Source organism: Lontra canadensis, unplaced genomic scaffold (assembly GCF_010015895.1).
Source record: "Lontra canadensis isolate GAN:19392208 unplaced genomic scaffold, GSC_riverotter_1.0 scaffold59, whole genome shotgun sequence".
NCBI classification, from domain to species: domain Eukaryota; kingdom Metazoa; phylum Chordata; class Mammalia; order Carnivora; family Mustelidae; genus Lontra; species Lontra canadensis.
The window spans coordinates 2057563-2127503 of NW_022631053.1; the positions used below are offsets into that span (position 1 = coordinate 2057563).

The following is a 69941-nucleotide window of genomic DNA, read 5'->3' on the forward strand; positions in this document are numbered from 1 at the left end:
CTCTCCTGCTGGTGCTAAGTCATCCATCTACTTCCAAACTCAGATGTGTGTGCTTCCAGTTCTCAGTCTTTGGACTCAACTGAATTACACCACCAGCTTTCCTGGTTCTCTAGCTTACACATGGTAAATCATGGGACTTCTCAGTGTCTATAATCATGTGAGCCATTTCCTAAATAAATCTCCTCTCTCTCCCTTTCCTCCCTCCCCTCTCCTATTGGTTCTGTTTTCTCTGGAGAAATCTAACACACATCCTATCTCTTTCCAAGGCACTAATCCCTAGCTTTGAAAGTGCTTAGTAATCTGCCTTCCTCTTGCTTCTCTAACTTTATCTGTCACTCCCAACTTCTGCCTTACCGTGAGATTTCCCAGTGTTACTCACTGTTCCCTTCATTTAGAATAGCTGTACCTTCTCAGTCTTGCCAGATCGTTTGCAGGAGAAGCCTACTTACTCCAACCAGGAGGTACTTTATACATGTTTGTGTTTCCTCTCTTCCAAGAGCATGTACCCTGTAATTTTCTTTTCTTTTTTTTTTTAATTTATTTGACAGAGAGAGATCACAAATAGGCAGAGAGGCAGGCAGAGAGAGAGGGGGAAGAGGCTCCCTTACTGAACAGAGAGCCCGATGTGGGGCTCGATCCCAGGATCCTGAGATCACGACCTGAGCTGAAGGCAGAGGCCCAACCCACTGAGCCACCCAGGCGCCCCTGTAATTTTCTTTTTGATGAGAATTTCTGCTTGAGAGGTATAGGTGGCCCCCCCCACCAACCTACACTATGAAAGATGGTATAGTTCCCACTCCCTGGGTTGGTGATTGTTAGTCAAAGGAGAGAGGCGTAAGGACTTTGGTTAAAGATTTGCCATGTGGTGTTTCAAATGTGGACCCACCTCTGGGGCAATGGAGGAGGGCAATCCGGGGTTATTTGCTAGGATAGCCTTGTTTGACAATAGCAGGCTCAAGTTCTCGTCCTTTCCTTCTCACTTACCAGGTCAGATTTTTAAAGAAATTTATTTATTTATTTGAGAGACAGAGAGAGCACATGGGGGCAGTAGGAAGAGGCAGAGGGAGAGGGAGAGAGTGTCTTATGCAGATTCCACTATGAGCTTGATGAGCTCAGAGCCTGCTGTGGGCCTCGATCTCATGACCCTGAGATCATGACCTGAGATGAAACCAAGAGTCACTTAACCAACTGCCACTGAGGTGCACTCAGGTCAGACCTTTTAATGTTGAAGTGTGTTTAAGAAACAACTAAGGGCCAGAACTCAGGCCCTCGGGAGTTTACATATCTGTGGTTAGTTGTGTGCTCTTGGTAGGTACTGATAAAGAAACAATTCACCTGATTAACGTTTTTATTGTAGGTCTGTGGATAAATGAGAAATGAATCATGAAGTACTCTCTAATAGACAAACCAAAGGTAATGGTAACGGGTACCTGGGTGCTCAGTCTTAACTGACCGACTCTTGATTTCGGCTCAGGTCATGATGTCAGCTTGGTGAGACTGAGCCCCACATTGGGGGCTTTGCTCTGGGTGTGGAGCCTCCTTAAGATTCTCTATCTCCATCTGCCCCTCCTTCTCTCTTAAAAAAAAGGTAAAGGTAAGTGCAATAGGAGAAGGAGCTGGGGATGAACTCATCAAGAGGCTGGTCAAGTTACACTCTTCCCACCTCGACCTTGCCTTGCCTGGTTTGGTCTCCTCCCCTTTCTCTTTCCTTCTGCAAATCCTGCCCTTCCTTCTAGGACCAGCTAAGACCACTCCTCCTCTAAGAAGCCTTCCTGGATTACTCCAGATTCTAATAACCAGTTTTAAATACCAGAATTAATAACCTTTGATGTACAGTGTAGAGCTTAACGATATACTGGAACTCTTTGCTTCTGTGTTGTGTGATTTCCCAACTGAAGTCTAAGACTTTTAGGGGCCCTGGGTGGTTCAGCCGGTTAAACATCTGCCTTTGGCTCAGGTCATGATCCCGGGGTCCTGGGATCGAGCCCCACATTGAGCCGTGCATCGGGCTCCCGGCTCAGAGGGGAGTCTACTTGTCCTCCCTCTGCTTCTCTCCCTGTGCCCTCCTTGCTCATGCTCTCTCTCTCTCTCAAATAAACAAATTCAAAAAAATCTTTAAACTCTAAGTCCTTTGAATAATAAAAAAATTAGCAAAATAAAGCAGCTGATATTTATTAAGTATTTATTATGAGGTTTGTACTGTGGTAATACATCTATATATTTTATCTAATTTTATCCCTCAACAATCTTATGGGAGGTGTGCCATTTTATACATGAGGTAACTGTTGTAGGATAATTTTCTGAAAGGTACAATAATGACTTTCACACAAACGTAAAGCCAGCACCCACTGAAGATTTTTATTTAACTCACTAATTAAAGAGGAAATCTGCAATTTGTTCAAACTGATAATAAAGAGAATCTGAAGAGCAAACATTTATAGGCCATCAGGAATGCCAAAATAATTTTGCTAATAGGTGCAAAACTGGTTAATATCCTGTAGGTACTGAAATGTAATATTTGGAATCATCTTCTCTACTGGACAGAAACCATTTTATTCTTTTTTTTAATTAAAGATTTTTATTTATTTATTTGACAGACAGAGATCACAAATAGGCAGAGAGGCAGGCAGAGAGAGGTGGAAGCAGGCTCCCCGCCTAGCAAAGAGCCCGATGTGGGGCTCGATCCCAGGACCCTGAGATCATGACCTGAGCCGAAGGCAGAGGCTTAACCCACTGAGCCACCCAGATGCCCTGAAACCATTTTATTCTTGCTGGACAAAGTTCATTTGTGTTTCTATGGACAAAATCATTTGTATTACTATTGGTTTGTCCCATTTGCTGAGCTATAAATTAGTCTAGTCAGAAATGATCAAAGGTTATGCTGAACATAAGGAATATCTTCTTGGTATATCTGAAAATAATATGAAAAATCTTGAAAATAAAGTATTTAAAATTTTTTTAAAAGATTTTTATTTATTGGTGGGGGGAGGAACAGAGGGAGAGGGACAAGCTGAGCGTGGAGCCTGATGCAGGGCTCGATCCCAAGACCCTGAGATCATGATCTGAGCTGAAATCAAGAGTCCAATGCTTAACCAACTGAGCCACCCAGGCTCCTCTAAAATAAACTATTTTTATAAACTTAAAAATAAACAATGGCGCAGACCCTTATAGAATCAAACAATGTTGAAGGGTTCCTAGACAAAGCCCAGCATTCCACTGAACAGCACTCAGTAAACCTTGGTCATTGCCAAGTCTTTCAGGGTTTTTCCTGAGAGTTCTTTTATATTCAGTATCTAGTGCCTATCTGTTGTTCAGTAAGTGCAGACTGGTAACTGAGGAGGATTATTGAACGACGAAGTATAAACTTGTGGTTGATTGGAAAGCGTGTCCAAAACATTAGCTCCTTTATCAAGAGGCAGAGTCTGGGGGCGTCTGGGTGGCTCAGTCAGGTAAGTGTCTGTCTTCGGCTCAGGTCATGATCCTGGGGTCTTGGGACTGAGTCTGGAGTTAGGCTCCCTGCTCAGTGGAGAGTCTGCTTTTCCTTCTCCCTCTGTCCCTGCACTTACGTTCTTTCTCACTCTCTCTCTCTCTCTCAAAATAAATAGATAAAATCTAAAAAAAAAAAAAAAAAGAGGTAGAGTCTACTTTCCTACTCCTTGAATCTGGAATTACCTTTCGACTTGCTTCCAACAAGTCTGTCAGAAATCACAGTGTATGGGGCACCCAGCTGGTGCAGTTGGTTAAGAATCCAACTTTTGGTTTTGGCTCAGGTCATGACCTCAGGGTCATGAACTTGAGCCCTATATCTGGCTCCACACTCAGCAGGGAGTTTGCTTGACACTCTCCCTCTTACTCTGCCCCTTTCCCTGCTTGTTCTTTCTTTATCTCTCTCTCAAGTAAATAAATAAAATCTTAAAAGAAAAAGGAAAAGAAATGACAAGGTACAACTTCTGGAGTCCAGAATTCCAGAGACCTCACAGCTGCCACTTTCACTCTCTTGGGACTTGCTGTTATTATGTAAGAAACCCAGGGTATTTTGGCTGGAGAGCCATATGGAGGAGAATCAAGGCTGACCATCCCAGCTAACTGCCTCTGATATGAGCGAGGCCATCTTGGACCATCCTGGTCCAGGTGACTGCAGACACAATGGGCACCTCCAGGTGAGACCAGCAGAAGAACTGTGCAGCTGAGCTGAGTGAAAATGGCAAAGCTGTGAGCTAATAAATGGGTATTATTTTAAGCCTCATGAGTCTGGGGGTGTTTTGTTAGGCAGTGATGGCTAAGCTGGCGCAATGCTGTCTGTGTAGTCATAGAATGTCAGCCAGCAGCAGGGAATAAGGGTTATTTCTTTGGGGGTATGGGTTGCTCACCATGGCTGAATTTTCTGGCTCAGCTGCCCAGTCCCCCAGCTGGTTTGGACCCCTGTGCTGCTCCTGGAAGGAAGTGTCACTACCTGGTTGTATGGTTTGGCTCCAAACCTCTTAGGTACCCACGAAGCACCTTTGACAGGCTCATTCTCAGCACTGGGCTGAGGCTTGAGGGGTCAACCCTCTTCAAAAGAAGAGAGTCAACAATCAACCCTCTTCTAGGAGCTTAACATCTGAATAAGGACAGGTATGTCCAAATTAAAGTAAAAAGTTACCCTCATCATCAACATCCACCCTTCCTTTACTTGAGACTGTAGGACACTTTTACTTCCCAAACCTCTTTCTATTGGGGGGGGGGGCGGTGCCTGGGTGCTCAGTCGGTTGGGCATCTGCCTTCGGCTCAGGTTATTGTGGTTCTGAGATCTGGCCCTGTGTTGGGCTCCCTGTTCTGCAGGGAGCCTGCTTCTCCCTCTCCCTCTCATGTAAATGAAAAAAATCTTAACCAAACTACTTAAGCCACCACCAACAACGAAACCTCTTTCTACTTGCTTGTTTCAGTCCCAGCATAGCCCAGTGAATAACAGGGCCAGGGGAGGAAATCAAGAGACTTGCCCGGCACCATGCAGCAGCTTAACTGTGGGACAAATCCAGGCCTCCTGTTGGAGTGCTCAGTGGTCCAATGCTGGGTACTTCCCCGAGCAGCTTCCATGGGCAGCCTTGTAATTGTGATGATTAATTTTATGTGAACTTGACTGGGCAAAGAGATGCCCAGATCCATGGTGAAACATTATTTCTGGGTGTGTCGGTGAGGGTGTTTTGGAAGAGATTAGCATTTGATTCAGTAGACTGAATAAAGATGGCCCTCACCAGAGCAGGGGGGGCTTCATCCGATCTCTTGAGGGCCTGAGTAGAACAAAAGGGTGGAGGAAGGGTAAATTCGCTCTCTATTTGAACCTAGGCACCCATCTTATCCTGCCCTTGTACAGGGAGCCAATTCCTATTATAAATCTCCTCTTATGTATATCTCTATATATCCTCTTGAATCTGTTTCCCTGGAGAACTCTGACAGATAAAGTAATTGTTGAACAAATATTATCCATTCAATAACAATACAAATTAACCAAGGAAGACATCATTAGTTCATAATAATTCTAATTAGCCAATGAATAAATATCATATCTAAAAAATTCAGTCTCTCCAGCAGCATACCCAGAGTATTTAACAGCCTGAAGGACAAAATTATGAAGGATCATTATTTTTTTGATTCACTTTTCAACTTTAGAACAATTAACAGTTTAAAAGTATTATTAAAAAAGATTCTTGGGGCGCCTGTGTGGCTCAGTGGGTTAAAGCCTCTGCCTTCAGCTCAGGTCATGATCCCAGGGTCCTGGGATGGAGCCCCACATCGGGCTCTCTGCTCAGTGGGGGACCCTGCTTCGCGCCCCCCCCAGCCTGCCTCTCTGCTTCCTTGTGATCTCTGTCTGTCAAATAAATAAATAAAATCTTAAAAAAAGAAAAGAAAAGAAAAGAAACATCTATTGAGATCTTAAAAAAATATTCTCAACTGTTACAAACTTCTCTCAAAATGCACGGGTGTAGTGGAAAATGCTGGGGGTTCACCTAATTAACTTCCATGTAGAATATGGTTTGTTAAAAAATAATGAAAGTGTGTTCATTTGAAGCTTACACATTTATTATCAAAACTCAACAGGAATCGTAGCAATTTGTTTAGAACTTAGACCCACAAAAGATTTTCCTATGGGTATTTTATCACTGACCTTGTTTAGAATTGCCCACAAATGAAGATAATAAAGTTAGACTTTCAGCCCGTTATACTGTTGTTTTTAAATTCCCTATGGATGATGCATCGCCTTGTTGCCTAACTCAGGGTGGACAGGTCCCAAAGCTCTGCCGTCCTTACAAGGTCCTTGTTAGAGAGCACATGGGATGATATTTTCAGGGGCCTCAAGTTCAAAAGCCCTCGGGGTTCAGAGAAGAGCTATGTGAAGTGGTGTAAGTCACCGAGTGCCTGCCCTGCCCGGGAGGCATTCGCAGCCAATTTTCCTAACAGCCCGTGACACTCACAACTAATAAACAATCCAAATTTAGGGCCCCGGCTGACTTCAAAGCTCTCTCCACTATGCCATTTGGCCTCGCCCTAAGCCCTTTTCCTCTCCTGTAACAAAGGGCCACTAATAATCACCTCTCTCTCTCTCTCTCTCTCTCTCTCTCTCAGCCTGGGGAAAATTTATTTCAAATTCCAAGCCCCAGACCTGGCATGCAACGAGCACTCAAAGAGTCGGAGTTCTGTATAAAATAGCTGATGAGCTGCAGAGCATTATACAAATAGTAGGCATTATTCTGAGGGACATAAGCAGGAGGGTGGAAATACCACCTTGCTTTTAGGTGAATTCATACATGGGTACTGATTTATGTTCTAGGCGATAAGAGAGAAAGGAACAGGGGAGCCCTAGAGGAGGTGAGAGCTGAGGTGGGTGGGTGCAGATGAGAAATTAGTCTCGTGGCCTCTGTGCTTGTAGGAGGACAAAAGGGGACAGACCATAGCGAAGACAGTGTGGCTTTGCTTGAGGGAAAGAGATGTGCTGGAGCTCCATCTCTGGGGGGGTCCTCCCAGTTTAACAGGTTAAGCAGGAAACACTTACAATTAAGCAGGAAACACTTACAATGCAAGATTACTTTAAAAATAGCCGGCGGTGGGCGGGTGGGGGGTGGCGCCTGGGTGGCTCAGTGGGTTAAAGCCTCTGCCTTCGGTTCAGGTTCCTGGGATTGAGCCCCCAGTCGGGCTCTCTGCTCAGTGGGGAGCCTGCTTCCTCCTCTCTCTCTCTGCCTGCCTCTCTGCCTACTTGTGATCTGTCTGTCAAATAAATAAATAAAATCTTAAAAAAAAAAAAAAAAAGCCAGAGGGGAGGGCGCCTGGGTGGGTCAGTCAGTTGAGTCTCTGACTTCAGCTCAGGTCATAATCTCAGGGTCCTGGGATGGAGCTCCGTGTCTGGTTCTCGCTCAGTGAGGGGCCTGCTTCTCCCTCTCCCTCTGCCCCTCCACCCCACCCCCTCTCTTCCTCTCTCTCTCTCTCAAATAAATAAATAAAATCTTAAAAAAAAAAAAAAGCCAGAGAGATGTTTCCTGCAGTTCAGTTTATGGTAGCAGACAACTAAAAACAATGTAAACATCTAAAGCTAGACAGGGAGTGGTTAAATAAATGGTACTCTGAGAGAGTACCATTCAATCCCCAAAACAAATATTGTTAGAATCTATGTAGATGAGTATTAGTTGACAAGGACAGAAATGCTCTTTCTATATGTTGCGTGTAAAGAGGAAATAAAATACAGCGGGTACAATGCAATCTCACTTTTGTGAAATGAAAGCAAGTGTCCGTTAAAAGGTCCTGAAGGACACACATCAAAGTATTAACAACGGTCATCTCTAGGTGGTACTGGGGGAGTTTTAAAATTCTTTTATTTCTGCTCCTCTGTGTTTTCTAATTTTCCATACATTTGTATTTGAATATGTTCTGCTTTTTAAAAATATATATTTTATTTATTTATTTGACAGAGAGAGAGACACAGCAAGAGAGGGAACACAAACAGGGGGAGTGGGAGAGGGAGAATGCAGGCTTCCCGACCAGCAGGGAGCTTATGTGTATGTGGGGGGCTCAATTCCAGGACCCTGGGATCATGACCTGAGCCCAAGGCAGACACTTAACCACTGAGCCCCCCAGGTGCCCCTGTGTTCTGCTTTTGTAATGAGGGGAAACGACATTTAAAAAAATATATTTATTTATTTGACAGAGAGAGATCACAAGTAGGCAGAGAGGCAGGCAGAGAGAGAGGGGGAAGCAGGCTTCCTGCTGAGCAGAGAGCCTGATGCGGAGCTCTATGCCAGGACCCTGGGATCATGACCTGAGCTGAAGGCAGAGGCTTTAACCCACTGAGCCACCCAGGTGCCCCACGACATTTATTTTTAAAGTGTGGTGACAGATGGACAGAGATCAAATACTGTTAATGGGGGGTGGGGAGAAAAGCAAGACTGTTAATAGGACTCAACTAATCTGGAAAAACATCTGTTGGGAGGCCCCAGACTCTCTATGCAAGGTGAGGAGGGTGAGAGGGGTTTTGGGGGAAGAGCAGGTGAGGGGCAGAGTGGGGAACTGGGGATAGCTCGGGGAACAGGGAAATGGCAAGTGTGGAGGCCTCACACCTGACATTCATCTTGCTGGCTCCGGGACCGCTGGACCATGACCATTTGCCCCTCTACCCACACATCTAGATGGCCCTCCAGAATAAGCCAGAAGCGTGGATGAAGCTCTGGATTGGCTTTTGTCCATCGATGTTGCATGCCGACCCTCCAAAGGGCCGTGTTTCTATGAAATTGGTGAATGCCGGCGGAGAGGCCGACTGCTAGCAGTTTTGGCCAGATGGTGGTGCTAAAAGACAGAAGATCAGAACCTCGAAGTTAAGAGAGACTAGTTGGTTGCAACTAGAAGGCCACCAGGGGGCAGAGGAAGGTTAAGAGGTAGCTTCTGCAGGGCCATCTCGAGTCACCGGTCTACAATGTCCTCAGCTGCCATTCCATAAAATGGAGCATTATGGTAACGAAGTGCCAGGAACGAAGCAGAATAACTCAAATGGGTGTGGATCTTGGAAGTAAACGCTCCAAGGAACAGCTCAAGGCACATCTTCAAGTTCATCTCTCAGCGCCCACCCCCTCCACCTCCTTCCTCTGAGCTTTACCCTCTCACCAGGCTTTTTCCTTCCCTCCTTCTGTGCCCCCTTCCTTCCCCATATTCACTGGACACTTTTGGGGTACGATAGCATTTAGCCAGATCCTGGGCAGGTAAGGGAAAGATCCCTGAGTATGCGGTGGGAAGGAGCTAGATAAGGGGCAATGTGTGTGCATAGATTAGATATGTCTAGTGTGTTGGCAGAGAAAACCAAGCCCTCAGGTCCTTGGGCTGGAGAAATGGGACTGGTTAGAAGAACTAAGTAAAGCCCTACTGCGGCTGAAGGCTGCAAGGGAGAGACTGGCAAAAATGGGCCTGGAGAAGGCAGGGGACTGACCGTGTAGTTTGGACATTTGCGGGACCACTGAAGGATTCTAAGTAGGTGAGGGACAGGATGAGATTGATTTTTTTTTTTTTTTAAGATTTTATTTATTCACTTGACAGACAGAGATCACAAGTAGGCAGAGAGGCAGGCGGGAGCGGGGGTAGGGGGAAGCAGGCTCCCTGCTGAGCAGAGAGCCCAATGCGGGGCTCCATCCCAGGACCCTGGGATCATGACCCGAGCAGAAGGCAGCGGCTCAACCGACTGAGCCACCCAGGTGCCCCGGATGAGATTGATTTTTAAACAAGACCTCACTGGATGGTGTGAGAGAAAGGCTAAGGTAGCTAAGAGAAGACCTTCTGCATAAAGAGGTAGGTGCTAGGGGTGATGACCAGAGACAAAGGAGTGATGACTGGAGCCTGTGCATGGTGTGTGGGTGGGAAGAGGTTCTATATTTTGGAAGTAGAATTAGTAATTTTTTAGATGCGGGAGGGGTGGGGTGAGAGAGAACAAGCGGTCAAATACGGTTCCCTGGTTTCGGGCATGAACCAGCAGATGGATGGTATGACATTTACCAAGATGAGCAACAATTAAGGAGTTGGTGGCGGGCTAAGAGCCATCAGTTTTCCGTTTTGAATGGGTCAAATCTGAGATGCCTAAGAGACTCCAAAAGCAGGCATCAAGTAGAACGTTCCACAGACTTTTTCGGAGCTCAGAAGAAAGATCTGGACTGGACATCTAAAATTTGGAAGACTATGCTGTCTAGAAAGTGCTATGGAAGCCAGGGCAGTGGAAGAGATTACTCAAGGGAATAGTACACAGTAGCAGGAGAGAAGGGCCCAGGACCCAGCCCTGAGGAACCTCACAGTTTCTTGCTCAGATAAAGGAGGGTGAGCTGGAGACAGCCACTGAGACGCTACCCCCGGAAGAAAAGCGGAAGTGAGGTGTCAAGGAGTGCGAGGAAGGAGTGTTTGAAGAAGGAGGTAGTGTTCAGGCACTGAAAGTTCAGCAGTCGAGGAATGGAAGTTCCTTCTGGCAAGTGTCTATTGATTTTAACAATGCAGAGTCCCAGGAAGCCTGGCTAGTGCCGAGGATAGTGCCGGAGCCCGGGCAGCCTGGAGTGGGAGGAAGAGGGGAGCCTATGAATGGGGAGGAGCTGCAGCAAAAGTCCAGGGAGCCTGTTTTTTGTTTTTTGAGATTTTATTTGAGAGCCAGAGATTGAGAGAATGACTGGGGAAGGGCAGAGGGAGAAGCAGAGTCAAGGGACTCGATCCCAGGACCCTGAGATCATGATCTGAGCCACCCAGGCGCTCCACGGAGCCTGTTTGAAGGTGGACGACGCTAGAACTTGTTGGAATGCTAATGGGAAGGATCTAGCAGAGCGGGAGAGAACACTGATGTAGCAGAGAGAGGGTCAGCTGAGGTGTGTGGGAGGGGATGGGGTCCAGCCCTCTGCTCCTGCTTTCCCCTCTGCCTACAATCAGTGCCTCTCCTGCCTTATCACAGGCTCACCTTGTATGATATTCCAGAACCAGCTTGGATGTCACTGCTTCTGGGACTTTTCTCTAGTCCTACCAGACAACTTCGTCACCCCACCAGGCGCGGCATGTTTACGGCTGGATTATAGCTTCTGTCATCTATCACTGAGGACAGGGATTGCCACAGAAGTGTCTCTAGGCCAGCACTGTGTTCTACACATAGACAGCAGAACCTCAGATGTGATTCTGAATGGACTGCCAGATGGATGAGTGGGTGTAATGTTAGCACCCTGGGCGTTCCGGTGGCAGGGTGAGGGCGCTGGGGGGGGGGCGGATGGAGGCTGACTGAGAGAACTGGCTATTTTAACTTCTATTTCTGTACCCCCCACACCCTGTAGGAGTGGAGCCCTGACAGTTCCCAGACTCCTTACATTATCACCCAAGGAATCTAGCTTCTAGGATCAGCCCAGTGTAGAAGAAACAGGAATGGAGTCAGAGCCCTGATCCCATCAGGCCATCCACACAGCAAGCCGGGAGGTCAGAGGTGAGGGGAGTAGTGGGATTGGGGGTGGGGGACAGGGTAGGTACCTGAATTCCTCTCTCCCAGTACACAGGGATCCTTAGGTATTTTTTAATTAAGCTGAGGAGAAGCAACAGGGACCCTCTGGAATGTAAACATCAGATAAGACCAGGCTCCCCTTCTCTCCAGGAAGCTTCCATTTTCTGTCTTCTAGGATGAATACCACATTCTTTCCCAGGAGCTAGTTTCTGCCCCCCACCCCGCCCCCACCAGGTCATACAGGTCATCCTCTCCTTGGGGGTGGGTGGGAGCAAGTTCTTTCCACGTCTCCTACCCCAGTCTTCGTCTCCCTATTTGGGTCTTTTTGTAACCTCCAGTGGCTTCGTAGTCTCAGACAGGGCCTGTGCCTCTGAACCTGGAGGGGGACCTCTGATTTTAATCAATATATGGATATCTCTTAGGGTCATGCTATGGCTTTCTGACTGATGGTAGAGTCCACACCATCACTGGGCCAATCCGATGTCCATTCAAATAATTAATGCCAGTCATCACACAGTGCCGGGCACCCCAAGTACTGAAAGAACAGCCTGGGCGGGGGATGCTACTAAGAGGTGCCCAGCAGAGAGAGAGTGTCGGCAGCCAGTCCGTGCCACAGCTCCAGGGAAGGCTTCAGGGAGGAGGTGTGGGTCGCCTTATTGAGGGAAATGTGGGATGCAGGAGAGAGAGGCATGGGGCGGGAGGCAGCTTCGGAAACATTGCCTGGGATCAGCTCATTGGAGCAGAGGGTTTAGAGAAGGAGGAGACTGAAGAGTTAAAGAGGGAGACCATTATGGGGGTGATGGGAGAGATGGAATGCAGGGATAAGGAGACTGGATTTTATACCTTCAACAATGAGAAGCCACTAAAGGTGTTTACCATTGGGGGAGGGACTGGTGATAGGGGAGCAGAGGCAGATTTAAAGATAATTCTGGAAGCCAAGTGGGGACTGTTGCTCAGGACAGAGAGGCAAGGGGCCTATGCTCTCTTATCTCCCTCCCAGCTCCCCCTCAGCTGGTGCTGTTGGCTCAGCCAGCCCAGCAGTCCCTGGAGTGAAGATCTGGAATCCGTGGGATTGAGGGAGCCTCAGTGTGGGGACTCTCGGACACTGGGTCCACACTTGGCCAAGGGGTTCTGTCCACAGTAAAGCCTGGACCTTAAAGCCTTTCCTGCCTTTTGGGTAGCACAGGTCAGGATGAACTGTTCTGGGCCAGAGTGCCTGGCCTCATCGAGGGAAGGGTTCAGGTATGCAGCTGGCTCTCACCTCGGCCTCAAGTGCAAAGGGGATGGTTTGGAACCAGCTCACTGGGTCCCTGGGGACACTGCAGAGGCTCAGTCCACCCACAGATGTGTCCCAGAGTATCCCCTCTCCTAGTGATTCCTAAACCCAGGTGTCACTGACCCCCCACTTTTCCTACCCTCTCCTCCTCCCTCAGGGATCAGGTCTGGGGGGGAATCCACTGGAATGCTGAGCCTCACTCAGTCCTGGGGTCTCGCAAAATGTCTCAGAAACAGGGGGATGGAGGCTGTGACCTCTCCAGGATTGTTCTTATATGGACATTGGCCGGCTCCTGGGCTTCTGTCTCCAGGAATCAGGGACTGTGACGTTTAGAGCTTCTCTTACAGGAAGGGACCCATCCTTCTTTTTGTCCCAAGGCAGGCCACTTGCCTTTCTTCATGTCCTGGTTCTCTCTGTCCCCCTCCCCAATCCACTTCTCCTTTGGGACAGGGCAGGAAAGGTGGGGGACGCCAGACTCAGCTCTGAGCTTGGTGCAGGCGTGCTGTCTGCAGGCCCTTCTGTCTTGGGGCAGGAGTGTACTTCGGCCCCTCTATGGCTCTGGAACCAGAGATGAATCCATACATTTCTATCTCTCTATCCCTATCTACCACTATGACTAGCATGCTTCCAAATGTCAAGGAGGAAGAGATATTTTCATATTATTAAATAGAAGTCCTCACCTCCATGATCCCTAGGTCCTCTCCAAAATGGCCCCTGCTTTACTTCAGGAAGGAGATTTCACAATGGATCAAGGCAGGTGACCCTCCAAGCCCTGACCTGCCGTGCAGCACCACTCCCTGCCCCCATCCTCCACCCACCAACATTCCACTTATGTAAGTATCAGCAAGATGCCTGCCACCTCCAGGAAGCCCGCCCCCGCTTCCCCTGCATGCCCTCCTTCTCTGTAATCCTTGGTGCAGCTCTCCTCTCAGGTGACAAAACAGGGCAGACTCTGCTGGACCTCGATCCCCTGTGGCTTCCTGTGGATGGGTTAGTCTGGTTTGTCCAGAAACACTTTATCCTCTTCAAGGGCAGCAGCTGCATCGCTTCCTGGTGTGGTGGGGGTGGGTGGGAGACTGGCTGGTGTGGCGGGTCAAAGGGAGAAGAGAGGTATGTGTGTTTTGTGTGTGTGTGTGTGTGTGTGAGAGAGAGAGAGAGAGAGACAGAGACAGAGACAGAGACAGAGAGACAGAGAGAACAGGGACAGAAATGCCCAGCTGGAGAGGTTGTGAGGACACGAATTGTCCCCTAAACCCCTGCCAGCCCTTGTCACAACTAAGCCCCCACTGATGATATTCTGCTCTCTGGTGTATAATTTGCATTTTGTGTATTATCTGCATAGATGACTATACCTTCCCCTCCGTTAATGTGCGATGTGCATTACTCCGGATGCCCCAGGATGTTTCTTCTCTACTTCCAGGGTCTGGGGCCGCCATGCCTCCTTGAGGACTGGGGCTTGAGCTCCTGCCCTGCTGTCTTCAGACCTGCAGCGAGCATGGAATTAGATGGACCCATTTGGTAAGCTGGCAAAGGCTCTGAAAACACAGGCCTCGCCGGAAGTTCAGTTTACAGAATCCCAGCCCCTCTGGGTGGGCGTGGCCAGCTGCTCGGACTCCCTGCCCGATGCCTACCCCCAGGCCGCCTGGCTGGGATGACAGTGAGGCTGGCTGGCCTCCAGACCCCAGAAGAGCGCCTGAGAAAGTCCCTCATTTGGGCAGAAATCGGCCTCCTGTGGTTTTCACCACTGTGGTCTGGTTGTACCGCTGGGGGTCGTGAAGATGGGTCCAATTTCACCCCCTAAATGACAATCCTTCGGACATTTGGCATCACAGAAAGTGAAAGGGACCTCAGAGGAGATAGAAGGCTAAATGTAGAGGGGAATGGGCCCAGGGAGGAAAGAACAGTGTGAAAGTTGCCCAGTGAGTCAGCCTGGCCCCATCTCCTGCCGTTGCCCGGGACACGTTTCTTCCCTCCTCAACTCCCTTTTCTCCAGGTCGGACTCTTCGCCTCTGAAATCCGACTTTAATCTGCTTGGTCCAAAACTGAATTCACTCGTATGTGTACATTCTGTCTCTCCTTGAGCTCACCCTGTACATTTACACATTGTCTTGCCCAGAGGGGCGTTAAGTGGTACTGGGTGGTCAAGAAATACCAGATAAAGGAACCAGCAAAGTAGCTGATACCCACGGAGTTCTTTCAGTGAACTGCATGCCTTTCCTTCCCGCCCAGGGCTCTGAGGTGGGTTCATTTCAATGAAGAGGAAACCCAGGTGACATATGTCTCAAACTCTGGCTCCCAGGTAACAGATATACCTCTGGGCTGCTGCGTCGTTACAGTCTCAAAACACTGTCCTGGTGTCCCGGCCGGTAAATAATAGTCCCTGCCTGAACTGTAAGTGGTCCGTGCCTCCCACCCCCCACCCTGCTTGTCTTCCCGGGACTCCTCCAACCTTCAGCCCTAAGAAGCAGGCACGCAGGCTCAAAATCCTTTCCTCACCAGCTTCAAAGCCTGGGCTTCTGCAGCTCGTGCCCAAACTCAGAACCGAAAACCCTTGCGTCCAGACGACTTTTTTTTTTTTTTCCCTGACTTGCAGAGTTTAGAAAGGAAATGTAGTGCAGGTACTGTACAAGGAAAACCCCAGTGGCCCCTGGAATTATGGGCTCGGACACATGAACATTTATTTCTACGTTGAAACTTGGAAATAGTCACACTGAATTGGATGTGTAAAAACTATAGAGTCCCATGTCAGGTTTTGCATGTTAAGTGAATGACAGAGAAGTTTTGGTCTCCAGAGCTTCTGGAATTTGGAATTGTTGGGGGAGGAGCTGAACAATAAGAGACTGCCTTGGAAGGGTGATTGTGTGACTTGGTAGGAGCTTGAGTAAGTTGGAGAACTTGCAGAGAAGGGCTGGATGGGGGCACCTGAGAGAGCTCCAGGGAACCCCAGGAAGGCTTTGATTAGCCCAGGGTTATGACCATCCAGCCACCATTAGCCCTGCCAACAGAGGGATCTGATAGTTCTGAGGGGCAGAGCATGGCTGGGCCTGGCGCCGGACACGGCTCAAGGCAACATCAAGGTGGGCAGCAGGGTTTTGAGACCTGGGCTGGAGAAAGTCATGTTCTGCAAGTAGGATGTGACTTCCTTATTTAGAGCTGGGGCCTTGGGGCAGCCATGGGAGGGTGGCAATCCTGGAGAGTAGCTGCTGGTACAAGACCCTTTTGTTCTGGACTTTTGGCTCAGCTCAGTTCTCTGTGCGTCTTTGCTGTTCTTGCCAGCTCAAGGTTATCTCCCTGGAGATGTACTGCTTGAAGCTTGGCATTTGCCCACCCTCGCTCACTTGCTCCTGCTACAGCCAAGAGCAGACTCAGATTTTTCTGGGACCCTAAGAACATGTGTTTATTGAGTCCCTACTATGTGCTAGGCAGGGCAGTTGAGCCTCCGGGGGCTACGTTCTCCTTACTCTCTTATCTGGAATTCACGCCCTTCCCACGGCACAAATCCTAGCATCCCCGAGAGTTCCATTTCTGCCATGTGTCATGATCACCGTCCTTTCTCAGAACGCCTGTAGCATGTGCTTGCCCTGCCATTCCTCGGCTCTAAATTCACCTCCTGAGCTTTCTTGTATCCTTGTCTTCTGTTTTGTTATTTGAATTTTTTTGTTTGAATGCTCAGTGTTTGAATCATTGAGGGCTAAGACCAAGGATCTCCACCTGGGTCCAGGTTATCCCCAAAGTAGGCACCTGCCCCTCCTTCCCTGAACATGTGTGGAATGCAGGAGTGACCACAGCAGAGGACCGGAGCACTGTAAAATCCTTCAAAGAAGGGGGAGATGGTGCCTTGGGCCCATAAACATTTGCACTAAGCATTCCTAAATGACGGACGGCAGGATTTAAGGTTCCACACTCTTCCATCACAGGGGCTGGTTCAGTGGCTGAGGGAGACTGTGTAGTTTCTGTATCTGGGGAAAACCCGTAAAAGCCACCTGGTAATAGCAGCAATAGCGTTCATTCCACACGCTTGCATGCTCAATCAATAACTTTTGTAGCTGTTAGAGGATTTTCCTCTGGCCAGAATGACTTAGGTGGGAAATACCTGGGGGTTTCTTAAAGCTGGGGGGTTGGTGGAATGGGGCCACGAAATGGGACCACAGAATGAGGAAGTTCAGCCATCTCCCGCCCCCACCCACACTCCATTCTATTTCTTGGTACAAAGAAGAGCTACAGAGGGAGAAGGATGGCTATGGACAGCTGAAAATGTCCCTCTCCTCGATTTTTTCCTCCTTCCCTTGTCTGTTCTGCCTGCAGTGTTCCATCCTGCTAGCTTTTTTGTTCCTTTAGTGGTTCATTCATTCAAAAGCTAATGAGAGCTGATGGCTAACTTCAGAAATTTAGCTTGCCAGCATTAAACCCCTAGTAGCTTGAATTTGACCACTGTGGGAGTATTTACACTATGGAAATTGGAAAATGCTATTGGTCAGGTCTACTTTTTAAATTTTTATTTATTTATTTTTTGCCTCCCCCCTTTCTTGCCCATTTATTGGTGACTTAACCCACGTTAGAGCTGTGCTAAGTCCCAGGAGTATAACAGTGAACAAAGCAGCCTAGTCTTTGCCTATGGGGAGCTTACATCCAGAATGGCCCTGTGCAATATGGTAATACGGTAGCCCTTAGCCACTCGCCTCTACTGTGGCTATTTACGTTAATTGAAATTAAATGTAATAAAAAATCATTTCCTCAGTCACCCTAACCATATTTCAAGTTCTCAATAGCCACATGTGGTTGGTAGCTACCATATTAGACAACACAGATATTTTCATCACTGCAGAAAGTTCTATCATTGGATGGTGCCTAGAGACAGGAGAAGGACAAGAGGAATGGGTAAGGCCGATGGATCATATTTACCCAGACCCAGACTAGACCTTCAAAATGATAGAACCAAGTGCTCTGTGGTGGTGGTGGTGGGGGTGTCTTACAAGTTTTAGCAAATACTATAGCAGTACTCACCCTTCCCTTGTTTACCATGAGGTATGCACGTTGATCTAGTTTATTTTACCTATTCTGTTCATTTTATTACAAACATGCGCGTTAATCAAATCTCTGTGCTCATACTAGGACATTTGAAAAACACTGCTTTGACATCAGTGGGGGTGGGGCAGGGTGATGGAGGCAGAGCCAGTGATGGATGCCGGTGGGGAGGGCTTCCTGGAAGATACTGCAGGGGCACTGGGGAGAAGGAAAGGGACAGTGGAATCTGGCAAAGGGAACTAGTTTGGTGGAGCCAGGGGCCACAAGGGGCTGGAATTCACTCCTCAAACCTGGGTTGCTTTAAAGGTTCTGCCTTCCTGTCCTCTTTTGGCTTCCGCTCCCCAGCCTTTTCATCTGGCCTTGATTGTAAATCATTAGCTCTAGCATTGGACACAAAGCAGGACTCAAACACAGGCATGTGTGGGAAGGGCCTGGGAGTGGCTCAACAGTGTAAATGAATGGCTGCAGATCTCTCGACGGGTGAGTGATGGAGAAAGGTCAGTCAATTTGGCAGGTCAGCCCTGCCCCCTGGGGTTGGTGGGGGAATGTGGATAACTCTGTGGGCTTTGGGCCCATAGCACTGCAATGCCTTCAAATCCCCAGTTTATTCTAAATTCCTCCTGCTATAGTACCAGCCACTTCAACATGTTCCAATCAGGCCTTCGGTGGAGACAGTATCCCAAGATGGGAGGATTACTGAAATTCTAATTCCCTGAGATGTTCCCAAGTAGAGGCCTGCTCCTCCAGCTCATCCCTGGGCAGGTGGGGCTGAGGCCAGAAGCAGAGCTCATCCTTCCACAGTGCTCAGGACTCCCTCTACCCAGATTAGGAGAGGAGTAATCACTCACACATGAAATCTTACGGAAGAGGGAGTTCTGTGTAACCCTAGTAGGCAGGATTGGTCTAGAAGTTTGGGAGGCAGATGTCGGCCCAGTAGAAGGAGTGACAATGTTCTATTAACTAGCATGCCCAAGGGAGCCGGGCTGTTTTAAAATCTTCACACAGAAAAAGTTGGGAAGGCCAGGAAGAGGGTTTCTACTTTGAGAGGCCAAGTTTGAACCGTTCATTCATTCATTCAACTTATTTATTGACCACCTGTTATTTGCACGGTGCTAGGCACTGGGGTTACAACTGAAGACAGAGCAGACAGAAACCCCTAATGTCTTGGAGCTGACATGGGTAGTAGGTGGGAGGAGAGGGAAGAGAAGCGCAGGGGGATCTGGAAGGCCTCCTACACTGTGAGGATTGTAGAATGTGGGGAACTGGATGGAATTTCATGACTCACTTCCTCCGGCATTATTCCGGGTGATACTCACAACCACTCTTCAAACAGGGCAGGCCAGGCCAGTGTCTCGCATCTAATGCGGGCTCAAGAAGAGAATGTCTTGGGATGCCTGGTGGGCTCAGTTGGTGGAGCATCTGACTCTGGATCTCAGGGTGGTGAGTTCAAGTCCTACATTGGGTATAGAGCTCCCATTAAAAAGAAGAAGAATAAATAAATAAATAAATAAATAAATGTCTTTTTTTCACTGATGTAAAACTGAGACCCAGGGAGTGGCTGACTCGAGGTCAGAGAGGTAGTGACAGGACTGGGACTGGATTCGGATTTTAGAACTTGCCAGCTTTTCTCACTCTGATGGGCCATCCAGACCCACGGAAGCCAGAACATCTCTCCCCTTAGCTCCCTTTATCAAGGAGAGCCGAGGCTTTCCCCAGGGTTGGGAGAAGGAAAAGGCACCTGGGCCATGGGTAGGGTACTGGTTTGGGGAGGGGGGTGGTCTGCAAAGCACCCTTCTCATTCCTGGTAACCAATAGGTATTATCTTCTGGAGGTTATATGGCAGGACTTCCAGAGAGGGAAGGAGTTAGGGGAGGTTATGGAACCTGGGAAGAGGACTCCTGAATTCTGGTGGGTCCTCAATTACTTATGATAACATCAAGCGAAGCACTTACTGTGGGCTAGCCAGGGTCCTAAAACTTTGTATATGTTAATTAATTTAATCCTCTCAACAACCCCAAGAAGCACTATTTTAGCCTTATTTTAGGACAAAGACTACCAAACCTGGACAGGTAAGGAGCCTGGCCACAGTCCCCCAGCTAGTGAGTGGCCCACCAGAGATTTGAGCCCAATGTTTGCCTCTCAGGAGCTCAGGCCTCTGCCACTCCCGGGTCCAGAGCCCATCTCCCTCCCTATTCCCTCAGCCAGCTTCTGGCCAACGCATTGCTCTCGACACCAGCCTCCCTCTGCCTAGAAACTGACCATATCCCAGGCCTCCTCCAAGGTCGCGTTCCTCGGTGGGGGTGTGGGGGATGTGGGGAGGTGTGGGGGGTGGGGAGGTGGGGGTGTGTGTGGGGGTGTGGGAGGTAGGAGGTGGGGGGGTGGGGGGGCGGGGGGGGGGGGGGGGGGTGAAGGGAAGGAACTGGAAGAACCTGAAAAAGCTTTGTGTTGGGGTGGGATTCCCCTTAAAGCCAAAGCCGAAGTGGGAACGCATGGGGTGTGGGAAGGAACCAAGAGAAGGACTATGGGGAGCGCGGCAAGGTTGGCCCAGCTAGAGCTGGGTTGGGCTGGAAGAGGAACGCTAGATCTCAAAAATTCTTTAGAAGAGCTGGGGCTCTTTCCCTAGCTCTGCGCCACCCGCGGTCTCGGCTCATTTCCCAGCAAGCCGCGTGGGGAAGCGGCGCTCCTGCCTGCGCCCTTCTTTCTCTCCCTCTGCGTCCTCACACCCTTGGGAAGCAGCCCACGGCGGACCCAGAAGGGCGCTGCGCCCCCCCCACCTCCCCGCTCAACCTCTGCGCGGCCCCACGGTGCTGGCGGGTGTCCTCAGCCTTGAGGGCTCAGCGTTGGTCATCCTCGTAGCCGGCTCAGGCTGGGGTCTGGTCCCCCAGGGGCAGGGCTGCCGTGCCTCCCGCCGCCCCTTCACCAGCACCCTGCCTCCAGCTGAGGGCTCTCCTGATTTCCAGTTTGTCCTGAGACTCCTGGGAAAACCCAGGGTGAATCCCAGGGCACTTGCGACCTCCCTCCAGTCTCTTAAGGGAGAGCTTTTTCCTTTTCCTTTTTTTTTTTTTTTTTTAAAGATTTTATTTATTTGAGAGAGAGAGAGAATGAGAGGGAGAGAGGATGAGAGGGGTGAAGGTAAAAGGGAGAAGCAGACTCCCTGCTGTGCAGGGAACCCTATATGGGACTGGATCCTGGCACTCCAGGATCATGACCCCAGCTGAAGGCAGTGGCTTAACCAACTGAACCACCCAGGTGCCCCTCCTTTTTTTAAAAATAAGATTTTATTTACTCATTTGAGAGAGCACGTGGGCATGAGCCGAGTGGAGAGGCAGAGGGAGAGGGAAAAGCAGACTCCCTGCTGAGCAGGGAGCCAGCGGGGGGTGGGGGGGGCAATCCCAGGACCCCAAGATCATGACCTCAGCTGAAGGCAGATGCTTAACCATGTGCTCTTTCCTATCATAACACTCAAGGGCAAAGATCTTGGGTGTGGGTGTGTGTGCACCTGCATACATGTTTAGGCTAAGAATTGCATTATAAATATTTTTTAGAGAAAATAAACGCAAAACATTTTATGTACCGATTTTTTAAAAATTAAGCTTTTTATTTTGAGATAATTATAGTCTCACATGCAGTTGTAAGAAATAATACAGAGAGGGGCGCCTGGGTGGCTAAGTGGGTTAAGCCTTTGCCTTCGGCTCAGGTCATGGTCTCAGGGTCCTGGGATTGAGCCCTGCATCCATCTCTCTGCTCAGCGGGGAGTCTGCTTCCCCGCTCTCTCTCTCTCTGCCTGCCTCTCTGCCTACTTGTGATGTCTCTCTCTGCCAAATAAATAAATAAAATCTTTAAAAAAAGACATTAAAAAAAAAAGAAAGAATCCAGAGAGATCCCACCTACTTTTTACCCAGTTTCCCCCATTTGTAGCATCTTGCAGAACGATAGTATCCTATGACAGACAAGATAAGGACATGGATAAGAGAAAAGATACAAAACATTTCCATCACCAAAGGATCCTTGGTGTTTTCCTGGTATGGCCACACTCACTTTCCTATGGCCCCATCTTCTCCTTAACCTCCCCTCCCCCATCACTAAGTTCTCCATTTCTAGAATTTTGTCATTTCAAGAATGTTCTATAAATGGAACCATACATTATGTAATCTTCTGGGACTGACTCTTCTCAATTAGCTTAATTCCCTGGAGTTTCATCCAGGCCATTGCCTTGTATCAATAATTCATTCCTTTTTATTTTCGGATAGTATTCTACTGCACTGATGTGTCCGAGATGAAACATTCATTCTCTCGTTCAAGGACACCTGGATTGTTCTTAGTTTTTTAGCTATTAAGAATAAGGTTGCAGGGGGCGCCTGGGTGGCTCAGTGGGTTAAGCCGCTGCCTTTGGCTCAGGTCATGATCTCAGGGTCCTGGGATCGAGTCCTGCATCGGGCTCTCTGCTCAGCAGGGAGCCTGCTTCCCTCTCTCTCTACCTGCCTCTCTGCCTGCTTGTGATCTCTCTCGGTCAAATAAATAAATAAATCTTAAAAAAAAAAAAAAAGAATAAGGTTGCAGGGCTTCTGGGTAGCCCGGTCCACTGAGCGTGGGACTCTTGGTTTCGGCTCAGGTCGTGATCTCAGGTCCTGGGATGGAGCCAGGTATGCTCTGTGCTCAGCCCAGAGTGTGCCTGAGACTTTCTCTCCCTCTAGCCCACACGCTCTCTCTCTCCAAAATAAAGAAAAGAAAAGAATAGAGTTGCTTTTCCTGCCCATGTTGTTGTGTGAGCATAAGTTTTATTTCCCTAGGGTAAATGCCCAGGAGTGCAATTGCTGGGTTTTACATTTAAATTTTTTTTTAAATTTTATTTACTTATTTGAAAGAGCGAGAGAGAGGAAGAGGCAGACTCCCCACTGAGCAGGGAGCCCGATTGTGGGTTGTGATCCCAGCCATCATGACCTGAGCCAAAGACAGACGCTTAACTGACTGCACCACCCAGGAATCCCTATATTTAGATTTTTAAGGAAGAGTCAAACCGTTTTCAGCGTGGCTGTGCCATTTTGCGTTCCCATCAGCAATGTAGGAGTGATCTGGTCTCTCTATATCCTCTGCAGCTCTTGGTTTTGTCTATTGTTAATTTTAGTCATTTCAGTAGGTGAGTAGTGATATCTCACTGTGATTTTAATTTGCATTTCTCTCCAGTTGGTGATGTTGAACATCTTTGCGCAAGCTTATTTGCAGCCTGTTTTACCTTCTTCAGGAAAATATTTTTTCATATCTTTTGCCCATTTTCAAACTGGCTTTTTTTTTTTTTTTGCCATTGAGTTTGAGAATTCTTTTTTTTTTTTTTAAAGATTTTATTTATTTATTTGACAAAGACAGACACGGCAAGAGAGGGAACACAAGCAGGGGGAGTGGGAGAGGGAGAAGCAGGCTTCCTGCCAAGCAGTGGTCCGGATGCGGGGCTTGATCCCAGGACCCTGAGATCATGACCTGAGCCGAAGGTAGACACTTAACTGACTGAGCCACCCGGGTACCCTGGTAGTTTTTTTTTTTTTTTTTTTTTTAAGATTTATTTACTTATTTGAGAGAGGGAGAGAGACAATGCGGGGGTGGGTGCAGAGGGAGAGAGAGAAAGATTCTGAGGCAGATTCTGTGCTGAGCGTGGAGCCTAACACAGGACTCCACCTCACGATCCTGAGATCATGACCTGGACCAAAATCAAGGGTCGGATGCTCAACTGACAGAGCCGCCCAGGCGCCCTGAGTTGGTAGTGTTTTTGAGTGTATCTCTTTGTATAGATTTGTAAATGGTTAAAATGTTTTCTAGTGGTCACATTTATTTATTTAGTAAGCTCAATTCCCAGTGTGGGTCTTGAACTCATGACCCTAATTTCAAGAGTTGTATGCTCTACCAACTAAGCCAGCCAGGTACATCACTAGTAGTCACATGTACAGTAGAGCATTAAGAGAGGACTTTAATAGATTCCACACTTAATTTAAAACTAGAACCCTGTGATCAGGTCATTACTGCCAAAGATTCCTGTGGGTCAGATCCTTCTCATTATGGCGCTGACCCTGTTGCCCTTTAAGGTAACCATGCCCACTTTGATGCTGGTGGTCAGCTGTTGCCACCTGGCCTCTGCCATGCGGGGATCCCATCATTGCTATCAAAATCAGGAAGCCCATTTTCATAGCAGTCCTTCCATCTTCATCCCTGAGCATCCAGAGAAAAATTAGCACAGCACTTTTTAAGAATGCTGTGTTTCTCTTAACAGCATATTTCCCAATGCCTCAGTGAAGGGGATATTCTCTAGGCCTGCTTGGGGGAATTATTCAGGGGTGAGTGAGTAGATTATACGTGATAAATCCATTCCAACATTCCTTTCTTGCTAAATCTTTAGATTCTTTTCTCTGAATTATGCAATAGGATTTCTGGTATCTCAGCTTCATTTATTGTACAGTATGTCTGAGGTCAGGTTTGATTTTTATTTCTTTTTAAAGATTTTATTTACTTATTTGACAGAGAGAGAGAGAGAGACAGAGCACAAGCAGGAGGAGTGGCAGACAGAGGGAGAGGGAGAAGCCAGCTTTCCACTGAGCAGGGAGCCTAATGTGGGGCTTGATCCCAGGACCCCGAGATCATGACCTGAGCCAAAGGCAGACACTTAACCAACTGAGCCACCGAGGCGCCCCTGAGACCAAGTTTTAGCTAATCAACTAAAGGAAGAGATAAAATCATTCCCGGCTACTGGAGCTAGCACACTGAGTTTGGATTCTCAGAATCCATATAAATAAACCCATATAAATAAATTCAGTCCCATCTAAAACTGTGTCTACCTTTTTGGTTCAACACCCTCAGAATCCAATTCCATACAAATTCCCCAAGTTTGTGTCTATATAAACTGACAAAATCTTTGCCTTTTTTTTTTTTTGCTTGTAAGTCTACTCCAGGGTCAGATTTTGTATGAGTCATTTATTACATGTTAACTATTTCAGGTGAAGCTCTTACAGAGTCTCCAAGCAAGATAGAACCAGCCTTATTAGACAGAGAAGGCGGGGCTGCCTCCCCCAGTCAGTGAGGTTTAGGATGGTCTGATTACTCAGCATCCTCAAGTATATTCCAAACTTCCTTTTCCCATTCTTAGCATTCCTCCTCAATGCCCTGGCTTTCATGTAAGACCTGGTTGTGATCCCAACTTATGCTGCAGTGTCAGGCTTTAGCTCCATCAGCCCTGGGGCTACAGGAGTTGAGAGATTCATTTAGGAAGTCTTAGAAGCAGCCTGGTCCTCTCGAGCCAAGATTTTTAAAATTATTATTATTATCATATAATGCATTATTTGTTTCAGAGGTACAAGTCTGTGATTCATCAGTCTTACACAATACACAATGTTCACCACAACACTACCCTCCCCAGTGTCCATCACCCAGCCACCCCATCTCACCTACCTTCCTCCCTCCAACAGCCCTCAGTTTGTTTCCTGAGATTAAGAGTCTCTTATGGTTTGTCTCCCTCTCTGGTTTCATCTTGTTTCATTTTTCCCTCTCTTCTCCTACGATCCTCTGCCTTTTTTCTCAAAATCCATATATCAGTGAGATCATATGATAGTTGTCTTTCTCTGATAGACTTGTTTAACTTAGCATAATGCCCTCTAGTTTCATCCATGTCGTCGCAAATGGCAAAATCTCATTTTTGATGGCTGCATAGTATTCCATCGTGTATACACCTATATACCACACCTCTTATTTATCCACTCGCCTGTTGATGGACATCTGAGCTCTTTCTATAGTTTGGCTATTATGGACATTGCTGCTATATTGGGGTGCAGGTATCCCTTTGGATCACTACATTTGTTATCTTTGGGGTAAATACCCAGTAGTGTGATTGCTGGGTCATAGGATAGCTTTATTTTCAACTTTTTGAGGAACCTCTATATTGTTTTCCAGAGTTGACCCAAGAATTTAAAACTCAGAACTTTCCTTTCCTTTCTCTAAGCTCACCAGTGTTGCCAAAGCAGCCAAACCACCCCCAGAGAGCCCTTGGTTTCCCTTTTCCCACTGTAATCGTCTATCTTAACAGCTGTAGAGTCTGCCCAAGATATACTTTCAAGAGGCCAGTCATTCCAGGTATCCCCAAATGGTAAATTAAGTTATGGTTTTGCCGTTACATGTGGTTACTGAGACCTCCCTGCCTTCAGACGCAGCCAAGTACGGCTATGATGGAAAAGAATATGGAGGATCCTCAAAAAATTAAAAACAAAACTACCATTAGATCCAGCAATTCTCCTTTTGGGAATATAGCCAAAGGAAATGAAAACACTGACTCAAAAATATAACTGCACCCCCATGTTCATAGCAGCATTCCTTACAATAGCCAAGACATGGAAATAACTTGGATCCATTGGTGGATGAATGGCTATAGAAGTTGTGGCATACATATGCAATGGGATATAATTTAGCCATAAAAATCCAGGAAATCGGGGCACGTGGGTGGCTCAGTGGGTTAAAGCCTCTGCCTTCAGCTTGGGTCATGATCCCGGGGTCCTGGGATCGAGCCCCACATGGGGCTCTCCCCTCGGTGGGGGGCCTTTTTCTCCCTCTCTCTCTGCCTGATGCTCTCCCTACTTGTGATCTCTGTCTGTCAAATAAATAAATAAAATCTTTTTTAAAAAATCCAGGAAATCCTACCATTTGTGACAATGTGGATGGAGATTGAAGGCATCATGCTCACTGAAATAAGTCAGACAGAGAAAGACAAATACTGTATGACCTCATTTATAAACCAAAACCCAAAGCCAAACTCATAGAAAAAGAGATCAGACTTGTGGTTGAAGTCGGAGAAAGAAAGTGAGACTTGAAGATGTGCAGCTGGCTTTGCAGATAAGAGAGACAGCCACAAGCCAAGGGATACAGGTTGTCTCTAGAAGCTGGAAAAGGCAAGGACATCAGTTCCACCTGGAGCTTCTGGAAGGCATGGAGTCCTGTTGACACCTTGACTTTAGGACTTCTTACCTCCTAAACTGTAAGATAACAAATATGCATTGTTTTAAGCCACTAAGGTTATGATTGTTACAGCAATAATAGGAAACTGGTACACCTTCTAACTTCTTTTGTTTACTTATTTACTTTATAAATGAGTTGAGGACATTTCTTTTTTTAAAAAAACATTTTATTTATTTGAGAGAGAGAAAGAGAGAGAGAGAGAAGTATGCACGGGCAGTGGGGAAAGGCAGAGGGAGAGGGAGGAAGCAGACTCCCCCCTGCGCAGGGAGCCCGATGAGGGCACTCGATCCCAGGACCCTGGGATCACAACCTGAGCCAAAGGCACATGCTCAACTGACTGAGCCACCCAGGTGCTCCACCTTCCAACGCCTAATTGCACATACCTTGCTCTATTTTTTCCCATAACACTTACCAAATATACAATATAATTTACTTATTACATTTATCCTTTGTTGTCTGTCTCCATCTGCTAGAATATCAGCTTCACAAGAACAAGGATTATTTGCCTGTTTTAGTCAGCCATTGTATTTTCAGTTCCTAGAACAGTTTTTGGTGTATACTAGGAACTCAGTAACTATTTATTCAATGACTGATTGGATAAATGGGGTGAGTCAGAAACAAAAATGGGTGCAAAATTTCCTTCTGTGGAAAGCTGTACGTTCCTGTACCATTATAAAACTAACAAAGAAACTTTTTTTTAGTATTTGTAATAGTAATATATGACCCAAAAAGTACAAAAGATACACAATGGAAAGTAAATCTCCCTTCCACTTTTGTTTCTCCCTACACTAATTTCTCTGAGTTAATCATTAACTTAAATATATTATGTATTCTTCCAGAGAGTTTTGCAGATAGAAGTATATATACGTATGCATATATATTTTATCTATCTATCTATTAGCTGTTTTTGTCTTAAAAAAGAAAACCCCAAATGTCACTGTATGATACATGTCGTTCTGTACCTTCCAGAAGCATTTGTTAATTTAGTATCTGGGCTGGATTGCACCCAGACAGGGGATGGATGAGATGAAACAGATGATTCCATGTTATCACCTTGGAATTGCTCATTTTCCCCTTTGGCACTCAGGGGACAGGATGGGTTGCCCCTCATGAGGTCACCTTCCCAAATGGGAGATGAGGAAGTTTGCCTGAGAGGCCTTGAGTTTTCCCAGGCACATGCAATTTAAAACAGACACATGCGGGCCTGCATCAGGAGGGAAGGTCATGGTGCTGACCCTGGGTATAGCCGGGATCTGAGTCTCCCCTTTGCCTGCCTGTTGGAATTACCAAAATCAAATGTTAACACTTGCTAGGGGGCTTGGTGTTGTTGGTAAAAGGCCTCCGGTGATGGGAATCATGACCAAGGATGAGAACCCCTGGGTTAAGTTTTTTTTCTTTTTTTTTTTAGAATTAAAAATTTTTTTTTTTTAATTTATTTGACAGACAGATCACAAGTAGGCAGAGAGGCAGGCAGAGAGAGAGAGGAGGAGGAGGCAGGCTCCCTGCTGAGCAGAGAGCCCGATGCGGGACTTGATCCCAGGACCCTGGGATCATGACCTGAGCCGAAGGCAGAGGCTTTAACCACTGAGCCACCCAGGCGCCCCTGGGTTAAGTTTTAATACATGGAAGAAAGAGCTTGGGACTGGGAATTGGGAGATGTGGTTTCGTGCTTTAAGCTTCTAACTCTGCGGCCTCAGGCAGGTCACATGATCTCTGGGAACCTCAGCGCTTATTTCTCTGATAGAGAGCCAATGACACCCTCTGCCCTGCATAGCTCACAGGATTGTAATGGGGATCAAATGCATTAGCGCCCTGGGAACTGTGAGACATTGTCTGATGGGAGGGGTAGTCCTGTCAGGTGCACCGTCTTGGGTTACCCTCTAGTTCGCTTGAATCAGCCTCAAGTATGGCTTGGGATCTGCCAAGGGGCTTTCTGCTTTAGCCTCCTGCAGGTCTGCACCCCATAAAGGTCTCTTGCAGCCAGCATCTGGCTACTTGGCCATCTGTCTCTCCATTTTAGGGGCCCTAGGAAGGTTGCACCTCTCTTGACTAAATTACAGGGAGGGCCCCAAGCAAGTCTTTGAGGAGGTAGGAGCAGGGCCCTCATCAGTTCTGGGGCTTCCGTGTAGTCTGAGCAAGCACATTCAGTATCACGCTTACACATCTGGAAAATAGGGACACGCACAGGCAAGAAAACCACTTCATTGCTTTCCTAAACAGATCTCATGGGGTGCCTGGATGGCTCAGTCATTTCAGCGTCTGCCTTTGGCTTGGGTCATGGCTTCAGGGTCCTGGGATGGAGTCCTGCATTAGCTCCTTGCTTCTCCCTTTCCACTGCCCCTGCTCATGCTTTCCGGCTATCACTCTCTCTCTCAAAATCTTTTTTTTTTTTTTTTTAAGATTTTATTTATTTGATAGAGAGCGAGAGATCACTAGTAGGCAGAGAGGCAGGCAGAGAGAGAGGGGGAATCAGGCTCCCCACCAAGCAGAAAGCCCGATGCGGGGCTCAATCCCAGGACCCTGAGATCATGACCTGAGCCTTAGGCAGAGGCTTAACCCACTGAGCCACCCAGGCGCCCCACCTCAAATAAAATCTTAAAAAAAAAAAAAAAGTTTAACAAATAAACAGATTTCAGAAGGTAAAACTCAACCATCTGGCCCCAAATCTTTGTCTCCTGTGGACTCTATACAGAGTGGGGAGGAGGGTGTGGGAAGAGTAGAGGCCAGAGAGACACCTGGGAGCTAGAGGTGGGACAGGTAACTACTGCTGGCAGTTATTCAGGGAAGGTAGGCTTCAGAAGGGTGAGAAGCCCTTCACCAGGGCTCCCTGTTCTCAGCTAGGATGTTTTCCTCCGAATAGTAGCACCCAGGAGCCCAGAGACAGCCAGGGTCCCTGCTCACAGAAGCTCCAGGAAGCTGCCCGACTCTACTCCCTTCACAGCCTGTCAGGGCCCTGTGGTGCTGAAGACTTCTGGCCTGTCCTTCCAGGGGGCTCCCCACCAGCATCCAGGGCTGCCTGTCTGTGCACTGTCCTCGGGACCTCCCATAGGCAGAGCACCTCAAGCAGGGCTATCTTTAGCTTTTGTCCACCAAGGAACCCATTGTTTTAGAGATTGGAGACTCAACACGCTGTATTTTAGGTAAAAACTCTGTTTTTCATTTTGTTTTGGTTTGTTTGTTCACAGTCTTTTTTTTTTTTTTTCTTAAGATTTTATTTATTTGTCAGAGACAGAGAAAGAAAGAGAGAACAAGCAGGGAAAGTGATAGGCAGAGGAAGAGGGAGAAACCGGCTCCCACTGAGCAGGGAGCCTGATGCAGGGCTGGATCCCAGGACCCTGAGATCATGACCTGAGCTGAAAGCAGACCCTTAACTGACTGAGCCACCCAGGCGCCCCTGTTTTTCATTTTGATGGAAGATTCATTATCCTGGGATCTTCAGGCATCACCTTTTCCTTTCCTGAATTCTCCCTGCTATGACCTTCCTTGGGGGCTCTACCCAGGCCCAGGACACTTATCACCTGCTAGCACATTACGTTATGTTTATTTATCTGTCTCCCGTCACCAGAATGTAAGCTTCATGAGGATAGTGATTTTGTCTTTTTCGTTCAGTGATATGTCTCTAGTTCCTGGAAGAGTAGCTGGTACATAGTAGGTATTCAGTAAGCATTTGTTGAAGGAATGGATAAAAATACACTTTTTTCTCCTTAGATTTTATTTTTTTAGGTAATCTCTACAGTGACATGGGCCTCGAACTCACAACCCTGAGATCAAGAGTCACATGCTTCACTGACTGAGCCAGCAGGTGCCCCCAAAGTGCACACACTTTTAACCATTAGGCTGTGAGCTTGACAAGGTAGGGGCAATACTCACTTTGTCTACCACGCAGATATTCAGTGCCCTAGCCTAGGGCCTGACATAAAGTAGGTACTTCTTAAATATTTGTTAATAGGGTAGCCCAGCACACCATTTCTATGAATTTGTCCTATAGATCTGCTCACGTATTAGTGCATATTAGTTACAGATATTAACAGCATATTAGTTAACATTCATCGCAACTTCTTTCTTTCTTTCTTTTTCATCACAACTTCTTTTTGCAAAAACCAAACTACTGGACACCAAGATGTTCATCACGAAAAGACCTGGGTTAGGTAAATTTGTACTCCACACGCCGTAATATCAGCAGCTGTTAACAAGAATGGGATGTACAATGTATGGATTAAATATAACAGCCCTTCACTACCAAATAAAAGTTTTTATTGCTGACACCTGAGAGAAAATCATTCTGAGGATCCTTCTAAAAAGGATCCCAACAGTATTCCTTTCTTTTTTTTTTTTTTTGACAGAGAGATCATAGGTAGGCAGAGAGAGGAGGAAGCAGGCTCCCCGCTGAGCAGAGAGCCCGATATGGGACTCGATCTCAGGACCCTGGGATCATGACCTGAGCCGAAGGCAGAGGCTTTAACCCACTGAGCCACCCAGGCGCACCCCCCCCCAACGGCATTCCTATACAGATGCAGTAAGTTTTAGGTAAAATGATGTCGTATGTTCTATGATATCACTCAAACCAGATGGAGGACTAATTATTAAGACAAAGGCCAAGAAAGACCTGGACATTGTTTCTTACATTGGTTTGTTGACCAAGACTAGACATGACACAGCTGAAGCTTTTGATTCTTGGGAACAGTTGGGAGTGTGGTGATTCCTCTTTGTTGAAAGTTAAGAGAAGATTTATGTGATCTAGATATTTGGCTGCAAGATGGGTAGGAAAAAAGTCATTGAAATTGTTAGCAAAACAGGAGAGGTGATGGAGGGTATAATTACCACAGTTCTGCGCTTTCCCCTTCACTGTTGGACTTAGAGCTTCCTTCTGGAAAATGGATTATGCATATGGATTCCAAATGGAGGTAGAAGAAGAATCCACATTCACTCAACTGGGTGAAAAAAGTGAGGCAGGTGTATGCATAGTGATTGAGAAAGGTGCCCAAGACACTCTGTGAGGTAAATAAAGAAGGGTTTGGGAACTCGAGCTTGTAGAATGGTGTGACCCTAAAGATATAGAATAAAATGAAATGTGTTCGTGTCTGTCCAGTTTAAGAAACTATTTTACAGTGGTTATCTCTGGAGTGCGTGGGAAATACTTAATTTTATTTCCTTCTTTCTTTTTAGATTTTGTGCATGTTACTTATCCCTTTTTTAATTTGAAAAGACAAATTCTCATCAACAGTACCCTCCTCTTTCTGAGAAGGTGAGTTCTCAGAAGAGAACACAGACCTTTCCTCTGGCCAAACTCCCCTCCCCCTATATGACACCCCTGGGATCGGTGTTGATTTCTACCTGATCAGAGGGAGGACTCATGGGTCAGAGCATCTATATACAGCATGAAAACAGTCAAGGGAGACACGAAGTGACCTTGGAACTTTTTATTGGCCTCCTGCTCTCCAAAGGGTACCCTGCTTCTGCTCCCTCAATGCCTCAGAACTTTGGTGTCATTGGTCTCCGACACGACCTTGCCGTCCACAATCCTGCGGGTAGTGGTTTTCTGGATGGTCTGCATGGAGCTGCTGCTGTCCAGGGCGTCACTGAGACTGTTAACAGAAGACCAAACCCCAGTTATAAATAGCTGGACAGAGTATCAGGGAGTTGAGGGAAGGGAAGAAAAAAAACCCGTATGGTTGGGGCAAGACTTGGTCTCTTCGCCTACTTAGAGGGGGAAGTCTCTGCCACTGTTACTCCCTTGGGAGATGCAGGAGCCCGCACAGAGCTCCCGCCCAGTGCTCAGTGGATACAGATGAACAGGCACAAGGTGGGACTTACCAAAGATGCTTTTGGGGAGAAGTGTATCTCCACTTCAGCTTGTGAGGGTGGGAGAAGGGCCCCACTTACTTGAAGTCCTCCCCATCTTCCAGCAGGCGACGGTAGGTGGCGATCTCAGCCTCCAGCTTGACCTTGACATTCAACAGGGCTTCGTACTCCTGGGCCTGGCGCTGCCCCTCTGCCCGGGTCTGGGACAGCTCAGACTCCAGGTGCAGCAGGACCCCGTTGAGCTGCTCCATCTGCATGGCGTAGCGGGTTTCGACCTCCCTAAGGCTGTTCTCTAAGCTTGCCTTCTGTGGTGGGGACACAGGGAGGAGGATCGGGTGAGTTTCGAGATGGAGTGGAGGCAGAACCTCTGCGAGTTTCATCAGAGCAGTCCAAATCCCGGGATGGCTCATCCCTTCACTCTTGGAAACTTCTTGGGAAACATAGGGTTGCCAGGTACTTGGGTCGTGGGTAGGGGCAGCAGGAAGTGCAAAGAGAAACCACGCTTTCGGAGCACGTGACTTAGGATGGAAGGGGTGGGATTTGGGCTAAGACAGGATTGGGTCTGAGGCCGAAAGAGGTCAGGGCCAAGAGCAGTAGGAGCCGGTGAAGTGAGGGCTCTCACCAGGTTTCTCATCGAGTCCAGGTTGATCTCCAAGGACTGGGCAGTACGTCTCAGCTCCGTGAGGGTCATCTCAGCCTCTCCTATCTCCGTGGTCTGTGTGGTGACCACTGTGGTGCTTTCCTCAATCTGCAGGGTAGGTAGAGTCCTCAGGACCCTCCTTCTCTTTCAGCCTCCCCACCACCGCCTCTGGCCTCTGCGCCTCGCCTGGCTCCCGTCCCTTCCCCTTGTTCACCTGCTGGGACCAGTACTTGTCCAGCTCCTCTCGGTTCTTCCGAGCCAGCTCGTCATACTGGGCCCGGATGTCTGCCATGATCTTGCTGAGGTCCTGAGACTTGGGGGCATCCAACTCCACGGTCAACCCAGAGTTGGCAATTTGGTTCTGTAGACCCTTTACTTCCTGAAGGAGAGAAGACCAGAGTGAGGGGAGACTCAGGGTCAGAGCTCTGACAAGGCTCCTCCTCGCAGGAGGTCTGGGGATCAGCAGGAGAGAGCAACGGAGGAGACTCTCGGTTTTGCACTCTGGGCAGTTCCAGTTCTGAGTTTTCTACTCCAGGTGAATAAAATGCCGCCCACCCCCTGCCCCAATCTACCACCCACAGGTGGTTTCTCTCTCCTTACTTGGCTCTGACCCTCCATCTATCCGTGCTCCACAAACTCGCTCCTTGTGTGTTCTTCCAGGAAGCCCAGCCAGCTCCACCCACTCTCACTCCTCCATCAGCCCTTACACGAGGTGCTGGCTGCTTCTATCTTTTGTCCTCTCCTCACAGTCTCACCTATGTCCTCTTGACCCCATCATGCTGCATTTCAGGTGACCCACTGAGTAGGGCAGCAGTCTGGTTAGGAAGAGCCCAGGCTTGTAGTTCTAAACGTCCCTGCAAGTTGCAGGTGGCCTGTCCTGTCTATCCCCCCCACCCAGACTTGTTTGGCCTCCTAGTCCCTGGCCTGGCCAGTGGCCCCTGCTTGCCTCCTCATGGTTCTTCTTCATGAAGAGCAGCTCCTCCTTGAGAGCCTCAATCTCTGTCTCCAGCTGCAGCCTAGTGACATTGGTGTCATCGATGACCTTGCGGAGCCCGTGGATGTCACTCTCCACGGACTGGCGCATGGCCAGTTCCGTCTCATACCTGTGGGAGTAGAAGTAATCAGAGGGGCCTCATCTCTGATCTGGAACCTTCTCAGCCCATGCCGCCTAAGAGTGCCCCCAGGGCCACAGCAAACCAGCACCCAGAGTCAGGATCAGGTGGTAATCCTCTGAGCACCGTTCTCAGTACTTGGGGGACAATATTCTTAAACTGGGTTATATCAATGAATAAGTTGTTGGAGCCTGACTCTTATCTGCCCAGCTCTGAGCACAGCTGAAGATCTCACTGTGAGCCCCCACCTGAGCGACCAAGCCAGGAACAGACCAGTCGGCTCCCTAGCACTCCCAGGCTTACTTGACTCTGAAGTCATCAGCAGCAAGACGGGCATTGTCAATCTGCAGAACGATGCGGGCATTGTCCACAGAACTTGCAAAAATCTGGGGGATTGCAGACAGGAGGCTCCGTGAATGGGAAATCAATGGTGGAGGGCGTTGAGTGTGGGAAGGTATTATGTGTATGAGTGAAACCTTCCAGGTCCCCACAATAGCTAGAGGTTACTGTCCTTGTACGCCTATTCCCTACCACCTGTGCCCTCTCACACCGTTCCCTCCTTTCCTGGAGTCCCAAATTCCAGAGTTCCCACCGGTCTCCCACTGCCCTTTTTTGGGGGCTTCTGCTGGCCCGCCTGCCCTGAAGTAAGCCAGTCTTCTCCTGGCATTTCTTTTTCCTAGTGCACCTGCTCACCTCCCCCGGCTCCCCCATTGGCCCCTCCCACAGGTAGGCCTCCTGTTTACTCTCAGATGACTCAGCCTTAGCCACATCCGCTTAACCCTCCAATTGTCCTGCTTCGGCCAGAAGCCAGAGTGTCCAGGTCCTCTTTATGGGGCCTTGTCACACCTCCTCTCATGCAGACTTCCTCTGCAAAACCTGCCCCCTCCCCTTCCCACCACCTCCCAGGAAAGGGCCCTTCTATGCCTAGCCACCGCCCTAAGGGGTTCCTATGGCTAGGGGTATGCATGGAAATGCAGGCCATGCCAACCCCCTCCCGGTGGAATAGGGGGCGCGGTGGAGTTAGAAAAGGGGAAGGAGTCAGGGCACCAAGGCCTTTCAAAATTCCTATCTTTGGGGGAGGGGAGGAAGAAGCAGGGAGTGGGTAACTGGAAGATCAAACACAGCTGGGGGTCCGGGGGCCCCTTACCTGAGACCTCAGCTCCTCGATGGTCTTGAAGTAATGCCCCCAGTCTCTGACCTGGGGTCCCTTCTTCTCCAGGTGTTCCCGGATTCTCACCTCCAGTCTCTGATTATCTGCCTCCAGGCTCCTCACCCTCTCCAGGTAGGAGGCCAGGCGGTCATTCAGGTCTTGCATGGTTTCTTTCTCGCCCTGCATGCCCCCTATGCCGGCCAGACCCCCCGCCATCCCAGCGGCCAACCCCGTGGCCAGGCCCCCGGACCCCCAGCCGCCCCGGAAACTGGTGGAGCGGGATACGGAGATCCGGGAGCCTGAGCCTCCGGCGCCTGCATAGACGCTGGCCGCGCTGCTGACGGGCCGGACCCGGTGGCTGGGCGACTGCATGGAGCCCAGGGACCGATAGTTGGAAGAGAAGGTGGAGTGGGTGGTGAAGCTCATGCTGTTCGGAGAGTAAGATGAGAGGCCAGGACTCGGGCTCGGGCCAGGAAGCGTGCCAGGTCCGCGACTGAAGTTTTATCGCCGAGGGAAGGGGTGGGGACCTGCCCGGGCAGGCCCCGCCCCCGCCACCAAGTCCCTGCGTTCGCTGAAGGTTGGGCCACAGGTGAACCGAGGCGGGAATCCGCGTGTCGGTTCCCGGACTTTCCCAGCGTCCCTTCCCCCAGCACCCCCAGCACCTTCCTCCCAAGGCCACCCTCCACCCCCCAGAAAGGGGGAGAGTAACCTGGACCCATCAGGGCGGCAGGTGGAGTCGGCCCTTGAAGTGTAGTTTCGGGGCAGGAAATGACATTGTTATGCCCCCCTTCCCCAGGTAGAGGAGGTCCTGGCAGGTTGGAATTTGGGGGTTTGGGGAGGTGAGTGAGTGAAGTCGAGTGTGAATCTCTGTAATTATCCTCAAGAGACAGCCCAAATACTAACCTAGGGAGAGGATCTTGGGGGCGATCCTGGAGCCCCAGGAGTCCCGGGGAAGAAAAGTTTGGGGCTGGAGAAGAGTAGCTCAACCCTAATCCTCGAATCTGCTGGCTTACACACCCGACCCCACCACACTTGGTTCCCAGACATACCCACGTGCCCGTGTTCACTAGCACACACTCACGCCCACATCATATAGATGTGTATTGTCAAATATCCACAAACACTTTCACACACCAACTAGGTTCAGACCCCTGAAAACAAAGCGATTCTCTGAGCCCCCTCCCTCTTGTGCTTCTCCCCTCCACTCTCTCCCCTGGAAGCCTGCCCTCAGGGGAACCCTTTGTGATTTCAACAGCAGCGGACACTCTTTCCTTCCAAACACCTGTGTGTCAGCCTTACTACACCCGAGGGGGGAAACAAATACTTTCTGAGCACTTTACAGTTCAACAGCTACTTGTCGGGCATCGACTGTGTGTCAGACCCTGCTTGAGTTGCGGTGGGGGAGAACAGCAGTGACTAACAGGCTGAAATACCTCACGCAGACTGTGACGACAATGTGTCCCACATGTTGCAGGGTATAAGACAACAGTCAAGGCTGCCTAGAAACATTCCATCTGAGACTCAGCCCTTCTGGCCAGCCCCGGCCCCATCCTTACGAGAATTTTTTCTGGAGGTCCCTGCTTTCCCCTGAGTCCCCTCCTTCCCCTGCATCCCCTCGGAAGGCTCTCTGGATCTCAAGCCGGTCCCCAGGGAGCTCCCTCCTCCAGGAAGCTCACATCAGGACGTTGGTAGAAAGGATGGAAGTAAAAAAAGGTCCCATTGCTCTCTGCGCCTCTGAGGCTGCTGGCCACCCCCGGCTGAATGAACTGGGGGAATCCTGAGGGACGGGGCCTTCCAGTCTGTCACCATGAGTGGCTTGTTTGTCCAGCAGGGCCTGGCTTTAGACACTTGTCTGTGCTCGTTGCTCCAGAGTGGACCTATTGATTCTTATCGAGCTGCCAGTTGAACCAGAGAGATGGGGGCAGTCACGAGAGCAGGCCTGGGAGAGGAAAGGATAGAGAGCTGGTCCAGTGGACCCACCAGAGGGGAGGCACAGCTCAGATGGAGGACTTGGCCCCGGATTCACCCAGGCCTGCTGCCTTCTGCTGGGGGAAGCCTCCTGAGCTCCATGGGGGCTGGCTATGGGTGGATCAGGGTCTGCTGAAGCCAAAAGGCAAACACATGCAAAACAGCAGACAAATAAGTCCCTGCTCAGTTTGCATGGCAGGTTTCGGGGAGATAGAGGTACCCAACATGTCAAAGGGGTTCCTCCTGCTTTCATTTGCTGTTCCCCCTGCTGGGTCCCAGAATTGTCATGTGGTGTGGAATTGCGCGATAAGATACGTGGATTACACAGGCCATGTGCCTATTGCCTTTGCTCTTTTTGCCAAGCCTCAAGTCAGCCAATTTGGGTTCTTGGCTAGCTGTGTGAACTTGGGGAAGTCACTTCACTTTGAACTTCAGTTTCTTCCCTTGTAAAGAGAGAATAGTAAAGCCCATCCAGTCTGTTTCCTTGGGTGAATGGTGGATGTGAGTGTTATCACTCTGTCATGGAACAAATACTAGTTACTTACTGCAGAGTAAGTCTTTAACACATCCAGGAGAGTAGAGGTTGGGGGATCCATTTAATTGTAAAGATGGTTCAATGATAAGAGGTCTAAGTCACTTTAGATCTCTGGGGGACTTTAAATTCCATCAGGGATCAGGCCCAGATCCCAGGATTCTTAACCAAACCCCTTCCCAGATGCTTCTCTGATCCCTACCCCATTTCAACTGCTCAGGACTTTCTGAGGCCTGTGGAGGCTCAGTCTAGGGCCGGAGGGGAGAGCTGCCAGCTGGGTCTTATCTCCCATAGCTGATGTCAATGGCCACATTCCTGACCTCTTGCAGCATCGGGCAAATACCAACCTCAGCCTTCTGGCACTGGCCTGCCCTTTTCCACCATATCCAGACTGCTCTATGATTCAGGGCCTTTTCACTCTGTGGGAGAGCCTGGGGAGAGCTGGGGAGGGAGGTGTGAGGGAGGAGTTTGGGGCCACAGATCACCAGCACTGGGGGGCACTGGGGCTCTGGAGTCTGGGGTGGGGGGTGGGTAGCAAGGGGGAAAGGGGAATAGGTGTCTAAGACATGGGTCCTGGGAGATGTGGAGCAGGAGTTGGCCTGGTGAGAGGCTTCCAGATTAAAGACAGAAAGCTTTAAGAGTACAGACACCCAGCAGAGGGGGTTCCTGAGGGAGGGGAAATGTTCCCTGCCCCCACTCAGACCCCACGCTCTGGTGTCCTGCTGAGGGGGAGTGGGGAACCTGAGAGGCAGGTTTAACTCCTGAGTCAACTCAGAGATGACCCTGATAATAAGGTCAGCCCTTTCCTCCTCTTCCCCACATTCTCTGTCTGAGGGTTGGAGCTGACAGCCCAGGGGAAACTAGATGGTGGGGGTTAGGGATCAGGGAGGGTCATGCGGCCCTGCAGTCCTTTAGCTTTTGCTTCATCATTTAGGCTGGAAATTTCCTGCTGGGCTCTGAGGAGGGAGGTGTTCAGAACAGTGGTGGGCTCCTTGCTCGGGCGGGGAGCCAGTTTCACCCTCTGCCTGCCATACACTCTTTCTCTCTGACAAATAAATAAAATCTTAAAAAAAAAAAAAAAGAATAGCAACTGAGGTGTGAGGGTGGGGGTCTAGCACCCAAACAGGGAGGGGATGATGTCCATCATCTTCTGGAAGGATTGAAAGGTGGTTCAGAAAGGACTTCCCACAGGTGTGAGTGTGTGTTGGAGGAAAGGAGAGGACCCTGTGGTGGGGAGGGTGGAGGCAGTTAAGGTGAGCGAGAGTGAGCGAGTCCTGGGAGGCTCCCCTCAACTCCCTTCACTGCCTAGAGGGCCCAGAGCTGCTGAGGTAGGGAGTTAGGGGGCGGGGCTGTGGAGGACCCTGGAGAAAGGAGTGTGGGGCAGAGTGGGACACCCCCGGCCCAATCTTGCATCTGGAATGTAGGGGGATCTCTGTAAAAAATTTTATTTAAGCGATTAATGAAAAGGGGGAGCCAGGAGAGGCTGGGGTACCGGCAAGTGTGGCTAGGTAGGCTGTGGATGCAGGCAGGATGGCGGGGGCTGCCACTGGGGTAGGTGCAGGACTGCAACTCGGTATATCTCAAGACTTTGGGAGTTTTCTGGAGATGTCTTTATCCCATTTGGAGACTCTGGCACTGCCTGTTCGGTGTGGGGTCAGGGATGGTTTCTGAAGGCTCAGGCCAGTCCCTTTTTCCCAGGGCTGGGAAGGTCAAAGAATGCCCGGGTGCTTGTCTAGCATTGCTTTGGTCGAGTTTGTACCCAAGGGGTTATTCCCTGTGGAAAAGGAAGGGAAGATCAGCACTGACCAGCATGTGGTTGCCCAGAAAACTTCAGGGCTGAAGCTCAGAGAGGATTCCAGACCATCTGGTCCTTCTCCAGAGCCCCCTTAGCTCCCTGGGCCCCCCTACAGCCTTATCTGGTGAACTCAGCTCTCAGCCACCAGGGATGCCCTCTCCTGCTCTTATGAGCTCTTCCCCTTCTGACCCTGGTGCTCCTGGTCTCTCCTCAGGTGCAACTCTGATACCTCGATGCCATCCCTCAGCCTGCTACCTCTTTCCAACCTACTGAGAAGTGGGTTGGCGAAGGGGATGAACATGGCCCTTGGTGTCAAAAAACCTGGGTTGAAAAAAAACAAAACAAAACAAAAAAACCTGGGTTGAAGGTCCTACTGCTGGCTGGGGGATCTTGGGCAAATGTACCTGTCTTCGTGTCCTTGGTAATAAAAATAATAGCTATGTCTCCTCCAAGAGCTTTCACGAGGATCCACTGAAATACCCTGCGGGACAAGCTTTGACAGCTGAGAAGCCAGCGGATTTCCTCTCTTGTCTGGTTTGTCCCATCTACTCCCCTTCCTCCCAGCCCCCTTACTTTGCCCTCATTGCTCTCTAGTCTTCTGCTTCCTGCTCATCACTCTTTCCTTTCAGTCTGGGCATAGGGCAGGGACCGCTATGACTATGAGTCTATGAAAAAGGAGGTAAAATGGAAAAGCCAAGTGGATGAGAACCTGTCTCAAAACCATCCTGTTGGGGCACCTGAGTGGCTCAGTGGGTTAAGCTTCTGCCTTTGGCTCAGATCATGATCTCAGGGTCCTGGGATCAAGCCCTGCATTGGGCTCTCTGCTCAGCAGGGAGCCTGCTTTCCCCTCTCTCTCTGCCTGCCTCTCTGCCTACTTGTGATCTCTTTCTGTCAAATAAATAAAGAAAATCTTAAAAAAAACCAAACAAACCATCCTGTCAGTGGCCATGTCTCTATCAGTCTTTCTCACTTTGACTTTGAACTTGGCAGTTCTACTAGCAGCATCTGGGGGAACTATCCTGTGAGCAGCTAGAAAAGCAAGGCTACAGCTTGGGGGAGGCAGGGGCTAGGGGCTGCAACTCACAAGGCTAACGCTAGTCCTCAGGGCCTTTGCGCAGACTGGAAAAAGTCAGCCTCATCCTTGTCTCCTTGGCCTTTGCACTGAGCAACTGGCATAGCCAAATGTGGGGGCCCTGTCTGGAGCACCCACCTAAAAGATTTGGGGGAAAACCCATAGATGAGATGGCCTATGGAAAAGGATCAGAGCAAAGAAGAGGGCAAAGAGCTAAGGCAAGAAGAAGAGGAAGAGACAGAAGGAAAAGAGAGGAGAAGGGGGAGGAGGTCCAGACTCTTGCCAGTTCCTAGGAAGAGACCCCGAGAGAGAGGTCATGAAAGCCAAGGAGAAGGAGTTTCAAGGAGGAGCTGTCCAGGGGGCAGATACACAGAGTGATCAGGAAGGCTGAGGACAAGAGCACTTCCAGATGATGATGGAGATGGAGGGCAGGTGGTGAAGGGCTGGGGAACGAGTGAGTGGTTACTGATGAAGTGGAGGCAGAGGGTAAACTTCTGGGGAAGGAAAGGAGAAAAGGGTATGATGTGCTGTTAGGGGTAAGGAGGTTGCTGGAAGGCTTGCTGAGGATGGTACAGTTTAGCAAGGCTGGTCTGATTAAACCAGCGGCAACAATAAAGGGGCTGGTGCGATGCCAGGCCAAGTCCAGGGAACAATGCAAGCACATAGCACCTGCTTCGAGATCAGCAGCAGGACTCACCTAGCCTGAGGTCCTGTGGGAAGGAACATTTGATCTGAAAGCTGAGAGGTAATATAGGATGAGTAGGTGGCAGAGCTGGGACTTGACATATGTCGCCCCTACATACTCTTGCCTCTCAGCCAGCGCAAAGAGGAGACAGAGGCAGAGGGGACTGTGACACATGCGGTGGGATACGAGGTCTACCCTGCAAGGCGGGAAAGGACGTGTAAAAAGTTTGAGGTCCTGGTGGAGGTTACGCAGAGTTTACACAGAGCAGCCCTGTGATGAGACTGCGTACACAAGAAACAATCTCTACCCTGGGGATCTCTCACTGAGAGACAGCGGGAAGGGGCGGTGGAAACTCAGAGGGGAAGAAATCTAAGCTTAAAACTTTGCCAGAATGCCAGACCACTGGGTAGGGCTGAGCCAAGAAGCAAAGGCATCCAGGAGAGCTCCCTGGAGGAGGAGGAGCCCAGGGGCTGGAAGCCGGCAAAATGGATGGAAGCAGCTGTCTAGAAAACAAGGGAGAGTGAGATGTAGCTTGAGAGAGGGCGTATTGGAGTTTGGGTCAGAGCAGGTGGTGGCACTGGGGGTAGCTGAAGGTGCTGAAGGTGGGAAGAGAGCATAGATTTTGGAATCAGACAGACCTGGTTTGTGTCCTAGCTTTGCTGTTTGTCTCTGAGTGACCTTGATCCCGTGCGGTGCCCAAGTTAGTGAGCTTCTCGGAGCTTTGGTTTCCTCATCGGTTGCTGCAGGAAACGAACTGCAGCTGATAATGGGGCCCGGAGCATAGCAGGTGTTTTTCGTGGGTTCTCCCCTGCCTCCTTCTCCTTGGCTCTCCATCAGCAGGGAGCTCCAAGCCTCTAGTTTGGTTCAGCTCCACCATGAGCTTGGAATACAAAGATAAACACAAATAAATAATAACAATCAAGGAGATCATTATTAGAGGGGATAGATATCCGAAGAAACAAAATACAGTGTGAGAGGTGCTATGAAAAGTTCTAAAGTACTGTGGGAGGAGAGAGTGCTTCATCCATTCACCAACCGTTTGTAGGGCACCTGCTAGATGCAGACATGTTCCAGTCTCTGGGGGCACCGCGAGGAAAAGCCAGAGAAGCTTGCTGCTCTCATGGCATTCATAGTCTTGCAGTTGAAGGACTGGGGACACAGAGGAGGGAATGCTTGGACAGAGCTTCAGGAAATGAGTAAGAACTTGCTATGGAGATGAGGGGGTTGAGGAGAAGGCTTTCCAGATCGAACAGGGTCTAACACAGTCCTTTCCTCTGAATTTCAGGTATGTGTCACCTGCTGGTCATGGGATAGTATCCCCTCTTGGAGCTTTCAAAGTAATCTTAAACCTGTCAGATCTGGGGTGCCTGGCTGGCTCAGTCGGTTCAGCATGCAACTCTTGATCTCGGGGTTGTGAGTTTGAACCCCACGTTGGGCATAGAGATTGCTTAAAAACAAAATAAAGCTGAAAACACCACAAAGTTATCAGATCTCGGGATGAACCTGCGATTTTCCTGCATCAATATTTTTCCAGTGATTTTTAACAATTCAGAGTCTTTAAAAAGATTTTATTTATTTATTTGACAGAATGAGAGAGAGCACAAGCAGGCAGAGTGGCAGGCAGAGGGAGAGAGAGAAGCAGGATCCCTGCCAAGCAAGGAGCCCGATGGGGGACTCAATCCCAGAACTCCAGGATCACAGTCTGAGCTGAAGGCCGTGGCTTAACCAACTGAGCCACCCACGTGCCCCAGATTTTTTTTTTTTTAGGTATAATTTGCATATGGTAACATTCACTTTTTTTAGGGATGGAATTCTTTGCGTTTTGACAAAGGAATATGGTCGTTTGTTCCTTTTTACTGCTGTATAGTGTTTCACCCTATGGAGGTACCATAATTTGTTTATCCATACACTAGTATCTGGATATTTAACCTGTTTTCACTTTTTAGAATGAATTATGAATAAAGCTGTTGTAACCATTGATGTAGATAGGTCTCTGTGTGGATACACATTTTTATTTCTCTTGGATAAAATACCCAGGAATGGAACTAGAAGGTTGTAAAGTATGTGTTTAACTTTGTAAGAAAAGGTCAAAGTATTTTCTAAAGTAGTTGTATCATTTTGTATTCCCACCGTGATGTTTTAGAGTTTAGTGGCTTTGGATCCTGTACACATTTTGTATTGCCTGTCCTTTTTAACCCACTAAGCCACCCAGGTGCCCCTTGTCTGTCCTTTTTTTTTTTTTCTTTTTTTAAAAGATTTTAGTTATTTATTTGTCAGAGAGAGTGAGCACAGGCAGACAGAGTGGCAGGCAGAGGCAGAGGGAGAAGCAGGCTCCCCACTGAGCAAGGAACCTGATGTGGGACTCGATCCCAGGATACTGGGATCATGACCTGAGCCGAAGGCAGCCGCTCAACCAACTGAGCCACCCAGGCGTCCCTGTCCTTTTTTTAAACGACTTTTTGTAATGTTAGCTTTTCTGGTGATTGCTTAGTGGTATTTCATTGTGGCTTTAATTTGTGATTCCTAATGATTGATGATGTTGTGCCTCAGCTCCTGGATTTCTGTTGCTATCTCTTTCTCTTCTTTGATGAAGTATCTATTCAAATCTTTACCCATTTTTACCCATTCTGTTTTATTATTAAAATTTGAGAATTTCCTATAGGTCTGGATTTACATTCTTCATCATATATGTGATATACAACTATTTTCTCTTGGTCTATGGTTGCCTTTCCATTTTCTTGACCTTGCCTTTTGAAGAGAAGTTATTAATTTTGAAGAAGTCCAATTTATTAAGTTTCTATTTTATGAATCATGGTTTGATGCTGTATTTGAGAAGTCTTTGCCTATCTTAAAGTCACAAAGATCTTTCCTATTTTTTTCCTAGAAGTTTTATGGTTTTACGTTTTACATTTTGGCTTGTGATTCATTAGAGTTAATGTGTTTGGCAGATACTTTCTCCCAATCTGTAGCCTATCTCTGTATTTTCTTTACAATATTATTAGAACAGTTGAAGCTTGGGGGTGCCTGGATGGCTCAGTGGGTTAAAGCCTCTGCCTTTGGTTCAGGTCATGATCTCGGGGTCCTGGGATCGAGCCCCGCATCGAGCTCTCTGCTCAGCGGGGAGCCTGCTTCCTCCTCTCTCTCTGCCTGCCTCTCTGCCTACTTCTGATCTCTGTCTGTCAAATAAATAAATAAAAATCTTAAAAAAAAAAAGAACAGTTGAAGTTTTAATTTTGATAAAATTCCATTATCAATTTTTCTTATAAGGTGTGTGTTTTTTGTGTTCAATCTAGGATATCTTCACCAAACCCAAGATCACTAAGACTTTTTCTTATATTTCCTTCTAGAAGTTGTACAGTTTTAGATTTTATGTTTTGAGTTGATTCTTGCCTATGACGGTTGAAGTTCGTTTTTCCCCCGCCACGAGGATGTCCAATTGTTCTAGCGGTATTTGTTGAAAAGACTATCCTTTCTCCAGTGACTTACCTTGGCACCATTGTGTGAATCTCTTTCTGGACTCTTTTATGTTCTATTGATGTATATATCTGTCCTTAGGCTGATTCCTCACTGTCTCAATTACTGTAACTTTATGGCAATTCTTGAGACTAGGTGGTATGAATCCAAATTTCTTCTTCTTTTTCAAAATTGTTTTAGCTACTCTAGGCCCTTTGCCTTTTTGTATAAATTTTTAGAATAATTTTGTCAATTTTTATTTAAAAGTGTACTGAGATTTTGATTGGGACTGCATTAAATTACAGATCAATTCAGAGAGAGAATTAGCATTGTAACAGTATCAAGTCTTCCAATCCATGAACTTGGTATATCTCTCCATTCATATAGATCTCCTTTAATTTCTTTCATTAATGTTTTGTGGTTTTCAGCACAAAAATCTTGCACATATTTTGTTTGATTAGGAGGTATTTTATGTTTTAAATCTGATAATAAATGATTTTGTGCTTTCAATTTCAATTTCTGATCGCTCATTGTTAGTATATAGAAATATAACTGATTTTTAAATGTTGATCATTTATCCTGCAAACTTGCTAAATTCTTTTATTAGTTCTAGTGACTTTTTTGTGTATTCTTTAGGATTTTCTACATAGACTATTATTTTATTTGTAGATAGACAGCTTTATTTCTTCTTTTGTGATCTCTATGACTTTGATTTATTTTTCTTGACTCATTACACTCAAGAACACCTCCAGTATGATGCTGATTAGAAGTGGTGAGAGATAATATCTGGAACAGATAATATATGGAAACGTCCTGCTCATCCAAGACCTTTGCACATGCAATGCCCTATATCTAGATCATTCTTTTTCCTTACTGCAGCCTTTTCTATTAAGTTATATTTCATAGTTCAGTTTAAGTACTGTTCCTTAATTCTTTCAAATTTAAGTCATGTTCTTTTGTGATATACTCTTATAGGATCATGTTTCTTTTATTAAAATAACTTATAGCAGTTTATATTTACTGCTTTATTAGATTATGTTTATTGCTTTATTATGTTTACTGTATTTACTGAGATTATTAGGTTGCTATCTTTATAACTAAAATTGTAAGCTTGGGGGCCATGTCTATTTGGCTCATCATTGGGTTTTCAGTGCCTGCACTTATTAGGTGATCAATAGATATTTCTTAAATATATGGGGAACCAAGAGGTAGCAGAAAAATGTAAGAGGCAGAAGGTGAAGTGGGAAAGGTCGGTGAGATCCAGGTCAAGGAGGGCTTTGAAGGCTATGAAGAGTTTGCACTTCCCTGGTTCTCAACTTTATTTTGCACCAGATACTCTGGGGAACATGTTATGAATGCAGGTGCCCAAGTGGCACCCCATTTGTGGAATAATACTTTTTGGTATTGGGGTCTGGGCCTCCATTTTTTAAAAATTTTTAAGATTTAGTTATTTTTTTTAGAGAGAGAAAGCAGGAGTGGGAGGGGCAGAGGGAGAGGGAGAGAGAGAATCTCAAGCCAACTCCTTGCTAAGCATGGAACCCGAGGTGAAACTCAATCTCATAACCCTGAGATCACAACCTGGGCCAAAACCAGGAGTCAGACGTTTAATGGACTGTGCCACCCAGGCACCCCTGGGTCTCCATTTATAACAAGTTCCCCAGGGGTGCACCAAAGATAGCTGGGTACTGTTTCAGAATCTGGAGAGACATTGAAGCTTGGAGCAAGACAGCGTCATGATCATTTTGCTTTTTGGCAAGACTACTCTAGCTAGATGTGTTGAAAAAGTATGAAGGGACAAGACTGGAGATTACCGCAACCATCTAGATAAGTGATAATGAATGCCTCAATTAAGGGAGGAGAATCAGTGGAAATACAGGGAAGAACATAAATTCAAGGGAAATTTAGAAGTTAGAGTTGGCTGGTCTTGGTGTCTAATTGGATGTATGGGGAATGAAGAAGTAAGAATACCAACAATAACGACTAACAATCATTGAGCACCTGTGATGTGGCAGGCACAATTCTACATGCTTTATATATATCATGATTTAGCTTCATAACAGCCACATGAAGCAGAGTATAGTACCTCAGTTCTTCAGGTGACTCCTAGGTTTCTCATTTTGGAAGGGATGATGTTGTCCATCAGATGGGAATTATGAGAAGAAGTGAGGGCAGGAAGGTGGTGTTATAGAATGATTTCAGTTTGAAGGCTACTAATTTTGAGACTTGGGTGAGATCCAAGGTGGCGTTTGGAAACATGGTTCTGCAGCTCTCCTGAGAGTCTGGGAGCCATCACCCTGGAAGTGGGTGAGATTGACCAGAAGAAAAGAGGTTAAAGCCAAGTCTCTCGATCTGACCTCTGTGGATGGATTTCCTGACTACATGTGGTTGGATTTCCTGCCTCTTGAGTTATATGGAAGATGCTGGTGATCTGTGATTGTGCCAAATGAGTGTGTGTGGCCCACCAAAAAGATAAAGGATGACAGATACAGGCGGGGGTCAGATAGAGAGGATTCAAGAATGAAGACTGCAAAAGAATGGCCCGAGGGATTGGAAGTAGAAGGAGATGTCAGGAGGCCAAGGAAATAGTCTTTCAAGAAAGATGAAGAGGTCAGTGGTGTCCAGTCCAATATCATAGGTAGGTCAAGTAAGAGAAACTTGGAAAGAGTCCACCAAATTCAGCTATTAGTTGATTGTTAGTGCATTTTTTAAAAGATTTCCTTTATTTATTTGAAAGAGAGAGCGAGAGTGAGCATGCGAATGTGGGGGGAGGGTTAGAGGGCAGAGGGACAGGGAGAATCTCAAGCAGACTTCCCCAAGAACACAAGAGAATGACTTGGGGCCCAATCTCAAGGCCCTGAGATCATGATCTAAGTCAAAACCAAGGGTCAGAAGCTAAACCAATTGAGCCACTTTAAAACCACTAATGATCAGGTGCCCCTGATCATTAGTGGTTTTAAAGATTTCCATGGCTGGTGGCTGGAGGGGGTTAGATAGGGTGAGGTGAGAATTGAGGATGAACGCGGCCTCTTCTTTTGAGAGGCTTGGCTATGGACAGAGAGGTGTCAAGAGTCAAGGATGATTCCCCTCCCCTCTCCCCTTCCCACTCTTCTTCCTCTCTTTCTTTTTTTAAGGAGGAGAGACTTGCACATGGATACAGGAAGAGGGGAGAAATCCGTGGCCGTGGGGTAACAGGACTGAGAGAAGAACCGCTTGATGGAGCCAGCTCTCAGGGGGTAGAGTTGAGAGCGCTTGTGGAAGGCCTGGCCCTGAGCACAGCAAGGGCCACCTCCAAGAAGGAGTTACGGGTGACTGTAAATACAGGCAGCAGGCGAGGGGGGCATTAAGGAGCCGGTGCCAGCCATGGAAGCCCCTTCAGACTCCAGGAGTTTATGAGTCTGGTGCCTGGCAGAGGGGGAGGTGTGATGACGTATCTTTGCAGCTGAGGAGACACCCTCTTCTGCCTTTTCCTTAGCCTGGGACGCCCTCCTTCTGTTCTGTCTTGTCCTCTTCCAGGAAGCCTTCCTGGACTGACACCTCCACTCTGCCCCTCCCAGCAGCTGGCTCAGCTCCCCATTCCTTCCTTGCCCCAGCAGAGGCCAAGAGCTACCCCCTGGTTCAGTATCTGTCTGTCTGTGTCTGGCCTCTGGAGAGAAAGCACCCGGAACAGGAGGGGAGGGGATGAAAACACATGTGAGTCTGTAAAATGGGTGGCTTCTTTCTCAGGGCTGCCCTTCCCCAGCTCTCAGGATGAGCTTTGGCTGGCCACAAGGGGGTGCTTGGCCAGAGAAGGCCTGACTGGCATGGTCTGGGCAGCCGGCTCAGTTGGCACGCTGGCATACGGGGCCCTACTCTGGCTGGGACCTTTGCTCCCTACACCGATGGCCCTGGCCTCTGTTGCCATGGCTGCCCTTTAGTTTGGGGTAAACAGAGCACTTCCTCCTCCTCCTGTCCAGCTTACTGACATGCAAGTGTCTCTCCAGGGCTGGGCTGGAATTTCAAGAGTGCAGCCCCCCCACCCCCCCGGCGCCAATTCTTGGGAAGGCACAAGTGGTGAGTCACTGAATTTAGGTTTCTTTCTACCACCTCACTGTTATCTGGTTGCCCCTGCTCCCCACCTGCCCTGCCTATTTCCTGCTGGAATTGGGAAGGGATGGAGATAAGGTCTGGGACTCATTTGGTTTTTAAACTGGGTGGTGGGGTGTAGGGAGGAGTCCTCCCAACCTGGATTACCTCCTTGGGGCTGTTTCTGGGCTGTAGAGACCTTCCTGAGGCCTATCCAATCCCTGGTATCAATGAGAATAATCGCAGCCTCTTTTCTCACTTATTTTCTGGATCCTGGGGGCCCAGGGTAAAGGAGAGGAGGACATAGGAAAAAAGGAATGTGGGGGAGAGGAAATAGGAATCAGAGGGGAGACGAGGACTCGTTGGGATAGAATAGAATCAGAGAACCATTCATTCCTTCCTTCTGTGAATTGAACCAATTTCTGTGCTGGGGACTGAGCAAAACAGAAATATGTAAGGCAGGAGCCTGCTTTTGAGCCTGCAGTAGGTGCTGGTGTGAGGACCCTGGACTTGAAATTTGGGGACTCTGTTTGAAGGCCCAGTTACTAGTTGCTGGGCAATTTACCGTAATGACACTGAACCCCCAAGGTCATTGTGAGGACCGAATGAGACAAATATGGGAGACTGCCCCATTAGCCCATGTTCAAGGCATATTAGATGCCTGTGGATCAGGTTTCCAATGAGGGAAGTGCTCAGGCAAGGGTGACCCAACCCAGGGGTAAAACAAAGGCTAGTTTTGGGGGTTCTCTGTGGGAGTGGTGATTTCCAGCAGTGGTGACCAGGGCAGGCTGTGTGGGCAGATGCCTGGTGTGTGATTTTCATTCAGTAAATGTTTGCAGAATGAATGGGGTGTGCTGGAGCCAGGGCAGGCAGGAGGGATAAGATTTCAGCAGGTGCAGGTGATAGGGAGGTACTGTGGGAGGGAAGGGCAGGGCCCCAGGGCTGGGGCAGGGAGGCAGCCAGTGCCAGGCAGGGCTCAGCTCAGCCAGAGGAGGAGTTTGACCTTTATTCTGAAGGCAATGGGAGGCTCTGAACTGGGGAGTGACTGGATCAAAGTGGTGTTTATGGAGGATCAGTCTAGCTGAGCCTGGCCAGAGGACAACTTAGAGCAAAGCTACTGGGGGAGTTACAGGGGGACGAGACAGAGGGACAGAGGGAGGATGCGTATGTGTCTTGGAGCTTCAGGCCGGGTGACGTCAGCTGACCCTCCACCCTGCAAAGGGCCCGTTCATACCCGCAGGTCTCCAGGACCCATCTCACCTGCCTGCAAGAAGGAGGAGGGAACATCACAGGGAGGGAGAGAATTTCTCAGGGACACAGAGAGGAAGGCAACACCGCCTCCTGCCTCCTCATCCCTCTAAGGGACTGGGAGCCCAGCTCAGGGTATGGGCGTCTGGGGGAAGACCAGGTCTGGAGCTAGAAACTGGATCCTTTGCATTTTGGGTCTTGCTCCCGTCCTCTAAGAGGAAGGGTAAGTCAATGTGTTTTTTAAAGCGAGGGAGATGTGCCTGGGTGCCTCAGTCGGTTAAGCATCTGACTTGATTCTGGCCGAGGTATAATGATCTCAAGGTCCTGGGACTGAGCCCCGCATCAGGCTCTGGGCTTAGCTTGGAGTCTGCTTGTCCTTTTCCTTCTGCTCCTCCCCCGACTCACTGGCTCTGTCTCTAAAATAAGTAAATACAATCTTTTTTTTTTTTTTTTTTAAGACTTTGTTTACTCATTTGACAGAGAGAGAGAAAGCGAGAGAAGGAACACAAGCAGGGGAAGGGGGAGAGGGAGAAGCAGGCTTCCTGCTGAGCAGGGAGCCCGATGCGGGGCTTGATCCCAGGACTCTGGGATCACAACCCAAGCCAAAAGCAGACGCTCAATGACTGAGCCACCCAAGTCCCCCTAAATAAATAAGATCTTAAAAAAATAAAAATAAATCTAGAGAAATAGGTAATGGTGGCAGAGAGAGAGGACCCATTACGCTCCAGAAACAGCTGGGCACGAACCCCAGAGCTCAGCAGCAGGAGGCTGAGATGACAGTGCTGTCCAGCCCTGGGACAGAACTTCCCTGGCTGGGGTTGGGGACGTGGGGGGGGGGGGAATTTCTGGCTTGGAGCTGGCTAGTAGAAGTTTGACACCCTTAGCCGTTGCTGGGACCAGTCATCCTGATCCACCTCTTCTCCCCCTTTGCTCCCAACCTCCTTTGGTCCAATCTTCTGTTGGACCCCACACCCAGGAGGCATGTTGCCCAGGCCCACCATCCCGGCAGCCCCCCAAGCTCTGACTCAATCTGAGTTCCTGGGAACCCAGAGATAGCCAGTTTTGCTCTCTGGAGGTTGGGAGATAAGGTTTATGACCCTGGATGGGCCCATTCCTAGTGAGGGAGTCTCCTCTATAGACCTATACCTCTAACTGCATTCCTCTGGGGGCCTGACCTTGCCCTGCCGCTAGGAATTACAGACCATCTGAGAGCACCACTTTCAGAACCTGCCAGACCCCCTTCCCTGAGGTCATTTCCCCATTGTCCCAGCCAGGCTGTGCTCTTGCCCCCTCGAGGCCTGCTGCCCCCACACTCCTCCATTCCTTGGCTTCTGGGCAGGCCTGACCCCATCGAAGTCTGAGTGGGGAGTTCCAGCACGGCAGCTCCTTCAAAGGAGCACCCCCTGCCCTAGTCACTCATTGCTACTCCTAGGATTCCTTAGATGAGCCAGTCCTTCTTTGAGTCTAACCTTTCTCCCCTTTCAATGCTCAGTGAAAGAGAGGATGCTGTCGCGTCCGCTGGCTAGTCCTGCGGTAGGAGGGAGCTACAAGTGACTGCAGAGTGTAGGGGGGAGTGAGCTTCATCACAGGGCCCTTTCATGGAGGGAGGGAGATGAAGGACAAGAGGAAGGGGGAGATTTTGAAGAGTTTGTGATTTTCTCTCATCACAGTAGGGGTCTGATATAGGGACTTTACGGGGCCAAGAAAAGCTCTGACAACTACTGTCATCCCATAATTTGCTTGACAGACGAGAGAACAAAAGCTGAGAGCCCAAATCAAGTATGATTTCAAGTTCACTGCTGTCTCTGCTGTGAAGAAATGATCACAGAGAGGGAACTCTGGGAAATTCAAAGTTCTAAAAACCAAATTGATTGATTGATTGATTGGGTGGGGAGGGGTAGAGGGAGAGGGAGAAGCAGTCTCCCTGCTCAGCACAGAGCCCAACTTGGGGCTCCATCTCATGACCTTGAGATCATGACCTGATCTGAAGTCAAGAGTCAGATGCTTAACCGACTGAACCACCCAGATGCCCCCAAACCAAATTAATTTAAATGAAATTAAAGGAATTCCAGAAATAAATGGTACTGGTCCTTCTTTATACAGACACAACTTCCCCTCAGAGAGGGGAAGTGACCTGTCCAGTGTCACGCAGCAATTTGGAGACTGAGTTGAGATTAGAACACATATGATTTGATTTCCAAGTTTATGTTTTTCAGCTATTCTATATTGTTCTAAGGATTGTTTAAAAGTAAGTATCAGAGCCATTTCATTTCATTTAATCACAAATCCAAGATCACTGAGTGGCAGTAGGAAGTGCAGAAGTGAAAGGACTTGAGAGTGTGGCAGCTCCCAGGGTGAGGAGGAAGGATGGAGAGCTGGGAGGACACTTATGCCAGTCAGCTTCTCAGCTGTTCTGGAATTCCTGGGTCTCCCCAGATCAGCAGGGTGGCCAATTCGGCAGGGCTTCCCTTCTGGAAGTCATCTTCCTTTATCAGAGGTGCTGGCTGATAGGAGTCAAGACTTTCATGCTGGCCTGGAGAATCTACATGGCTATCTCCTGCCTCTTTCAGCTTGGCTCTGGCTAGACCCAGGGGCCTGGGAAACCTCACTTTGGGTTTCAGAGCTAGAAAGGTTGAATTGAATTCTGATTGTGACACTTGAGTGCTTTGTGACCTTAGGGAATATTTTGAAACTTTCTGAGCTTCCCTACTGTAAAGGTGTAAAATGAGGCTATCTGTATTTTCCCTGTAGGCTTAAGTGTGAAGACTGAATGGGGCTATAAAAAGTCTATGGTGTGGGGAGTGCCTGACATCTGGTCTGATCTTGGAGGGAGAGGGAGGCAGGGAGGAAGGACATGGCTTGGGAGGCAGACGGGGCCCAGTTCGGCCTCTCCCAGATGCTCCAGGCTTTTCTTCCTGACATCTGGTCTGATCTTGGAGGGAGAGGGAGGCAGGGAGGAGGGACATGGCTTGGGAGGCAGACGGGGCCCAGTTCGGCCTCTCCTAGCTGCTCCAAGATTTTCTTCACCTCCAGACTGTTCCTTCAGCTCTAAAATGGAGATAATGTTTATTTCATAGTTTCCATAAGGATTAAATTTGTCTTTACTGTCTTAGGGGAACTCCTAGTCCCCTGGGGGTGCCTGAACCCACACCCCAGTCTGGCAGACCAGGTCAGAGCCGAGGATGTCTAATCATAGTGTGGGCTTAGAGGGCTGGGAGGAAAGCCTGAGAGGTCTGGGAGGGCTTCCTGAAGGAGGTGCCTGGGGTAGAGCCAGGCTGGAGGGTCAGAGAGAGAGAGAGAGAGAGAAGGAGAATCCCTAGGCTGGTGACCTGCATAGTGGGGGGGGGGGGGGGGGGGGGGGGAGGGGGGGGAGGGGGGAGAGAGGTTTTTGGAGCGGGCTGCTACGAGGAACAAGGGTCCAGCCATGGGTGGGAGGGGGTGGCTGGGGGTGGAGGGTCAGTGTGGCTGGTTATGGGAGCCATGGGAACCATGGACCCATGGATCTAGGAGGAAGCCTGGGGAGTTCGACTTCTGCAGCTGGACTCTTCCGAGTCAGAAGCACAGATGTGGGAGGGAAATGGCCTCTCCTTGGGAAGGACTTTCTCTCCTCTGCCTCCTAGGGGCTGGAGGCTGCTACCACAGCCCAGGCTTCTCTTAGTTTCCTGAGATGAATCACCTGGGAAACCTGAGGAGTCAAGGAAGGAGATGAGGCAGCTCCTGGCCTTGGGGAATAGATGGCTTTAGCCTGGAATTCTGTTGGGAAGGCAGAAACACATGATTTGTTGCCCTGGGAGCTTGCCTAATACTTTCCTGAGGCTAAATTGGCCTAGCCCCCCCACTGCCCTGCCTTCCAAGCCCATTCCTACCTTCCAGGTCAGCAGATTTGCCCGAAGACCTATGAATGAGTCACTGTGACCTGCTTTGGGGTTACCTTGAGCTTTAGAGACCACGGAATCTGGGGGGGTAGGTTGGTCACTAAGTGGTAGGTAGCAGGGCTTTCTTGGACCCCGAGCTGCTCATTTGTGAATTCATTCATCCTATGTTTGGTGGAGTGCCTGCTAGGCATTTCCCAATGCTGTAAATCTGGCCAACAACAAGACGATGTCCCTGCCTTCATGGGAGAGGTCCCTTAAGTCTGTCAGAATCCATACAGTAGGAGAGGTGATCTAGAGGTTCAACAAATACTAGTCAAATGAATACAATATGTATTTTTCAAATTGCTAACTAAAAGAGGAAAAATGTCTTTGGACCATTTCTTCTGGCTTATCCACAGGACGGCTTCCCTCGATGGAGGTAACTGGATACTGACTCTGTGGGAGAGCAGCGCTGGAAAGAGCATGCTCAGGTGTGGACTTACTCCAGACTCAATGTCAAGTCCTGAAGGACATTCCGTTTCCACACCTGTGAAACGGGCTTAATGGAATCCTCCTCATGGGTTATTTTAGGATATCCAATAATGTAGGCAAGAGCTCTGACACTTTGATGTTAGTGGGAACCCCATAAATGAGAGCTGCCCCCGTGAGCCCCACCATTCTCACCACCGCCATCACTGCCACCATCGCTGGCAGGGAACAGAGCCCTGGGTTGAAAGAGGGCAAAGGCAAGCTGTTTCCCTGGGCAGGGGTCAGTTTGCATGGCTGGCTCCCTAGGAATTGGATTTGCAAGCTTCTGTTTTGCATGTTGGCAGATTTTTGCATGCTCCCCTTTATTACTCTCTTCTAGAGTCCTCCTTACGGCCCCAGTTGCCACCTACCTCTAGTGACCCTCAGCCCTTCGGAGCCAGCTGGCACTCTCTCCCACCTGGGTACCTACTACCGTCGGTTGGGCAGGCACTTTGGGGGGCACAAAAATGAGTGAGATGCCATTCCATCCTGCAAGGGGGTGACCAGGACTTAAATTCTTACAAGGCCACTGTGTCAAAGCGGGTGTCGGCACAAGTTCCCGATGGGGGTGGGATGGGGAGGAGGGGCTGCTGGCCAGGGTGGGGGGTTGGGGGGTGTGGAGGGGTAGGGGTGGGTGGGGAAAGCTGCTGGAGGGAGGCTTTAGGAAAGGTAGGGGACAAGCATGGAGCAGTGGCTAGGGTCCAGCTAACACTGACTGACCTGCCGCTGCCAAGCTCTGGTCCCCTATCTCCTGTTCACCTCAACACTCTTGGCTGGCTGCCATTGTCTGCATCTTCAGCTGAGAAAAAGGAACATTCAGAGAGATTCAGTCCCTTGCCCAACTTCACATGCTTAGGAAGTGGCTCCCCAATTCTTCTTCTTTTTTTTTTTTTTTAATTTTTTGGAAAGATTATTTATTTATTTGACAGAGACACAGCGAGAGAGGGAACACAAACTAGGGGAGAGGAGAGTGAGAAGCAAGCTCCCCGCTGAGCATGGGGGGCAAGGAGCCCCAAGCGGGGCTTGATCCCAGGATCCTGAGATCATGACCTGAGCTGAAGGCAGACGCTTAACAACTGAGCCACCCAGGCTCCCTCCCCAATTCTTCTGATTGCATTCACTCTCCTGTTGCTTTCTGTCACCCCTGGCTGTGGGGCAGGGGAACACGTGTGGGGACAGTGCCAGCCATGAGGAATCCGCAGGGTTCAGATTCCAGTTCTTCTCACAGCTGAGTGAACTTGGGGGCACCTTTCTTTCCCTGCCCAACAGGGAAGGTTTTTGTGAGTTTAAAGGAGGTGTAGTGAGTGGTGCCCACCGTAGGCCCTCAGAACACGCCCCTCTGACGCTAGAATCCCCGTGGCCTTCTGCTTGAGCCATCCTCACGTAGAACAAGTCACAACTTCCCAGAAGATGATGCAGATTCCACTCGCACAAGGCTCGAACTTTTGGAAAGCCTTAGCTCCCAGGGACAAGTATCTCTCTGGGACTTCTCCCTGCTGATTCTAGCTGTCTTTCCTGGGCTGTGAAGATGAATGTCCCCCCTTTCTCCTAGGGGTCCAGCCTCTTCTCCTCCAGGACTCACTTCCTCAGTCCTGGGGTTGTGTGTCTCGCAGGCTTCTCATCTTCCTCCTCCCCACCACCATCCCAGGCATCTCCTTGCTTTGGCTTCCGTGTATCCAGCCCCCACACCCACCCCCGAGTCAGACAAGGGTCAGACCCAGTTCTCCTGGCACGTCATGGTCAGTGGCGAGCAAATGGGCTCTCCCACGCTTGCGTCTGCTGTCGAGGACCATGGAGGGTTTCGTGGCGGCCTCTTTGTGCTGTGGCCGCAGGGGAGGTGTGTGCTTGTGCGCACCTGGGATGAACAGTGGTAAGGAGGCAGGTGCAAAGCACCTGTTCCAGGGAGGGTCTGCACATTCACTCCACGTCCGTCACGCTGGGCTGGTGCCCTGCCAGGCGGAGGAGGCTGGCCCGGAGATCAGAACCAGACACTTAGAAGACCCTGCCCTCTCTGCAAGGAGGTGTGGTCTGATGCGGGTAGGCTGACCATGATGGTAGGGGGAGGTCCAGCGGCTATGACAAATGCATAAAGTGCATGCACCCATCTGGCAGGAGCAGAAGGTGCTAGGGGGAAGCAGGGAGCAGCCAGAAGTGCAGCTGAGTCATCTCCTGGCTTCCCTTCACCTTGGACTTGGCCCTGCAATCAACCTCTACATCCTGTTGGTTCTTCCTTCTTACCAAAGCTCGATTCTATGCCTGCCTTCCCACCCCACGGCTCCTGCCATTCCACACAGCTCCTCAGGAGCCTTCTGCAAAAACCCCACACCGCCGCCCATCCTTCCTCTCTCCAGTCTGGCCTCTGCCATCTCACCTGCCTACGCAGTTCACTTTCTCTTGCTCAAGCTTTCACCTCATGCTTTCACCCTGTCACCTTCCTGCCGCACACCTTCTTGGGACTCTGCAACATACGGGATAAACTGTCTTGCCTTTGAAACCCTCAGTCCCACCTGCCTCCTCACCACTGGTCTTTCCTCTCATTCCATAGGATTCTGGTTCTTGTCCAGTGAGTCCTCGCGTTTCTAGATCTTTTCATCCATACTCTTGTTTTGTGAAAACTCAGTCAAGCCCAGATCTATTTTATTATAATTTTTCCCTGTTCTTTAAAGATTTTATTTATGGGGCACCTGGGTGTCTCAGTCATTAAGTATCTGCCTTCGGCTCACGTCATGATCCCAGGGTCCTGGGATTGGAGCCCTGTGTCGATGGGCTCCTTGCTCAGCGGGGAGTCAGCTTCTCCCTCTGCCCCCTCCCTGCTCATGCGTGCGTTCTCCTCATCTGTCTATCTCAAATAAATAAATAAAATCTTTAAAAAATTTTTTAATTTGTTTATTCGTCAGAGAGAAACAGAGCACAAGCTGGGGGTGGGGGTAAAGGGGGCCAGAGAAGCAGGCCCCCCTGCTGAGCAGGGAACCTGATGTGTGGCTCAGTCCTAGGACTCTGGGATCATGACCTTGGCAGAAGGCAGAGGCTTAACCAACTGAGCCACCCAGGAGCCCCTAGCCCAGACCTATTTTTTTTTAATTTTATTTATTTATTTATTTGACAGAGACATAGCGAGAGAGAGAACACAAGGAGGGGGAGTGGGAGAGGGAGAAAGCAGGCTTCCTGCTGAGCAGGGAGCCTGACTCCGGGCTTGATCCCAGGTCCTGGGGACCATGACCAGAGCCGAAGGCAGATGCCCAATGACTGATTCACCCAAGCGCCCCTAGCCCAGACCTATTTTAAAACAGCTCTTCCCTTCCTTTGAAGTCCTAGTAGCATATGTCTGGATCACTTATTTTTCTGGAATCAATATTTCATTGATAAGGTACAGAAGGTAGGCTTTGGCCAGGCAGAATTTATATTTATACAAGGGCTCAGTGTGCACACCCATATCTTTATACCCTTGTGGTCCTCTAGATTTCCACGCCTTTCTCTGTGTACATTCAGGTTAGTGTAGGCAGTGAACACCTGTTGTTTTTAATCCATCCGACAGACATCTCTTCCACCTTTTTTGGTGAATCACCTGTTTCCGCTCCCTTCTATTATATGGGTTGGGTGGGGCTGACCACCCTTCTCCAGGGACTGGCCGTGAGTGAGATCTGGTCTAGTCCAGATTTACAGTCTTCTGGTGCCCTGGCCATAGCGATTGTTTCCTGGATGAGCACGTGGCCTAAGCCAGCCCTGTGAGAGTCAGCCTTGCAGCTTTAGCTGGAAGGGTTGGGGAAGAGGTCCTCCTTTGGTGGTCATCCTTGCTGTAGCACGGGGCTGATCTGCCCCAGAAGGAAGCTAACACGGAGGAAAACTGGAAAAGTAGAGGAAGACAGTCCTGATGCCATCCCTGAGCCCCTCATTTTGGCCATGCCAAAAGTCACATGCACCCCTGGTCCTCCCAGGTGTGTGAGCAAATAAATGATCTCTTACACTGAAACCCGTGTGAGCTGGATCTCAGTTGCTTGCAGTCAGGAGTTGTGAGCAATCATGTGTATCTCTGTGTTGGGGTGTGGATGATGCTGCTTGTGCATAGGGGGGTGGTGTACACTGAAGAGTGGTATGTATGTGGCTGTGATGGCTGGGCAAGTTGAGGTAGGTGCACACAGTCACGTGAGGGCAATGTGTGTGTGTGTGTGTGTGTGTGTGTGTGTGTGTGTGTCTGCAGGGCAAGGACAAGTGACTAGCTGCATTGGTACGCATGTGCATGGGTCCGGGGATGGCTTATATAGGTTGAGGTTGTGTGTGCACAGGCGGGGGTGGGTGGGCATGGGAAGGGTTGTTCCTTCCGGCAGAGCACCTGCCTCCTGTGTGTCGTGGGGGCAGGAGTCCAGCTTTGTATGTCTATGTACCCAGGGAGAATCCAGCCATTGCTAAAAAAAAAAGCAAAAACCAAAAAACAAAAAAACCCCCTGTTTATCGTCATTACCTCTCCTCTTCACAGGAAAATCCTCATTATTTTGGGGCTGAAGCCAAATTCCTTAGAATCTCTGAATGATCTGTAGAATCATAAAACTTGTGGATGTTCTTGAGAAGGTCAGAAATATCAGAGGCTGTTGAGACCAACCCCTAACATCAGAGGAGGAAATCGAGACTTGGGCAGTGACACCTTGTTTTCACTTCCTCCTACCCCAGCAGGCAGGGTGGGGCCGGGCAAGGCTGGCATTGGGGCAGCTCGCTTTTGAGGAGATTGATCCTCTGTCCTGCCTCTCTGTGGGCCGTGGTTACTTTTATGGTGGCTGATTAACCTCAGGCTGTGCCTAGATACCCAGGTATTTATGGCTCCCCTTGATGGGTGTCCTTGATCCCTGAGCCTTCTCAGGAGGCTGTGCTCTAGCTGTTGGCACCCATTTCCTTCCTGTTCCTCCTGCAGCTTCTTACCTCCCCAAAACAGACTGGTGTCCCCAAGCCAAAGTGTCCCAGCCACCATGCTGGAGAGGCTGTAAGTATGCGAAGTCCTGGGGCCAATAAGCCCTCTGAATGTCTGAGCGGAGGCCTCAGGCAGCCATAGCCTCTGGCCTGACCCCCTCTGGTCTCAAGCTGAGCCTTTCATTGACCCCCGCCTGCCATACACAAATGATCATTCCTTGTACACCATGATTTGTGATAGGGCCATTCCCAACCTAAGCATTGGCCCTATCCCTGGATGAGGTGGAGACAGGACAAGCATCTCTCAGAGGACTATGCTTTGTGCATGACTTTGCATGACTTCCCCAGTGTTGTGCCACTTGCTTTTCTGTACCAGGCATAGAAGATCATTGCTCCTGCATATCAAGAGAGCAGGAGAGGAGCCCCTCTCTTCACCCAGGGGTGGGATGGGTGTCCGGGCTAGCATGTTAGTGTGTGCCTAAACTGGAACTCTCTAGTGATACGGGGTAGCAGAGATTCAAATGTTCTTGTCCAACCCCATGTGGTGCGGATTATCTCCTTTATAAGCAGAGCCCTAGATTTGCCTGAGCAGCTGGGGCTAGGGGGAGGGGGCTGAAAAATGGAGACTCAGAAGTTTTCATCCCAGACAAGAGTGACTTCAGGCAACGTGGAGGGTAAGGAAGCTCACCTCAGCATGCTTGCCCATCCTCTGGCTTCATTGGGGGACATTTGGACCCAGTGCTGACGCTCTGCTCCTCTCATCCTCAGCCCTTCTCTTAGGCCCTGCCTGGCTAGTGCTGGTTTGCTGACCTGAAGACTGTCTCTCTCTCTCTCTCTCTCTCTCTTTTTTAAGATTTTTATAATTTATTTGACAGAGAGAGACACAGTGAGAGAGGGAACACAAGCAGGGGGAGTGGGAGAGGGAGAAGTAGGCTTCCCACAGAGCAGGGAGCCTGATGCGGGACTCAATCCCAGGACACTGGGATCATGACCTGAGCCGAAGGCAGACGCTTAGCGCCTGAGCCACCCAGGCACCCCTGAAGACCGTCTTTTGGCTGTTAACCCAACATACCACTTTCCTTGCTCCTCATCACAGCAGTGAAGTATGATACAGTGGTGTGCAGCTGGAGAAAGTTTCCAGCACTGTGACCTTGGGCATGTTTCTTACCCTCATCTGGTTAAAATGGTGGTTATGACATTTACTTTTCTTATGAAGATTAAAGGAATTAATGTTTATAAGGTCTTTTTCAAAAAATTATTTTAAAGATTTTTATTTATTTATTTGAGAAAGGCTAAGAGCAAGAGAGATCACAGAGGGAGAGGGAGAAGCAGACACCCTGCTGAGCAGGGAGCCTGATGGGGGGGCTCGGTCCCAGGACCTGGAGATCATGACCTGAGCCCAAATCAAGAGCTGGACACTTAATGGACTGAACCATCCAGGCACCCCTGTAAGGCCTTTTTTGTGTACGATGTAAGTATCCTTATTAAAGTATTTGACTAAAGGGCATTACACATCTGTCTCTCCCAACATACAGTGGAGGTCATTAGGGACCCAGTTCTCTCTAGCACGTGCCCAGTATATAGTTAGCCACCAATGCACTGAATTAGTGATGAAGGACTCTTAATGATCACTGTTCAATCGAGACCTTCAGGATACACCTTGCCTTGGCCAAAGGAGTCTCTCACTTGTACACAACTGGTGCGAAAGGAACCAAAAAGCTATCTCCCCAGACTTTTTAGGCTGGTGCCTGATAAGCAAATGAATAGATGAATGAATGAATGGGTGAAATAAAGACCTTGGGTCCCTGCCCCCACTCCCTACCTTGGTCCTCAGGTTGCCTGGCAGGAAATTCAGAACAACAGACCTCAGGACAATAGTTCCATTGCCAAGCAGCCCAGGCTGGGATAGTTCTCAGGGCCAGAGGGTGGGGGTGGGCGTGGGGGCAGGAGCTGAGCCTCAGGTCCTGCTTTCTCTCCTCTCTCTTGCACTCCAGTCTGGTTACCTGAACCCACTCTTTAGGGAAAGTTTTTTTTTTCCCTGCAGCGGAGCTGTGGGAGGGCCTGTGTGACTCCTTCCCTAGGGTTCCTCCAGGGACTCATCCCCTCTGAGAAGCATTCTCCTGTGATGCCCCGCCTTCCATGTCCCATTACTCAGGTTCCCCACAGTGCTGTCCTCACGGCCACAAGCAGGCCCCAGTCAGGGCTTCTTTTAGCTTCTGTCTGTTTCCTTGGCCAGCACCGTGGAATGTCAAGCTCTGAGGACTGGTCACTCTGTTTTCCTTCTTGAGGGGCAGGCATGTGATCCGCTGAAGACAGGGATGTTATCCATCGAAGGAGGGATCCTGCAGTGATCTGAGTTTGGGCTTTGAGCTATTTTCTCGGGGGAGAGAAGAGTGTATTCCTGGAGGTCTTGGCGGTGGAACCTCTGCTTAAGTCTTGTGTTCAGCCTTGGCTCAGTGGAGGAAGCTTTTAAAAAATCCGGATGGATAACAGCCTGGATGATTTTGGTGTGCAAGCTCTGGACTGACCCTGAATAAAAGGGAAAGAGTCCAACTTGATCCCTCCCACCTCGTCTTGACAGCCCACCCAATGGATGGTCTCTTCCAGTTTGATAGATGTGGAGATGAGGGTGTGAGGATGTGAAAGTGGGCAGGAGACCTCATCATCTCCAGGCTGTTGGGTGGGGAGTGCAGAATGAATGGTCCCAAGATGTGCCACTTTGGCAGGTGGATGATTTTGAGCTGAAAACAATCGAGGCCCAAAAGACTTGGAAGGAGACTTTGACATCCCCCTAACTGCTAAAGAATTTAGATAGAGGACCTACTTCAGGAAGGGAGCTATCACCACAGATTACTGTATGAACTGGGGGTGGTAGACAGGGAGGAGTTTAGCAAAGTCTGTTAAAATTCCTCTTGGTGTCCCATTGTTTCCTTATGGCCCAGCAAACATTTGTTTACCAAATATTTACTCTTTTTCACCTTCCTGTGAATTGCTTTCCATCCCCCTTAAAAGTCCCAGACCCCTACAGCCTCCTCCTTAATTCAGGATGACATATACACCTCATTTTGCACAACTGTCTTTGGAATCTCTCATGTTTATGAGGATTCCCCGTACGTAATTAAATTTGATTTCTCCTGTTAATGTGTCTCATGTCAATTTAATTCTTAGACCTGTCAGAAGAATCTCGAAGCATAAAGGCAAATTTTTCTTCTTGGACAAGAATTTGTGTCTCTTTTCCTCCCTGATGAAGCTGACCTCACTGTCCTTTTCCCCATACTTGTTCTAATAACTTCCTCTTCTTCTTCCCCTTCCCCTCCTTCTCCTTCTTCTTCTTCTTCTTCTTCTTTTTTAAGGTAGTCTCCACACCCAGGGAGAAGTATGATGTGGGGCTCAAACTCACAACCCTGAGATCAAGACCTGAGCTGAGATCAGGTGTGGAGCCACCCAGGAGTCCCATTGTTCTAATAACTTCTAATCACATGTCCTATCAAAATCGAAGTTTCTTTCTTTTTTAAATTTTAAAGAAGATTTATTTACTTATTTGACACAGAGAGTGGGATAGTGAGAGAAAGAGCGCAAGCAGGGGGAGCAGCAAGCGGGGGGGCAGAGGGAGAGGGAGAAGCAGGCCCCCTGCTGAGAAAGTGCCCAATATGGGGCTCTATCCCAGGACCTGGGATCATGACCTGAGCCGAAGGCAGGCGTCAAACTGACTGAGCCACTCAGGCACCCCAAAATCAAAATTTCAATTCAGAGAACGTTCATGGACATCTAATCTATGTGGAAAGCTCTGTGGTGGTGGGACATGGACCAAAGGCTCCCAGAGTGGGGAGGATTTGGGAGTTCTAGTCCAAACCCTTATTTGACCTAGGAATCCTTCCACTGTGAGCCTGGTGGACAGTCTGTAAATAAGCCTTTGTTTCCATATTTCTCAGGACAGGAGTTTGCCCCCCCTGTAGGCAGTCCATTCCCATTCTGGCAGGTTTTAATTATCAGGCTTTAATCATCAGAGCCATTGATAAAGAAGAAAAAGAGTCACCATTTATTGAACATTGACTTGGAACAGTTTTGGCCTTGAGGTACACAGCACAAGAATCAACAATCAAATCACCTTTATTATTCATGATGTGGCTTACTGATGGGTGTTCCCAACACCTGTGGCTTCCTACTTAACCGAACTAATCGTTCCTGCTGCCCAGGTGCTAAACTCGGCTACCAGCAGTGAGATTTCAAATAAGATCTCAGTGCTTTGGGAACACTGCCCTGGTACTGATGTAGAGGCAGGGAACTTCTTTGCCTTTGGCATCTAAACAACCCACCCCACCCCACATTCCGCCCCCCCATCTCCTTATCTCTATGCTGGCCTACAGTTGTATATGTGGCTAATTTATGCTTTTGTGGCTTTTCTGGGTAACAGTTTTATTGACCTATAATTCACACACCACACAGTTCTGCTGTGAGTGTGGTATCTTGCCATCTGTCCTGATCACCGAAAAGAGCTCTGTTCAGACCCTCTTTCCGGATGGTTGCAAGCTACGTGATGCTAGCCCTGCCCTGCCCCCCCACCTCTGCCCCCCAGCCTGACACAGGTGCCCAGGGCTCAGGAGAATGACCCCTTCTGGGTCATTCTTCGAGATGCCATCTGACTCCTCTTTCGTCCTCTGGAAAGGCAGTCTGGGCCAGAGTCATCTGGCTTTTCCGGTCCCACAGTCATAGCAAACACTTTCCCTTTTGTTGGGCAGACCGCAGTGGCCAGAGTCAGCCTAATAAGGAGCTGTGCCTGTGGCTGCCCTAGGCTGGTTTTCTCTTCCCTCACCACTTGGCCCTAGTGCTGGGGGCCTTTCCCTTCTGCCTCCACCCCGGGATCCCAGGCAGGGGTGTTGGAGAGGGCAGCTCGGCTTCTTCTGCTTTGAGACTGGCTTGGGGCATCAGGGGAGGGGTTGGCTGGGTCTCCGGGCAACAGGGAGTGGACAAACGAGGGGCACACACTTCTACCTCAGAGAGTTCTGGGTTGCCTCAGCAGAAAGCTCCCCTAACGCTGCGATCTGGGCCAGCTCTGCAGCCTGAAAACCACAGGGGTCCTTGTGGCCCCCTTTGTCCTCACTTTAAACAAAGGATACTCTTGGAACCAGGGAACCAGGCAGGCAGGTTGGGTTAGAGGGTCTGAGATTTCAGGACTGGCCCAGGGTTGTTATTTTGTGCTCAGGACTTCAGGTACCATCTGTCCCCGCCTCCGCTGTCCTCTCCCTTCCCCCTCCTCCAATCTGCCTTGGTCCACCAGACTACAGTATGGGGGAGGGGAAGGAGTGGGGGAGCTGGTGTTCTCCCTCCCCAGGGCTGCCGTACCTGTCTGACCAGCCCCTCCCTTTCTCTTTCCCGCTTTCTGTCCCAGGTTTGGCAGTGGGCCCACGCGCCCTCCCTTTGGTCTCTGGAAGAAGTCTCTTCACCTTGCTAGTGCGGGTGTTTGTTGGGGAGGGGGCGGCATGCGTTCAGTTCCCTCCTTTGAAATTAAGTATTGTTTGAAGGGCCTGGGAGAGGGCCTGGTGCAAACAGGTACAAACTGGATTTCCCCCTGCTCGGTCAGCCAATCAGAGGAGGCCAGAAGTCTGGGGAAAGTGGGGAGGAGGAAAGAGGGGAGGAGGAAAGAGGGGAGGAGAGAAAGGAATGTGGGCTCTGTGTCCCCTCTGGGAGTCTCTGCTTTGTGTTTGGGGGAAGAGACAAGTGCTTTCTTGTGTGTGTGTGTTCGGTCTGAGTGGAACTCTTCCGTGTGTGTGTGTGTGTGTGTGTGTGTGTGTCTTTTGGATTTATGTCTGTCCCCAGAGAGAGGGGCTTCTGGTTCTTTCTGTCCCTCTGAGTAGCTGTCAATGTGTCCGTCCTTCTGGAAGCATGAGTGTGTCTGCTGAAGGCTGGGGAGGAAGCTATCTGCCCTCCTGGCAGGTGGGCAGTCACGGTCATCCCCTGCCCTGGGCTGGGGGCTGTGTGCTGTGTCCCTCTTCTCCAAGGGACTCCAGCTGGTTGTCATCCAGTCCCCACTTCATGCCCTGCGGGATCTTTCCGAGAATCTAGCCCCAGTCATTAGCTAAATGCCACTGGAATCTCTGCCTCCAGGGCCCAGCTCTTGCAGTACACCCACAGCCTGCCCCACCCGGCCCGCCCAGGCCTGGGGTGCTGTGCACAGCTCCCCATTCTCCAGACTTCTGCAGGTGCGTGCCCTGCTCCAACCTGCCGTCTGACTCATTCTGATAATGGGTTCAGGGAAACAGGTGCAGGGAGTCTTCCTCCATCTCCTCTGGCCTGGGAGAAGAAAGAGGGTCCAGGTGGCTCCAGCTTGATTTAACATCAGTGCCCTCCCCCCCCTCACCCCACACTGTGCTGCCTCCTTTTCCTGCCTCCTTTCCCCGTGATTCACCCACCAGGTTCCATGGGAACAACTCCCGCAAGGGCAATAACAGCAGCTTCCCTTTCTGCTGAACTCCCCCATCTTTCTCTCTTTAGCCCTTGTTCTTCATTCTCTGTGCCTCAGAGTAAGGCCTACAGGGTCCCAGGGAATCCTAGGATCTTGGGAGGGGAGGAAGGCACTAGGTGGTGTCCAGGAAACATGCTCTGTTGCACATTTCTTGCACCCACAGACCCAGAGGGAAGACAGCCAGCGTGTGAGTGTGTGCGTGTGAGTGTGTGCGTGTGCATTCATTCATTCCTCAATTACTCACCCAGTGCCTCTTTGCACTGCACCAGATATGTAGAAGAGAATACAGCCATAACTGAGGGGAGACTAGGCAGATGGTTGGCTTCAGGTTCAAGGATCTGGAACCTAGATGCCCTGTCCTCCAGCCTCGGCAGAATTTCATAATCACTAAGTGGAGAGAAGAACATGAGCTGGTGTCTTTGGGGTGTTGGCTTCTCTGGGATCCCTTTCCTGCTGTGTTTCCCAGTCCTTGCATTTTTTCCCCAAGGAGAGAAGGAGACCAGAGAGAGAAGTAGGGCCGCAGTGGCTGGGTGACCCCAACCAAGTCTCTTTGTTTACAGCAGGCTCCCTCCAGGCCAGACGTTCTCTCCCGCTTTTTACACTTCCGGAATGCCCCCGCCCCCTCAAGCTGGGCAGTGCTAGCTAGAGTGGGCTCCTGGGTGGGAGCAGCTCTCTGCTGCCCCCACCTGAGTCCAGCCTGTAGGAGGCAGGTGTCGGGTTAGGCCCAGCCCCTTCAGGGCCTAGCCACTCAGGTACCCGTTGGATCCTCCCCTTGGGCTGGGCTCTCTTTTATAAAGGGCCAACCCTGGGGTGTTGTTCCTACCTAGAAGCAGCTTCTCGGCCTCTTGTAGAACCTCTGTCAGGTTCAGCCTACTCGCCTCTACTCCAGCCTCCACTCCGGCCTCCACCATGTCCGTCAGGGTGACCCAGAAGTCCTACAAGGTGTCCACCTCCGGTCCCCGGGCCTTCAGCAGCCGCTCCTACACCAGCGGGCCTGGCTCCTGCATCAGCTCGTCCGCCTTCTCCCGGGTGGGCGGCAGCTTCCGGGGGGGCCTGAACAGCAGCATGAGTGTGGTCGGGGCCTACGGCGGCGGGGCCGGGGGTATGGGGCGCATCACGGCCGTCTCAGTGAACCAGAGCCTGCTGAACCCCGTTAAGCTGGAAGTGGATCCCAACTTCCAAGCTGTGCGCACCCAGGAGAAGGAGCAGATCAAGACCCTCAACAACAAATTTGCCTCCTTCATCGACAAGGTGAGGGCTCCCTACTCCGCATGGCGGGCAGTGCCTGGGGCTGGGGGTCCCGACCTGTGTCTTGGTCGCCCTGTCTGTGGGCAGTTCTCCAGCTACCCCCGGCGACCTGCTGGCCCCACCCACCGTGGCCGCACTTTCCCTTCCAGCTATGACTCAGTCCTCCCGTGCCCTTTGGTTTAGCCCCGGGCGACGAGGGGAAGAGGGGCCGGGCAGCCCCTGGTTCTAAACCTTGAGGCTTCCTCCACGCATCACACCCCTACCCGAGTTCTGACCCGTCTGTGAAGCTTTCAGCCTGGAAGAGTCCGAGCTGCTCACCTGAGGGGTGGGACGGGGGTGTGGGAGCCCTGCTCCAGGTTAACCCTTCTCCCTGCCCCTGCCCCAAGGGCTCCCCAAAGGTGACCCTCTGCTTTTTTTTTTTTTTTCTTTTTTTCTTTAATTTATAGGATTGTGGAATAAGGAAGCGGGTGACTTGACTCAGGGCAAATATTGATTGAGGCCTTTGGCATTCCAGGCCCCGAGTGTGGGGGCATCGGGATGAGTCACGACCTGGCCCCCTGCCCTGGGAACCCGGGGTGGGCGGGGCCGGGCGTGGCAGAGACTCGCCCTCGGTCTTGGGGTGAGGGGCTGAGGCCCTCCGTCTTGAGGAGGCGCTCCCCTCCCTGGGGCAGCTCATAGCTTCTGGGGGGCGGGGTCGGGGTGAGGGGGGCGCCAGGAGCTGGCTTCAGGAAAGCCCATCCAGGATTCAAAGTCTGAGGGCGTTGGACACCCCGCCCAGGTTTCTTGTCCTGTTCAAGCCCAGAGTTTATGGCCTCAAATAAGGCGTCCGTCCGCCAAAGCCCCTCTCCTCAACATGGCCCTTGGCCCCCTTTGGCTCCGCCCCAGCCTGGCTCCACTTTTCCGAGGCCAGGCTCCGGGCCATGCTCCGAACCGGGTTTTGCAGCCTCGATGGTTGCTGCCTCCGGGGCCCCGGGGCCCCAGCGCTCTGGAGGATTGGGCCCCTCCCTGCTGACTGGCTCCTGGAGGCCATTGTGGGAAGGGAAGGAGGCAAATCCTGGGGCAGAGTAGCGCCCTTAGGAATTGGAGTCCCCTAGGGAATGGGCAGGCCCCTGCTTAGAGAGGGCTTGCGGGCTCCTTGACAGAAGGCACCCTCGACTTTCCTCCTTGACTGCGTTTTGTTAGCTCTGGGGTCCTCACAGTGGGTAGTGAAGGGCAGGCTCTGAGTCGGAATTCCTGGTTCACCGTGCTGTGCCCTTTCCTTTGATGGGGTTCCCTTGCTAAATCTGATTTCATCTATAAAATGGGCACGATAATCCCTAAATCAAAGAGGTTTTGCCTATTCAAACGTATAATGTATGTAAAGAGCTTAGCATTGCTTGGCCCATATTAAGCAGCCCATTAAGGCTGTCAAAAATCGTTTACTTTTTATAATTTTGGGGCAGAATGACTTGGGGAAGAAAAGGATTTATAGAGAAGAATTTGTTGGATTTAGATCATACCCTTCAGACTGCTTTCTCTTTTAAGTCCCCTCAATTTAAAAAAAGCCACGTCTTTGGGTCGGTTAAGGATCACGCATTCCTGCCCTTGGAACCCGTCTATTATTCTTTCTTTTAAAAATTTCCTTTCTGGGGCACCCGGCTGGCTCAGTTGGTGGAGCACGTAACTCCTGATCTCTGGGTTGTTAGTTTAAGCTCCATGTTGGCTGTAGAGATTACTTAAAGAATACAATCCAAAAATCAATCAATCCTTTCTAACATGCCTTAGTTCCATGCTAAAATCTGGATTCCTTGAGCCCAAGGAACCTCTTTGTGCTGAGGGCAGGAGGAGAGGGCTGTGGATTCAGGGGTGGAGTGGGGAAGGGGGAGACCTCTGCCTGCCTGGAGGAGAATCTCAGGGAGTGCAGTGGGGAGGGGGGTGTTCGGTTTGCACCGAGATCTGCCTAGTCTCTTGCCTCTTGTCTGACTGAAAGTGACATCTGCCCAGAGAGGCTCCGAAAGGGCCTGCCTGGGCTCCTCTAGGCCACTGTAAGGTTGAGACCAGGCTCAGAGAGGGGAAGCAACTCAGTGTCGCTCAGCAAGGGTTAGCTAGTAGCAGTCTTTGGCTAGAACCTAGGTCTTATGGCCAGTGCTCTCCGGGCCGAAGGGCTGCAGTTTCTCTGTAATCTGTAGGAGTGCCTCGAAGCCACTCCATATAATAATAATGATGATGATGATACTATTTGATACGAGCAATTAAATGTCTTTTTCAATCTCATATAAAGTGTTAATCAAAACTTGGCTCTTCTTACTGATTTGTAATATACAGGCGAAGTAAATAAGACCTGTTTGTTCTGCAAATACCATTTCAACATAACTCTCCTGGCCGCCCGTCCCTTCCTCCCATGCACTTGCTTGTCGTCCCCCTAACCCCCCGCCCCAGCTCTTGGAGGACATGGCTCCCTAATCTACTCACTATGGTGTCTTTTTCAGGCCACTGGGGATTCCTCCCAGAGCAGTTAACCAGCTCTCTGGGTTCTGGAGACATCCCTGGAAGGGAGCTAGAGGAAAAGACAGTGTTGGTTCTCCCCAAGACCCCTCCCCTGCCTTGTGGGCCCGATGTGGACCTTCTTGCTCTTCCTTCCCTTATGCAGGTGAGGCACCTGGAGCAGCAGAACAAAGTTCTGGAGACCAAGTGGAGC

The 69941-nt window shown here is 49.5% G+C and overlaps 2 protein-coding genes and 1 long non-coding RNA gene across 3 annotated transcripts in view; 2 read left to right on the top strand and 1 right to left on the bottom strand.

Annotated features, from left to right (window-relative positions):
- Nucleotides 1-32158: 32158 nt before the first annotated feature.
- On the bottom strand, nt 32159-35970 carry KRT18 (keratin 18). The gene is made up of 7 exons (XM_032876698.1): nt 35455-35970; nt 34611-34693; nt 34142-34298; nt 33410-33574; nt 33178-33303; nt 32637-32860; nt 32159-32338 (listed from the first exon to the last, which is right to left on the bottom strand). The coding sequence occupies exons 1-7, from the start codon at nt 35881-35883 to the stop codon at nt 32218-32220; spliced, it is 1305 nt and encodes a 434-aa protein (XP_032732589.1). The 5' UTR covers nt 35884-35970; the 3' UTR covers nt 32159-32217.
- A 17030-nt stretch (nt 35971-53000) lies between these two features.
- LOC116878886 lies at nt 53001-55032 on the top strand. Its single transcript, XR_004384905.1, has 3 exons — nt 53001-53087; nt 54546-54617; nt 54995-55032. It is a non-coding gene; the product is annotated as an uncharacterized LOC116878886 (long non-coding RNA).
- An 11793-nt stretch (nt 55033-66825) lies between these two features.
- KRT8 (keratin 8) overlaps nt 66826-69941 on the top strand; it is a 7191-nt gene continuing 4075 nt past the window's right edge. Inside the window, exons 1-2 of the mRNA XM_032876701.1 lie at nt 66826-67267; nt 69894-69941. The exon at nt 69894-69941 is cut by the window's right edge and continues 161 nt beyond it. Of these exons, the coding sequence (XP_032732592.1) occupies nt 66926-67267; nt 69894-69941 (390 nt within the window). The 5' untranslated portion in view covers nt 66826-66925. The remainder of the gene's footprint in view (nt 67268-69893) is intronic.

What these genes read in the sequence shown, in the direction of transcription:
- KRT18 (XM_032876698.1), bottom strand. Translation starts at nt 35,883, where the DNA reads ATGAGCTTCACCACCCACTCCACCTTCTCTTCCAACTATCGGTCCCTG. An exon ending in GCTGATGACTTCAGAGTCAA is followed by an intron (nt 34,299 to 34,610) that starts GTAAGCCTGGGA and finishes CTACTCCCACAG; the next exon opens with GTATGAGACGGAACTGGCCA. An exon ending in GAAGATGGGGAGGACTTCAA is followed by an intron (nt 32,339 to 32,636) that starts GTAAGTGGGGCC and finishes TTCTGTTAACAG; the next exon opens with TCTCAGTGACGCCCTGGACA.